Below are 72,089 nucleotides of genomic sequence, written 5' to 3'. Positions count from 1 at the left end.
CACTAAGGCCCATATAGCTCCCGGGGGGTTCCGGTAACCTCCCGGTACTCCGGTAAAATCCCGATTTCACCCGGAACACTTCCGATATCCAAACATAGGCTTCCAATATATCAATCTTTACGTCTCGACCATTTCGAGACTCCTCGTCATGTCCGTGATCACATCCGGGACTCCGAACAACCTTCGGTACATCAAAATGCATAAACTCATAATATAACTGTCATCGTAACGTTAAGCGTGCGGACCCTACGGTTCGAGAATAATGTAGACATGACTGAGACACGTCTCCGGTCAATAACCAATAGCGGGACCTGGATGCCCATATTGGCTCCTACATATTCTACGAAGATCTTTATCGGTCAGACCGCATAACAACATACGGTGTTCCCTTTGTCATCGGTATGTTACTTGCCCGAGATTCGATCGTCGGTATCCAATACCTAGTTCAATCTCGTTACCGACAAGTCTCTTTACTCGTTCCATAATACATCATCTCACAACTAACATATTAGTTGTAATGCTTGCAAGGCTTATGTGATGTGCATTACCAAGAGGGCCCAGAGATACCTCTCCGACAATCGGAGTGACAAATCCTAATCTCGAAATACGCCAACCCAACATGTACCTTTGGAGACACCTGTAATGCTCCTTTATAATCACCCAGTTACGTTGTGACGTTTGGTAGCACACAAAGTGTTCCTCCGGCAAACGGGAGTTGCATAATCTCATAGTCATAGGAACATGTATAAGTCATGAAGAAAGCAATAGCAACATACTAAACGATCGGGTGCTAAGCTAATGGAATGGGTCATGTCAATCAGATCATTCAACTAATGATGTGACCTCGTTAATCAAACAACAACACTTTGTTCATGGTTAGGAAACATAACCATCTTTGATTAACGAGCTAGTCAAGTAGAGGCATACTAGTGACACTTTGTTTGTCTATGTATTCACACATGTATTATGTTTCCGGTTAATACAATTCTAGCATGAATAATAAACATTTATCATGATATAAAGAAATAAATAATAACTTTATTATTGCCTCTAGGGCATATTTCCTTCAGTCTCCCACTTGCACTAGAGTCAATAATCTAGTTCACATCGCCATGTGATTTAACAGCAATAGTTCACATCACTATGTGATTAACACCCATAGTCCACATCGATATGTGACCAACACCCAAAGGGTTTACTAGAGTCAGTAATCTAGTTCACATCACTGTGTGATTAACACCCAAAGAGTACTGAGGTGTGATCATGTTTTGCTTTGTGAGATAATTTTAGTCACCGGGTCTGTTATATTCAGATCCGTAAGTATTTTGCAAATTTCTATGTCAACAATGCTCTGCATGGAGCTACTCTAGCTAATTGCTCCCACTTTCAATATGTATCTAGACCGAGACTTAGATTCATCTAGATTAGTGTCAAAACTTGCATCGGCGTAACCCTTTATGACGAACCCTTTTTTTTCACTTCCATAATCGAGAAACATATCCTTATTCCACTAAGGATAATCTTGACCGCTGTCCAGTGATCTACTCCTAGATCACTATCGTACTCCCTTGCCAAACTCAGTGGTAGGGCATACAATAGATCTGGTATACAGCATGGCATACTTTATAGAACCTATGACTGAGGCATAGGGAATGACTTTCATTCTCTTTCTATCTTCTGCCGTGGTCGGGCTTTGAGTCTTACTCAACTTCACACCTTGTAACACAGGCAAGAAACCTTTTCTTTGACTGTTCCATTTTGAACTACTTCAAAATCTTGTCAAGGTATGTACTCATTGAAAATCTTATCAAGCGTCTTGATCTATCTCTATAGATCTTGATACTCAATATGTAAGCAGCTTTACCGAGGTCTTTCTTTGAAAAACTCCTTTCAGACACTCCTTTATGCTTTGCAGAATAATTCTACATTATTTCCGATCAACAATATGTCATTCACATATACTTATCAAAAATGTTGTAGTGCTCCCACTCACTTTCTTGTAAATACAAGCTTCACCGCAAGTCTGTATAAAACTATATGCTTTGATCAACTTATCAAAGCGTATATTCCAACTCCGAGATTCTTGCACCAGTCCATAGATGGATCGCTGGAGCTTGCATATTTAGTTAACACCTTTAGGATCGACAAAACCTTCTAGTTGCATCGTATACAACTCTTCTTTAGTAAATCCATTAAGGAATGCAGTTTTGTTTATCCATTTGCCAGATTTCATAAAATGCGGCAATTGCTAACATGATTCGGACAGACTTAAGCATAGATACGAGTGAGAAAATCTCATCGTAGTCAACACCTTGAACTTGTCGAAAACCTTTTGCGACAATTCTAGCTTTGTAGATAGTAACACTACTATCAGCGTCCGTCTTCCTCTTGAAGATCCATTTATTTTCTATGGCTTGCCGATCATCGGGCAAGTCAACCAAAGTCCATACTTTGTTCTCATACATGGATCATATCTCAGATTTCATGGCTTCAAGCCACTTTGCGGAATCTGGGCTCACCATCGCTTCTTCATAGTTCGTAGGTTCATCATGATCTAGTAGCATGACTTCCAGAACAGGATTACCGTACCACTCTGGCGCGGATCTTACTCTGGTTGATCTACGAGGTTCAGTAGTATCTTGTTCTGAAGTTTCATGATCATCATCATTAGCTTCCTCACTAACTGGTGTAGGTGTCACAGAAACAGTTTTCTGTGATGTACTACTTTCCAATAAGGGAGCAGGTATAGTTACCTTGTCAAGTTCTACTTTCCTCCCACTCACTTCTTTCGAGAGAAACTCCTTCTCTAGAAAGTTTCCGAATTTAGCAACAAAAGTCTTGCCTTCGGATCTGTGATAGAAGGTGTATCCAATAGTTTCCTTTGGATATCCTATGAAGACGCACTTCTCCGATTTGAGTTTGAGCTTATCAGGATGAAACTTTTTCATATAAGCATCGCAACCCCAAACTTTAAGAAACGACAGCTTAGGTTTCTTGCCAAACCATAGTTCACATGGTGTCGTCTCAACGGATTTAGATGGTGCCCTATTTAACGTGAATGTAGCTGTCTCTAATGCATAACCCCAAAACGATAGTGGTAGATCGGTAAGAGACATCATAGATTGCACTATATCCAATAAAGTACGGTTATTACGTTCGGACACACCATTATGCTGTGGTGTTCCATGTGGCATGAGTTTGTGAAACTATTCCACATTGTTTTAATTGAAGACCAAACTCGTAACTCAAATATTTGTCTCCGCGATCAGATCGTAGAAACTTTATTTTCTTGTCACGATGATTTTCCACTTCACTCTGAAATTCTTTGAACCTTTCAAATGTTTCAGACTTATGTTTCATCAAGTAGATATACCCATATCTGCTCAAATCATCTGTGAAGTTCAGAAAATAACGATACTTGCTGTGAGCCTTAACACTCATCGGACCGCATACATCAGTATGTATTATTTCCAATAAGTCAGTTGCTCGCTCCGGAGAACGGAGTCTTAGTCATCTTGCCCATGAGGCATGGTTCGCAAGCATCAAGTGATTCATAATCAAGTGATTCCAAAATTCCATCAGCATGGAGTTTCTTCATGCGCTTTACACCAATATGACCTAAACGGCAGTGCTACAAATAAGTTGCACTATCATTATTAACTTCGCATCTTTTGGTTTCAATATTATGAATATGTGTATCACTACGATCGAGATCCAATGAACTTGTTTCATTGGGTGTATGACCATCGAAGGTTTTATTCATGTAAACAGAACAACAATTATTCTCTGACTTTAATGAATAACCGAATTGCAATAAAACATGATCAAATCATATTCATGCTCAACGCAAAAACCAAATAACACTTATTTAGGTTCAACACTAATCCCGAAAGTATAGGGGAGTGTGCGATGATGATCATATCAATCTTGGAACCACTTCCAACACACATCGTCACTTCTCCCTTAACTAGTCTCTGTTTATTCTGCAACTCCCGTTTCGAGTTACTAATCTTAGCAACTGAACTAGTATCAAATACTGAGGGGTTGCTATAAACACTAGTAAAGTACACATCAATAACATGTATATCAAATATACTTATGTTCACTTTGCCATCCTTCTTATCTGCCAATCACTTGGGGTAGTTCTGCTTCCAGTGATCAGTCCCTTTGCAGTAGAAACACTTAGTCTCAGGCTTAGGACCAGACTTGGGCTTCTTCACTTGAGCAGCAACTTGCTTGCCGTTCTTCTTGAAGTTCCCCTTCTTCCCTTTGCCCTTTTATTGAAACTAGTGGTCTTGTCTACCATCAACACTTGATGCTCTTTCTTGATTTCTACCTTCGTCGATTTTAACATCACGAAGAGCTTGGGAATCACTTTAGTCATCCCTTGCATATTATAGTTCATCACGAAGTTCTACTAACTTGGTGATGGTGACTAGAGAATTCTGTCAATCACTATTTTATCTGGAAGATTAACTCCCACTTGATTCAAGCGATTGTAGTACCCAGACAATCTGAGCACATGCTCACTAGTTGAGTGATTCTCCTCCATCTTTTAGCTATAGAACTTGTTGGAGACTTCATATCTCTCAACTCGGGTATTTGCTTGAAATATTAACTTCAATTCCTGGAACATCTCATATGGTCCATGACGTTCAAAACGTCTTTGAAGTCCCGATTCTAAGCCGTTAAGCATGGTGCACTAAACTATCAAGTAGTCATCATATTGAGCTAGCCAAACGTTCATAACGTCTGCATCTGCTCCTGCAATAGGTCTGTCACCTAGCGGTGCATCAAGGACATAATTCTTCTGTGCAGCAATGAGGATAAACCTCAGATCACGGATCCAATCCGCATCATTGCTACTAACATCTTTCAACACAATTTTTCTCTAGGAACATATGAAAGCAACAACGCAAGCTATTGATCTACAACATAATTTGCAAAATACTACCAGGACTAAGTTCATGATAAATTTAAGTTCAATTAATCAAATTACTTAAGAACTCCCACTTAGATAGACATCCCTCTAATCCTCTAAGTGATCACGTGATCCAAATCAACTAAACCATAACCGATCATCACGTGAGATGGAGTAGTTTTCAATGGTGAACATCGTTATGTTGATCATATCTACTATATGATTCACGCTCGAACTTTCGGTCTCCGTGTTCCGAGGCCATATCTGCATATGCTAGGCTCGTCAAGTTTAACCTGAGTATTCTGCGTGTGCAAAACTGTCTTGCACCCGTTGTAGATGGACGTAGAGCTTATCACACCCGATCATCACGTGGTGTCTGGGCATGACAAACTTTGGCAACGGTGCATACTCAGGGAGAACATTTCTTGATAATTTAGTGAGAGATCATCTTATAATGCTACCGTCAATCAAAGCAAGATAAGATGCATAAAAAGATAAACATCACATGCAATCAATATAAGTGATATGATATGGCCATCATCATCTTGTGCTTGTGATCTCCATCTCCGAAGCACCGTCATGATCACCATCGTCACCGGTGCGACACCTTGATTTCCATCGTAGCATCGTTGTCGTCTCGTCAATCTTATGCTTCCACGACTATCGCTACCGCTTAGTGATAAAGTAAAGCATTACATCGCGATTGCATTGCATACAATAAAGCGACAACCATATGGCTCCTGCCAGTTGCCGATAACTCGGTTACAAAACATGATCATCTCATACAATAAAATTTAGCATCATGCCTTGACCATATCACATCACAACATGCCCTGCAAAAACAAGTTAGACGTCCTCTACTTTGTTGTTGCAAGTTTTACGTGGCTGCTACGGGCTTAAGCAAGAACCAATCTCACATATGCATCAAAACCACAACGATAGTTTGTCAAATAGACTCCGTTTTAACCTTCGCAAGGACCGGGCGTAGCCATACTTGGTTCAACTAAAGTTGGAGAGACAGTCGCCCGCAAGCCACCTGTGTGCAAAGCACGTCGGGGGAACCGGTCTCGCGTAAGCGTACGCGTAAGGTTGGTCCGGGTTGTCTCGTCCAACAATGCCGCCGAACCAAAGTATGACATGCTGGTAGGCAGTATGACTTATATCGCCCACAACTCACTTGTGTTCTACTCGTGCATATAACATCAACATAAATAACCTAGGCTCGGATGCCACTGATGGGTTTCGTAGTAATTTCAAAAAAATTCCTACGCACACGCAAGATCATGGTGATGCATAGCAACGAGAGGGGAGAGTGTTGTCTACGTACCCACGCAGACCGACTGCGGAAGCGTTGACACAACGTAGAGGAAGTAGTCGTACGTCTTCACGATCCAACCGATCAAGCACCGAAACTACGGCACCTCCGAGTTCGAGCACACGTTCAGCTTGATGACGATCCCCGGACTCCGATCCAGCAAAGTGTCGGCGAAGAGTTCCGTCAGCACGACGGCGTGGTGACGATCTTGATGTACTACAGCAGCAGGGCTTCGCCTAAACTCCGCTACAGTATTATCGAGGACTATGGTGGCTGGGGGCGCCGCACACGGCTAAGGAATAGATCACGTGGATCAACTTGTGTGTTCTTTGGGGTGCCCTGCCTCTGTATATAAAGGACTAGAGGGGGGAGGCTGGCCGGCCAAGGGAGGGCGCGCCAGGAGATTCCTACTCCCTCTGGGAGTAGGATTCCCCCCCCCCCCCAATCCTAGTTGGAATAGGATTCCTTGAGGGGGGAAAGAGAGAGAGGGGCCCGGCCACCTCTCCTAGTCCTAATAGGACTAGGGGAAGGGGGGGAGGCGCACAGCCACCTTGGGCTGCCCCTTTCTCCTTTCCACTAAGGCCCATATAGCTCCCGGGGGGTTCCGGTAACCTCCCGGTACTCCGGTAAAATCCCGATTTCACCCGGAACACTTCCGATATCCAAACATAGGCTTCCAATATATCAATCTTTATGTCTCGACCATTTTGAGACTCCTCGTCATGTCCGTGATCACATCCGGGACTCCGAACAACCTTCGGTACATCAAAATGCATAAACTCATAATATAACTGTCATCGTAACGTTAAGCGTGCGGACCCTACGGTTCGAGAATAATGTAGACATGACCGAGACACGTCTCCGGTCAATAACCAATAGCGGGACCTGGATGCCCATATTGGCTCCTACATATTCTACGAAGATCTTTATCGGTCAGACCGCATAACAACATACGTTGTTCCCTTTGTCATCGGTATGTTACTTGCCCGAGATTCGATCGTCGGTATCCAATACCTAGTTCAATCTCGTTACCGGCAAGTCTCTTTACTCGTTCCGTAATACATCATCTCACAACTAACATATTAGTTGTAATGCTTGCAAGGCTTATGTGATGTGCATTACCGAGAGGGCCCAGAGATACCTCTCCGACAATCGGAGTGACAAATCCTAATCTCGAAATACGCCAACCCAACATGTACCTTTGGAGACACCTGTAATGCTCCTTTATAATCACCCGGTTACGTTGTGACGTTTGGTAGCACACAAAGTGTTCCTCCGGCAAACGGTAGTTGCATAATCTCATAGTCATAGGAACATGTATAAGTCATGAAGAAAGCAATAGCAACATACTAAACGATCGGGTGCTAAGCTAATGGAATGGGTCATGTCAATCAGATCATTCAACTAATGATGTGAACTCGTTAATCAAATAACAACACTTTGTTCATGGTTAGGAAACATAACCATCTTTGATTAACGAGCTAGTCAAGTAGAGGCATACTAGTGACACTTTGTTTGTCTATGTATTCACACATGTATTATGTTTCCGGTTAATACAATTCTAGCATGAATAATAAACATTTATCATGATATAAGGAAATAAATAATAACTTTATTATTGCCTCTAGGGCATATTTCCTTCATGAAATGCAAGCACCATGTAATTGCTTTACTTTATCACTATGCGTTAGCAATAGTTGTAGAAGCAATAGTTGGCGAGACGACCCCGGCGCAATGATGGAGATCAAGGTGTCGAGCCAGTGATGATGGAGATCATGATGATGCTTTGGAGATGGAGATCAAAAGCACAAGATGATGATGGCCATATCATGTCACATATTTTGATTGCATGTGATGTTTATCCTTTATGCATCTTATTTTGCTTAGAACAGTGGTAGCATTATAAGATGATCCCTTCACTAAATTTCAAGATAATAGTGTTCTCCCCGAGTATGCACCGTTGCCAAAGTTCGGCGTTTCGAAGCACCTCGTGATGATCATGTGTGATAGACTCTACGTTCACATACAATGGGTGTAAGACACTTTTGCACATGCAGAATACTAGAGTTAAAGTTGACGAGCCTAGCATGTACAGACATGGTCTCGGAACACTAGAGGCCGAAAGGTCGAACGTGAGTCATATAGTAGATATGATCAACATAGAGATGTTCACCATTGATGACTACCCCATATCACATGATGATCGGACATGGGTTAGTTGTTTTGATCATGTATCAGTTGGATAACTTGAGGGATGTTTATTTAAGTGGGAGTTCATTAGTAATTTGATTAAATGAACTTAATTTATCATGAACTTAGTCTTAATAGTTTTGCATATCTATGTTGTAGATCAATAGCTTGTGATATATCTCCCCTATTTTTGATATGTTCGTAGAGAAAACTAAGTTGAAAGATGATGGTAGCTATAAAGCGGACTGGGTCTTATCCTCATTGCTGCACAGAAGAATTATGTCCTTGATGCACCGCTAGGTGACAGACCTGTTGCAGGAGCAGATGCAGACGTTATGAACGTTTGGCAAGATCAATATGATGACTACTTTATAGTTTAGTGCATCATGCTTTATGGCTTAGAATCGGGGCTCCAAAGACGTTTTGAATGCCATGGAACATGTGAGATGTTCCAAGAACTGAAATTGTATTTTAGGCTCATGCCCGTGTTGAGAGGTATGAGACCTCTAACAAATACTTTGCTGACAAGATGGAGGAGAATAGCTCACCAGTGAGCAAGTGCTACCACAATCACCTGAATCAAGTGGGAGTTAATCTTCCAAATATGATAGTGATTGACAGCTACTGCAGGAATTATGTGTCCACTGACAGAATGTCTGGCAGGCTCGATCTCATGAATACTCAATAGTTCAGTGTGCCATGCTTTACGGCTTAGAACCGGGACTTCAAAGATGTTTTGAACGTCATGGAGCATATGAGATGTTTCAAGAGTTGAAGTTAATATTTCAAGAAAATGCCCGGTTTGAGAGATATGAAGTCTCCAACAAGTTCTACAGCTTCAAGATGGAGGAGAACAGTTCTGTCAGTGAACACATACTCAAAATGTCTGGGTATCATAACCACTTGACTCAGCTGGCAGTTGAACTTCCAGTTGATAGTGTTATTGACAGAGTTCTTCAATCACTGCCACCAAGCAACAATGGCTTTGTGATGAACTATAATATGCAAGGGATGAATAAAGCAATTCTTGAGTTATTCGCAATGCTTAAGGCCGTGGAGGTAGAAATCAAGAAGGAGCATCAAGTGTTGATGGTTAACAAGACCACTAGTTTCAAGAAAAAGGGCAAGGGAAAGAACAAGAACTTCAAGAAGAATGGCAAGCAAGTTGCCACTCCCAGGAATAAACCCAAAGCTAGACCCAAGCCTGAAACTGAGTGCTTCTACTGCAAAGGGAATGGTCACTGGAAGCGGAACTGCCCAAATACTTGGCGGATAAGAAGGATGGCAAAGTGAACAGACCCCGATCCTAAGTCACACTGATCTAGCATGTAACACATCATATCACTTTGCGGCCTCACGCACGGTATTCCCACGGGTGCCACCTTACCTAGCCCGGAACCGTTTGCACCTTTTTGCTCACGTATATGATAGTGTCGCTAGCATCCATATGAAAAAGAACCGGGGCCGACATGATGTAACATCCCAAATTTTAATTTGGAATGTTATACACTAGATCATCATGCATATCATATTTTTCTTGCATTGTGGTTGATCCTAGAAATTTCACGCAACTCAAGGACCCTCGGAGAGAGTTGGAGATTTTGTTATTTTCATATTTGAGAGTTTTCTCGAATTTTGAAAATAGGATCATTTGATTTATTTATTTGATCTTCAATAATTTTTCCGGTGTCAAAATATATGAGAGAGGGAATAATATGACTTTCCCAAATTTAGGAAAAATGAAGATTTAATAAATAGATCAAAGTTTGTTTGTCGGAGTTTATTCGCATTTTATTTGGATAGGGAAAAATGCGCGTTTTCAAAAATTGCATTTTAGGTCCGGAGAAAAGTTCATTTTGTTCGGCTCATTTTTAGGAGTCGAGGAAAATCTACTTTATTAGTTTTGGAGTCCGGTAGATTTTGTTTTTCTGTGTTTTTCCGAGTGCGGAACCGTTTAAAAAAAATCAAAGTCCAGCGCCTTGGGCCAAAGGCCCAGCCGGCCAAGGCCACGGCCAAAGGCCACCGCCCCAGGGAGCCGCGCGCCAGGCGCAGGCGCAGGAGGCCGCCGCCTCTTGCTCTAAACCGAATCCTAGTAGGACTTTTGTCCTACTTCCGTATATTCCTTTTCTATTTCTAGATCTTTTCCTATTCCTAGTCTAATTCTTGTCCCCTACCCCAAGTTTTGTCTCCCCTCACCCATATAAATACCCAAGCACCCCCCCCTCTAAATCATCAAACCCAAAGCCTAGAGCTTCACCACACCCCGCGCCGCGCCGCCCTAAGCCGCCGCCCGCGCCCTGCGTCACCGCCGCCGCCGCACCTTGCCGCGCCGCCACCCCACACCCGCGCCGCGCCCTGCGTCACCGCCGCCGCCACACCTTGCCGCCGCCTACGCCCCACGCCGCCGGAGCCCCTCACCGGAGACCTCGCCGGAGGTAGCCCCGCGCTACATCTATTCTTTTTCTCGGATCGTTTTCTTCTAATCGTTCCGATTCTTTTCTTCTCTAAACCGTTCCGGTTTTCTAGATCGGTTTTTCGATCGATTTTCTTCTCCGAAACCCTAGATCGGATTCGTTTTCTTCTCCGATTTAGTTGCCTTTGGACCGTTCACCGGACCGTTCGTCCTAACGAACGTGATCACCGGATTCTTCTAGGTTAACGACGTCCGTTCGTTTAACCGTTCTTCTTTTTCTTCTCGTCGGATTTATTCCGCGATCGCGATCTCAGATCCGATCTTCTTTCTAGTCTTTCTTTTCGCTCGTTTATCGGAATCAGGTGATTCAAGTGCCTGGAGTTTCGTCTTGAAACCGCCGTTCCGTCTAATCAACTTGAACAAGCTTTTGCTACAGTAAAATTTTGACCTAGATTCAACTTGCTAGAACCGAGTTGTTTTCTTCTGCCGTTTGTTTTTCGTTCTTTCTTTGCAACCGGAGTTCTTAAGTTGAACTACTTGGTTCGATCTCTTGTTCGAGTTTTACCTGTGCATTAGATGAGTACTTATTGTATGCTTGTTGTTTGTCTGCGATAGATTACCCGGATTGCGCCGCTTGTTACTTCGAAACCCTAGGACTCGCGGATCATCAGCAAGGCAAGTAACACTTTGATCATACCTTTTCTACAACCCACTTTTATTGCATTAGATCAATCCTCCCACATTGCATGATTAGGATCTAATTAAATTGTGGGATGGGAAGTAGATGAGGTAGTACCTATTACCTGTATTATTATGAAACCTTTGGGAGTTACTTCTACGTTTGCTTATTATGCCATGCTATGCTAGTAGACGTGGATTGGGTGAGTGATATCCATGACAGATGTGAGATTGATAATTTTAATGGTTTATCTAAGGTGGCAACCTAACACACATCTGGGTGGATTGAGGCACCTGATGTCTATCAGGACTTGCCTGTTTTTTTTTCGGACCGCCACCCAGGCTCAAAGGGATCATAAGATCTTTCATGCTAGAAACTTTCGTGTGCAGCCACATGCTACTATGGGCTCTGGCATAGTTGACTAAGTTGCGCGAACTCTTACGGGGTGGACTAGCAGATGTAGGGGAAGTAGGTGTACCGGTCTACCCCACAAGTAAGGTGCTAGTGCTTCTGAAAGACTATGTCTCGGTCATCCGTTTCTCAAACACCATGTAGTGCGAGAAAACAAACGGAGGCGATCGAGTCATGTGGGGAAAAGTGCGCAAACCTCTGCAGAGTGTACAAACTAATCATGATTAGCCGTGTCCCCGGTTATGGACAACTTGAGTATCTAGTACTTGAATATCGAGTGAATCTCAACATGTTACCTCTAATTAATGTTATTGGGTTTTAATTATTTTTAATTGGGATTGAGAATGCTGTCAACCATTCTCAATGTTTCACAACCACCATGATAGTTAAATAAAATTATTCCTTTGCAGTAGGGAAAAACTGGCTTTACGCAAAACTGTAACCATAGAGCTCTCCACCAGCCATATATGCATATAGTATAGCTGTTTCATTCCATTACTCTCTATGTGTTACTTTGCCAGCATATTCCATGTGCTGACCCGTTTTCGGGCTGCAACTTCTCATGTTGCAGACTTTTCAGACGACGATTGAGGTGTTTTAGGTCATGGCCCTATACTCAGTGATGCCGCTGGAGTTGATGGACCCATTTATCTTCCGAGTCTTCCGCTGTTATCGATATTAGATGGCCTTCAGCCATATTTATTGTAATAAGTTCTTTTTCAGCCATCGATGTAATAAGTGTGTGATTGCAACTCTGCTATAAAACCTCGATGTACTGTGTGGTGTCAGCATTACTGATCCAGGGATGACACCGTAGCACAGTAGACGTGATCCATTCGGGTCAGGTCGCTACAGAGATGGTATCAGAGCACACGCTGACTGTAGGACACGACCACTAAGTTAAAGCCATAGATCACCATTCTCTTCTCATTTTCTAACTCCTCATCTTTTCTACTCTATTAGGATGACGCACGCGAAGATTAAGTACGCTCAATCGGATGAAGGCACACCTTTTGGATTTCACCTGAAGGAAGTCACCAAGTACCTGAACATTGGATTACCAAGCTTCACGGGAACCTTCAACGCCACTCTGCCTGAAGAGGAGCGCTGGAAGATTCAAGCTCACGTTCCGGGAAGGACATTCGCGCCAATCACGAAACCCATAGATAGTGTTTTCAATGCACCAACCTGGAGTCTGGGAAGGAGCATGGCAGCTCATATCACCATAGGACGCATTGGAGAAGTTTATCAAGAAGACCTCAAGGACACTATCTACCAGATTTGCGGACGCCGAGATGAACAATGGGAGTTAGTCAGCACCAAGAAGGATAGATCCATTGCAGCATTCAGCCAGGAGTTAAACCAGCACATTCGACGCCACGAGAACCAGATGTGCAATGATATGATAGAGTTGAAGAATGCGAAGGCAAGGATCATCGAGCTAGAAGGAGAACTGAAGTCTACACGCAAGGACTACATGGACGAGATCGTAGCTCTAGCAAGGCACAATTGCGATCTTAAGCAGGAGATTGAAGAACTCAAGAGGAAGTTAGCATCCAAGGAAGAAGACGAGTACGTCGCATGTCCGGACAACTACATCATCATCGACGACACCGATTCGGATCCAAGTGAACCCGGCTTTGAAGACGAAGCTGGAGCAGATATCATGGAGTCTTCCACCGGTTCAAATTTCTAGATGACCACCAGATAGTAGTAGTATTCCCCCATGTAAAACATTATAGTCGAGCACTTTTGCGATAGTTTTAGACCGTTTGTAAGCCCTTGTTTGATTGATTGAAGTGATTTTGTGTGCATTTGCCTCATGTGCATATGGGTAGTGTTTTCCCTTTAGACCCCCTCTATTCTTAATTCTCGTCTTTTCTAAACCCTCAGATGCCTCCGAGACGTGACAATGGATTTCCACCGGAGCTCACTCAGTTGATCCAGCAGCAGAATCAATTGATGCAGATGTTAGTCCAGAATCAGCAGAACAACAACAACAACAACCCACCACCACCACCACCTGTTGACCACTTAGCCCGTTTCCTTAGGCTGAACCCGCCGGTGTTTTCCAGTAGCACCGAGCCAATAGTAGCAGACGATTGGCTCCGTAAGATAGGAAGGGAGTTGACCACTGCAGGATGCACGGATGGTGAGAAAGTGAAGTTTGCCGCACACCAGCTTGACGGACCCGCGGTAGCATGGTGGGAGAATTTCACAGCCACTTACCCAGTTGACACTGTCACATGGGATCAGTTTCAGCAAGCTTTCCGCACTGCCCATGTTTCAGCAGGAGCTATGGCCATAAAGAAGCGTGAGTTTCGCAACTTACGCCAAGGAGGAAGGACAGTTGGTCAGTACGTTGACGACTTCAGCAAGTTAGCACGTTATGCCCCAGATGACGTTGCTACGGATGCAGCTAAGCAGGAGAAGTTTCTGGAAGGACTGAATGATGAACTAAGCATGCAGTTGATGGTAGCGAGTTTCAACAACTACCAGGAGTTGGTAGATCATGCCATCATGATAGAAGGGAAGCAACAGCAGATTGAGAACCGTAAGAGGAAGTATGGACGGGGGAAGTATAACTCTGGAGCCCAGCAGAAGCCCCGTTTTACCCCTAAACCGGGATTTCAGTTTCAGCATACCCATGGAGGAGGTAGCTCGCACAACCATAATGGCCACAAGAATGGTAATGGGAATGGAGGAAGCAACGGCCAGAACCGGACCACCCCATCGACCCCAACCAAGAGAGACCTGAGTCAAGTCACCTGTTTCAAGTGTTCGAAGACCGGACATTATGCCAATGAATGTCCCGAAGGCCAGAATGGAAATGGCAATGGAAGCTCTGGGAAGAAGCCGAACCCTTTCAATAGGGGACAGGTGAACCACGTTAATGTGGAGGAGATTGAAGATCAGCCCGATGCAGTAATAGGTAAGTTTTTGGTTAAGTCATTTACTGCACTCGTTCTTTTTGATACTGGTGCATCGCATTCATACATATCAAGGGGATTTGTGGAAAAGTATAGCCTGCCCACTAGGATTCTTAAAACACCTATGCTAGTAAGCTCGCCAGGAGCAGAATACATGGCCAGACAAGGATGTTTCCAAGTACCATTGAGTATAGGAAGGCATGTATTCCCAACGGATTTAATTATTCTGGAATCCCAAGGGTTGGATGTGATTCTTGGTATGGATTGGCTGTCGATGTATGGAGGAAACATCGATTGCGCCAGTAAGACAATTTTGCTTACCACACCAGAAGGAAGAAGGATCAAGTATGTATCCCGGCATGTGCCAAACAGGACACAAGTGAATTGCCTAACAGGAGTTGTGCAGGAGGAAGTACCAGTGGTAAAGGATTTTCCTGATGTATTTCCTGAGGAATTACCAGGCATGCCACCGGATAGAGACATTGAGTTTTTGATTGAGTTATTGCCAGGTACAGGCCCAATATCGAAGCGACCGTACCAGATGCCAGCAAAGGATTTGGTGGAAATTAAGAATCAGATTAAGGAATTATTGGATAAAGGTTACATTCGCCCAAGTTCTTCGCCTTGGGGATCACCCGTACTTCTAGTGGAAAAGAGGGATGGATCATTAAGGATGGTTGTAGATTATCGGGGATTGAATGAAGTAACCATCAAGAATAAGTACCCACTGCCAATGATCAACGATCTGTTTGATCGATTGCAAGGAGCTAAAGTGTTTTCCAAGATCGATTTGCGATCAGGGTACCATCAGTTGAAGATTCGAGAGCAGGACATACCTAAGACAGCATTCACCACAAGATATGGACTGTATGAGTATACCGTTATGTCATTTGGATTGACTAACGCACCTGCCTATTTTATGAACCTGATGAACAAAGTGTTTATGGAGTTTTTGGATAAGTTCATCGTAGTGTTCATTGATGACATCCTGGTTTATTCGAAGAATGAAGAGGAGCACAAGGAACATTTGCGTTTGGTTTTGGAGAAACTAAGGGAACATCAGTTATACGCCAAATTCAGCAAATGTGAGTTTTGGTTGAAGGAAGTTGGATTCCTCGGACACGTTATATCCGGAGAAGGTATAGCAGTTGACCCCACAAAGTTTGAGACCGTAACCGAATGGGAAGCACCAACAACAGTTGGAGAGATCCGGAGTTTTCTTGGACTCGCAGGATACTACCGGAGATTCATTGAGAACTTTTCAAAGATTGCAAAGCCTATGACTGAATTGTTGAAGAAGGATACTAAGTTCAAATGGACTGAGGAGTGTGAGGCTAGTTTCCAGGAGTTGAAGAAACGCTTGGTTACCTCACCGGTATTGATTTTGCCAGATCAGACCAAGGATTATGAGGTGTATTGCGACGCTTCACGTCGAGGACTTGGAGCAGTGCTTATGCAGGAAGGAAAAGTTGTTTCGTATGCTTCACGACAACTGAAGCCTCATGAGTTGAATTATGCCATGCATGATTTGGAGTTAGCAGCCGTAGTGCATGCATTGAAGACGTGGAGACATTTCCTCATTGGAAATCATTGCGAGGTGTACACGGATCACAAGAGTTTGAAGTACATTTTCATGCAGAAGGAGTTGAACCTCCGACAAAGGAGATGGTTGGAGCTCATCAAGGATTATGACATGAGATTGCATTACCATCCCGGAAAGGCTAATGTAGTAGCTGACGCATTGAGCCGTAAGAGCCATGTCAATACCCTAGTGACGGGGAAAATACCAAAGGAATTAGCAGAAAACCTTCGTGAGCTATGTTTGGAAATAGTTCCGAGAGGCTATGTAGCAGCATTGGAGATTCAGTCAACATTGATGGATAAGATCAGAGAAGCTCAGAAATCTGACAAGGAGATTGCTGCTATAAAAGAGAAACTTAGCAAAGGAAAAGCTAAGGGATTTCGTGAGGATGAGCACGATACCTTATGGTTTGAGGACCGTGTTTATGTGCCCAATGACCCGGAGATCAGGAAGTTGATTTTGCAAGAGGCACATGATTCACCATATTCGATTCACCCAGGGAATACCAAGATGTATTTGGATTTAAAGGAAACATTCTGGTGGACCGGAATGAAGAAGGATATTGCAGCCTATGTAGCAGTTTGTGACGTATGTCAGAGAGTAAAGGCAGGACATCAAAAGCCAGCAGGACTGTTACAACCATTGCCGATACCCGAATGGAAGTGGGATAAGATAGGCATGGATTTTATCACAGGACTACCCAGGACGAAAGCAGGATATGACTCGATATGGGTAGTAGTTGATCGTTTGACGAAGGTAGCACATTTCATTCCAGTTAAGACCACTTACACCAGTGCTAAGTTGGCAAAGATATACATGACTAAAATCGTTTGTTTGCATGGAGTTCCGAGGAGTATCGTATCAGATAGAGGAACCCAATTTACCTCAAAGTTTTGGAATCAGTTGCATGAAACTTTAGGAACCAGACTAGAGTTCAGCACAGCTTTTCACCCACAGACGGATGGACAGACTGAGAGAGTCAATCAGATTTTGGAAGATATGCTGAGAGCTTGTGCACTAGATTATGGATCAAGTTGGGACGAAAACTTGCCGTATGCGGAGTTTTCTTATAACAACAGTTACCAAACCAGTTTGAAGATGGCCCCTTTCGAAGCTTTATACGGAAGGAGGTGCAGGACACCGTTGTCATGGAACGAAGTTGGAGACCGTCAGTTCTTTGGACCAGATTTGATTAAGGAGTCTGAACGGAAAGTTAAGTTGATTCGCGACAGGCTCAAGGTAGCCCAGTCCAGGCAGAAGAGCTACGCAGATTCAAAACGCAAGGAGATAGTTTACGAAACTGGAGACAGAGTTTATCTCCGAGTATCCCCACTTCGAGGAGTTAAGCGCTTTGGAGTTAAGGGAAAGTTAGCACCGCGTTTCGTTGGACCATTTAAGATCGTGAAACGTATGGGAGAAGTCGCTTATAAGTTGGAATTACCAGAGGGACTGTCAGGAGTTCATGACGTATTCCATGTGTCTCAGCTGAAGAGATGTCATGCCGAGATGGCAGAGATACCGCTAAGAGATACCGTACCGCTTGAAGCGATTCAGTTAAAGGATGACCTAACGTATGAGGAGAAGCCAGTCAAGATTCTCGAGTTTGCCAGTAGAGTTACTCGCAGCAAGGTTATCAAGTTTTGCAAAGTTCAGTGGAACCACCACTCAGAGGATGAAGCCACCTGGGAGAGAGAGGAAGATTTGCTCAAGGACCACCCTCACCTATTTTCTAGCCGACCTGAATCTCGAGGGCGAGATTCATCTTAAGGGGGGTAGGTTTGTAACATCCCAAATTTTAATTTGGAATGTTATACACTAGATCATCATGCATATCATATTTTTCTTGCATTTTGGTTGATCCTAGAAATTTCACTCAACTCAAGGACCCTCGGAGAGAGTTGGAGATTTCGTTATTTTCATATTTGAGAGTTTTCTCGAATTTTGAAAATAGGATCATTTGATTTATTTATTTGATCTTCAATAATTTTTCCGGTGTCAAAATATATGAGAGAGGGAATAATATGACTTTCCCAAATTTAGGAAAAATGAAGATTTAATAAATAGATCAAAGTTTGTTTGTCGGAGTTTATTCGCATTTTATTTGGATAGGAAAAATGCGCGTTTTCAAAAATTGCATTTTAGGTCCGGAGAAAAGTTCATTTTGTTCGGCTCATTTTTAGGAGTCGAGGAAAATTAACTTTATTAGTTTTGGAGTCCGGTAGATTTTGTTTTTTTGTGTTTTTCCGAGCGCAGAACCGTTTAAAAAAATCAAAGTCCAGCGCCTTGGGCCAAAGGCCCAGCCGGCCAAGACCACGGCCAAAGGCCACCGCCCCAGGGAGCCGCGCGCCAGGCGCAGGCGCAGGAGGCCGCCGCCTCTTGCTCTAAACCGAATCCTAGTAGGACTTTTGTCCTACTTCCGTATATTCCTTTTCTATTTCTAGATCTTTTCCTATTCCTAGTCTAATTCTTGTCCCCTACCCCAAGTTTTGTCTCCCCTCACCCATATAAATACCCAAGCACCCCCCCTCTAAATCATCAAACCCAAAGCCTAGAGCTTCACCACACCCCGCGCCGCGCCGCCCTAAGCCGCCGCCCGCGCCCTGCGTCACCGCCGCCGCCGCACCTTGCCGCGCCGCCACCCCACACCCGGCCGCGCCCTGCGTCACCGCCGCCGCCACACCTTGCCGCCGCCTACGCCCCACGCCGCCGGAGCCCCTCACCGGAGACCTCGCCGGAGGTAGCCCCGCGCTACATCTATTCTTTTTCTCGGATCGTTTTCTTCTAATCGTTCCGATTCTTTTCTTCTCTAAACCGTTCCGGTTTTCTAGATCGGTTTTCTTCTCCGAAACCCTAGATCGGATTCGTTTTCTTCTCCGATTTAGTTGCCTTTGGACCGTTCGCCGGACCGTTCGTCCTAACGAACGTGATCACCGGATTCTTCTAGGTTAACGACGTCCGTTCGTTTAACCGTTCTTCTTTTTCTTTTCGTCGGATTTATTCCGCGATCGCGATCTCAGATCCGATCTTCTTTCTAGTCTTTCTTTTCGCTCGTTTATCGGAATCAGGTGATTCAAGCGCCTGGAGTTTCGTCTCGAAACCGCCGTTCCGTCTAATCAACTTGAACAAGCTTTTGCTATAGTAAAATTTTGACCTAGATTCAACTTGCTAGAACCGAGTTGTTTTCTTCCGCCGTTTGTTTTTCGTTCTTTCTTTGCAACCGGAGTTCTTAAGTTGAACTACTTGGTTCGATCTCTTGTTCGAGTTTTACCTGTGCATTAGATGAGTACTTATTGTATGCTTGTTGTTTGTCTGCGATAGATTACCCGGATTGCGCCGCTTGTTACTTCAAAACCCTAGGACTCACGGATCATCAGCAAGGCAAGTAACACTTTGATCATACCTTTTCTACAACCCACTTTTATTGCATTAGATCAATCCTCCCACATTGCATGATTAGGATCTAATTAAATTGTGGGATGGGAAGTAGATGAGGTAGTACCTATTACCTGTATTATTATGAAACCTTTGGGAGTTACTTCTACGTTTGCTTATTATGCCATGCTATGCTAGTAGACGTGGATTGGGTGAGTGATATCCATGACAGATGTGAGATTGATAATTTTAATGGTTTATCTAAGGTGGCAACCTAACACACATCTGGGTGGATTGAGACACATGAACGAAGAAGGACACATGCCGGCCAGCCTAAGTGTTCCGGAGCAGTAGCAAGCTACCATGGCTCAGTGGAAGCACTAGGAGACATTTCCCCATAAGAGAGGCTACCAAGTATAAACAACTAGGTTGTCGGATCCCACACATACCAAGCATTTCAATAACATACACACAATATGCTCGATATGTGCAAATACAACATGGCATCACAACATAACTCTATGACTTAAAGTATTTATTCATTAGGCTTCGAGGAGCCAGATATTACAAACTTGGGTCTGATGACCCAACATTCAAGTCATACAAGCAACAAGCACATGCAGAAGCTTAACTTGTCTGAGTACAGACAACTACAAATGAAAAGGCTGAGAAGCCTGACTATCTACAAGACCCCGCCGAGGGCACAAGATCGTAGCTGAGGTAAAAGCTAAACGTCGAAGTCCATGCGGAACTACTAGTGAGACTGAAGTCTCTTTGCAAAACAAAAATTAAGCAAACATGAGTACAAATGTACCCAGCAAGAATTACATCAAAACTAGCTACATATGCATCAGTATCAACAAAGGGGGTGGTGGAGTTTAATTGCAGCAAGCCAGCTTTGACTTGGTGGCTATCCTAAACTACGACTGCAAGTAACTCTTTTGAGGTGGCGCACACGAGTCCACATATTCACCAATCAATACGCCACTATGGATCCGCTCCCGTCTCCCTACAAGAACGCCATCCATAGCACTCACGCTTATCTTGCGCATTTTAGAGTATCCACTTTCACTTGTCTATGAACTGTATAGGCAACCCAGAGGTCCTTTACCGCGGATGCGGCTATCGAATAGATGATGTTAACCCTGCAGGGGTGTACTTCTTCACACACGCTCTCACCACTTATCGCCGTTTACACGACATGGACTCGGCAACCTTCAAGCGGAAGCCCAGCGAGGGTGTCGGCCGCGACCTGACTAACCACACAAGTCCCTAGTCCATGTTTATCGGCTATTCAGGTTCCATCCACAGGGAGTCTGGCCGAAATTTCCACATACGGCCCCGAACGACGTGTGCAGGGTTCCCGAGACACCAAACGGGCGCCCGGTACACCGTGCCACGTACCTACCGCATCACAGCCCACCCTGAGGGTCAGTGCTGCGCACGACCTCCAGTATACTACAAACACCAGAAACTACTTGCAACTCCCGGACAGAGGACAGGGGCAGTTAATAAGTCGAGAGGGTCCATTGGTTTCGGGCCCAATGCGTGGTAGTAGCTGTTCATGGATCACAAACACAAAACTCAGTTCCTGAGGACGGTTTCAATGAGACAACCCATGCTATTGATGTGTACCATACTAGTGTTCATAGTAGCCCTGGGTATTCTGATACCGGTTCGGTTGCTAGGATTAGTAACTCAAAATAGGAGTTGCAAAATAAATAGAGACTAGTTAAGGGCGAGGTGACGATGTGTGTTGGAAGTGATTGCAAGGTTGATACGATCACCATCACACACTCCCTCTACCTTCCGGATTAGTGTTGAACCTAAATAAATGTTATTTGGGGTTTGTGTTGAGCATGAATATGATTAGATCATGTTTATTACAACAGTTATTCATTTAAGTCAGAGAATAATTCTTATTCTACTTACATGAATAAAACCTTCTATGGTCATACACCCAATGTGAATGGTTTATTGAATCTCGGTTGTAGTAATACACATATTCATAATATTGATGCCAAAAGATGCAAAGTTGATAATGATGGTGCAACATACTTGTGACACTGCCGTTTACGTCATATTGGTGTAAAGCGCATGAAGAAACTCCATGCGGATGGACTTTTGGAATCACTTGATTATGAATCATTTGATACTTGTGAACCATGCCTCATGAGCAAGATGACTAAAACTCCGTTCTCTAGAACAATGGAGCAAGCTGATGACTTATTGGGAATAATACATACCGATGTATGAGATCCGATGAGTGTTGAAGCACGCGGCGGGTATCGTTATTTTCTCACCTTCACAAATGAGTTGAGTAGGTATGGGCATATCTACTTGATGAAACACAAGTCTGAAGCGTTTTAAAAGTTTAAAGAATTTCAGAGTGAAGTGGAGAATCATCGTAACAAGAAAATAAAGTTTCTACGATCTGATCGCGGAGGCGAATATTTGAGTTACTAGTTTGGCCTTCATTTAAAACAATGTGGAATAGTTTCACAACTCACGCCACCTAGAACACCACGGCGTAATGGTGTGTCCGAATGTCGTAACCGTACTTTATTAGATATGGTGTGTTCTATGATGTCTCTTACCGATTTACCACTATCGTTTTGGGGTTATGAATTAGAGACATCTGCATTCACGTTAAATAGGGCACCATCTAAATCCGTTGAGACGGCACCGTATGAAGTATGGTTTGGAAAGAAACTCAAGCTGTCGTTTCTTAAAAGTTTGGGGATGCGACGCTTATGTCAAAAAGCTTCAGCCTGATAAGCTCGAACCAAAATCAGAGAAGTGTGTCTTCATAGGATACCCTAAGGAAACAATCGGGTACACCTTCTACCACAGATCCGAAGGGAAGATCTTTTTTTGCCCAGAATGGATCCTTTCTAAAGAGGAGTTTCTCTCGAAAGAAGTGAGTGGGAGAAATGTAGAACTTGATGAGGTAATTGTACCTTCTCTCGAATTGGAAAGTAGCACATCAGAGAAAACCGTTCCCGTGATGCCTACACCAACTAGAGATGAAGCTAATGATGATGATCATGAAACTTCAGATCAAGTTACTACGGGACCTCGTAGGTCGTCCAGAGCATGTTCCGCACCAGAGTGGTACGGTAATCCTGTCCTGGAAGTCATGTTATTAGACCATGGCGAACCTACGAACTATGAAGAAGCCATGATGAGCCCAGGTTTCGATAAATGGCTCGAGGCCATGAAATTTGAGATAGGATTGATGTATGAGAACAAAGTGTGGACTTTGGTGGACTTGTCCGATGATCGACAAGCCATTGAGAATAAATGGATCTTCAAGAAGAAGACGGACGCTGATGGTAATGTCACTATCTACAAAGCTCGACTTGACGCAAAAGGTTTTCGACAAGTTCAAGGAGTTGACTATGATGAGACCTTCTCACCTGTAGCGATGCTTAAGTCAGTCCAAATCATGTTAGCAATTGCCGCATTTTATAATTATGAAATCTGGCAAATGGATGTCAAAACTACATTCCTTAATGGATTTCTTGAAGAAGAGTTGTATATGATGCAACCAGAAGGTTTTGTCGATCCTAAAGGTGCTAACAAAGTGTGCAAGCTCCAACGATCCATCTATGGACTGGTGCAAGCATCTCAGAGTTGGAATATACGCTTTGATGAGGTGATCAATGCATATGGTTTTATACAGACTTATAGTGAAGCCTGTATTTACAAGAAAGTGAGTGGGAGCTCTATAGCATTTCTGATATTATATGTGGATGACATATTGCTGATTGGAAATGATATAGAATTTTTGGATAGCATGAAAGGATACTTGAATAAGAACTTTTCAATAAAAGACCTCGGTGAAGCTGCTTACATATTGGGCATCAAGATCTATAGAGATAGATCAAGACGCTTGCTAAGATTTTCAATGATTACATGCCTTGAAAAGATTTTGAAGGAGTTCAAAATGGATCAGTCAAAGAAGGAGTTCTAGCCTGTATTGTAAGGTGTGAAGTTGAGTAAGACTCAAAGCCTGACCACGGCAGAAGATAGAGAGAGAATGGAAGTCATTCCCTATGCCTCAGCCATAAGTCCTATAAAATATGCCATATTGTGTACCAGACCTATTGTGTACCTTGCCACGAGTTTGGCAAGGGGGTACAATAGTGATCTAGGTGTAGATCACTTGACAACAGTCAAAATTATCCTTAGTTACCTAACAGGACTAAGGAAATATTTCTCGGTTATGGAGGTGATAAAGAGTTTGTCGTAAAGGGTCACGTCAATGCAAGCTTTGACACCGATTCAGATAACTTTGAGTCTTATTCTGGATACGTATTGAAAGTGGGAGCAATTAGCTAGAGTAGCTCCATGCACAACATTGTAGACATAGAAATTTGCAAAATACATACAGATCTGAATGTGACAGAACCGTTGACTAAACCTCTCTCACAAGCAAAATATGATCACACCTTAGTACTCTTTGGGTGTTAATCACATGGTGATGTGAACTAGATTATTGACTCTAGTAAACACTTTGGGTATTGGTCACATGGCGATGTGAACTATGGATGTTAATCACATGGCGATGTGAACTAGATTATTCACTCTAGTGCAAGTGGGAGACTGAAGGAAATATGCCCTAGCGGCAATAATAAAGTTGTTATTTTATATTTCCTTATTCATTATAAAGGTATATTATTCATGCTAGAATTGTATTGATCGGGAACTTAAATACATGTGTGAATGCATAAACAAATATCGTGTCCCTAGTAAGCCTCTACTAGACTAGCTCGTTGACCAAAGATGGTTAAGGTTTCCTAACCATAGACATGAGTTGTCATTTGATAACGTGATCACATCATTAGGAGAATGATGTGATGGACAAGACCCATCCATTAGCTTAGCATATTGATCGTTCAGTTTATTGCTATAGCTTTCTTAATGTCAAATACATATTCCTTCAACTATGAGATTATGCAACTCCCGGATACAGGAGGAATACCTTGTGTTCTATCAAACATCACAACGTAACTGGGTGATCATAAAGATGCTCTACAGGTATCTCCGAAGGTATTTGTTGAGTTGCCATAGATCGAGATTAGGATTTGTCACTCCGAGTATCGGAGAGGTATCTTTGGGCCCTCTCGATAATACACATCATAAGAAGCCTTGCAAGCAAAGTGTCTAAAGATTTAGTTGCACGATGATGTATTACGGAACGAGTAAAGAGGCTTGATGGTAACGAGATTGAACTAGGTATGAAGATACCGACGATCAAATCTCGGGCAAGTAACATACCGACAGACAAAGGGAATTACATATGTTGTCATAACGGTTCGACCGATAAAGATCTTTGTAGAATATGTAGGAACAAATATGGACATCCAGGTTCCGCTATTGGTTATTGACCAGAGAGGTTTCTCGGTGCTACCTCTTGAGCACTGCGTTGGTTTTCCCCGAAGAGGAAGGGATGATGCAGCAAAGTAGCGTAAGTATTTCCCTCAGTTTTTTAGAACCAAGGTATCAATCCAGTAGGAGGCTACGCGCGAGTCCCTCATACCTACACAAAACAAATAAATCCTCGCAACCAACGCGGATAGGGGTTGCCAATCCCTACACGGCCACTTACGAGAGTGAGATCTGATAGATATGATAAGATAATATTTTTTGGTATTTTTGTCATAAAGATGCAAAGTAAAATAAAAGCAAAGGAAAAAGCAAAGGAAATAACTAAGTAGTAGGAGATTAATATGATAAAGATAGACCCGGGGGCCATAGGTTTCACTAGTGGTTTCTCTCAAGAGCATAAGTATTCTACGGTGGGTGAACAAATTACTGTTGAGCAATTGACAGAATTGAGCATAGTTATGAGAATATCTAGGTATGATCATGTATATAGGCATCACGTCCGAGACAAGTAGACCGACTCCTGCCTGCATCTACTACTATTACTCCACTCATCGACCGCTATCCAGCATGCATCTAGAGTATTAAGTTAAAAATAGAGTAACGCCTTAAGCAAGGTGACATGATGTAGAGGGATAAACTCATGCAATATGATGAAAACCCCATCCTGTTATCCTTGATGGCAACAATACAATATGTGCCTTGCTACCCCTACTGTCACTGGGAAAGGACACCGCATGATTGAACCCAAAGCTAAGCACTTCTCCCATTACAAGAAAGATCAATCTAGTAGGCCAAACCAAACTGATAATTTGAAGAGACTTGCAAAGATAACCAATCATACATAAAAGAATTCAGAGAAGATTCAAATATTGTTCATAGATAGACTTGATCATAAACCCACAATTCATTGGTCTCAACAAACACACCGCAAAAAGAAGATTACATCGAATAGTTCTCCACAAGAGAGGGGGAGAACATTGTATTGAGATCCAAAAAGAGAGAAGAAGCCATCTAGCTAATAACTATGGACCGGTAGGTCTGAGGTAAACTACTCACGCCTCATCGGAGAGGCTATGGTGTTGATGTAGAAGCCCTCCGTGATCGATGCCCCCTCCGGCGGAGCTCCGAAACAGGCCCCAAGATGGGATCTCGTGGATGCAGAAAGTTGCGGCGGTGGAATTAGGTTTTTGGCTCCATATCTGACCGTTTTGGGGTACGTAGGTATATATAGGAGGGATGAGTACGTCGTTGGAGCAACATGGGGCCCACGAGGGTGGAGGGCGCGCCTGGTGGGGGTGGGCGCGCCCCCCTACCTCGTGGCCTCCTCTTTTGTGTCTTGACATAGGGTCTAAGTCTCCCAGGTCTTGTTTGTTGAGAAAATCACGTTCCCGAAGGTTTCATTCCGTTTGGACTCCGTTTGATATTCCTTTTCTCCGAAACCCTAAAACAGGCAAAAACAGCAATTCTGGGCTGGGCCTCCGGTTAATAGGTTAGTCCCAAAAATAATATAAAAGTGGATAATAAAGCCCAATAATGTCCAAAATAGTAGATAATATAACATGGAGCAATCAAGAATTATAGATACGTTGGAGACGTATCAAGCATCCCCAAGCTTAATTCCTGCTCGTCCTCGAGTAGGTAAATGATAAAAACAGAATTTTTGATGTGGATTGCTACTTGGCATAATTTTAATGTAATTCTTCTTAATTATTGTATGAATATTCAGATCCGAAAGATTCAAGACAAAAGTTTAATATTGACATAAAAATAATAATACTTCAAGCATACTAACAAAGCAATTATGTCTTCTCAAAATAACTTGGCCAATCTGAGTGCCGCTGGAGCACGGGAACAAAGGGGTAAGGGGTCGAGAGGGGAGTGTGCTCATGGTGATTCGGTAGAGGAGGGTAGCGGGCTCGGGGAGGGCTTGTCGAAGCCTTTGACGATGGCGACCGGCGGGGCAGAGGAGGAAGAAGGGGGCGTGGTGGCAATGTGGTGGCCCTGAGCTTAATGTCGAGGGTGCAGACGATGTAGCGGAGCTTGACGTAGCTCCAGGACTCGCTGGCGGGGCACGAGGGCGACGGTGGCGCTCGGTGATGGGCGGAGAAGGCGAGGGGAGAGGGGAGAGCGTTGGGGGAGTGGGAGAAAATGGAGGGGAGGAGTCCGAGAGGCCACGGGGTGGCGCCCTTATCCCCTCCCGCGGCGGGGACGAGCGCACTGTTGCGGTGCGGCTCGACAGATGGAGGAGGGAGAAGGTGAGGTGGGCTGGGCCGGCCACTGTGGACTAGAGCCCAATCTGCCCAGCTCTTCCTTTTTCCATTTCATTTCATTTTCTGTTTTCTTTATTACTTTCTGTTTTGCCTTAATTTTTAATAACATTTGAGTTTTACAAAATATGAAACTTGGTCGAATATTTATATTGCAATTTTAGACACTGCCACAAAAAGTTTGGGAGTTATTTAAATTAGTATGGATTTTTTATAACTTGGAATAGCACTTAAAATATTGTTTTGGCCCTGTTTTAAATGCTAGAGCCCAAATGAGCAACAAGTGATGTTGTTTTCCTCAACCATAATTTGTTTTGGAATATTTTGCTAAATGGTGAACTTTTTTCCCACCATGTTTGTGAATTAAATTCTCACTTTAAATTTGAACTGAATTCATAGGTGAAATTTGAAATGAAATTTGAACCCAAGTAATTAAGCACTGCAAATCAAAATGTCATAGCATAATCAAGATGGATTACTATAGCTTAGTACATGGGGGTGTTACAACCGCCTAGGACCCCCCCCCCCACTGCATGAGGATGAGCCGACACAACCCGCTGCCCAAGGTTGGAAAAAGCGGTAGGCGTAAGCGAGGCGGTTGTCCTTAGAGATGACAGTTTTGCCCATGGGTATGGGTACCCGCGGGTACCCTACCTGAAAACAATGGGCATGGGCAAGACTTGGAGAGATTTTGTACCCACGGGTAATGGGTATCCATACCCGCAATATATATGAGTAGGGTATGGGTATGAAATTTTGACCACGAGTAACTCAATGGATACCCATGAAAATTTTATTAATGGAAATAACTCTTATGGCATGTAGGATCAACATCTAACTCCTGTGGCCCACTCCAAATCTCGTATTCCTTATACCGGCCATGACTCATAGGCCTGTAATTACCTGGCCACCACTCCTCCTACGTCTTATGGGACTCCTCGAAAAGATTAAATCTCGACTCCTCGCTACCAGACTCTTGTCCAACTCTCGATTCAGCAACCCCCATTCCCACCACTGCCTCCCACTGCGTTGGGCTTGCGCCACCCATCGGAGGAGCTCCCGTTAGTGCTATATTGCTCGCCCATCATCACTTGAATTTTAAACTCATTTTATACCTGTTAAAAATTTAAATGTTATATATTGAACTCACTGGATATCCATTGGGTATAGGATACCCGATGGGTATGGGTGTGGGTACCAATTTACGCCATGGGTATTGAAGTGGGTAGGTATAGAAATTTTCTATGGGTATGGGTTTGGGCAGAAGGAGGTTGTACCTGCCCATACCCTATCCATTGCCATCCCTAGTTGTCCTTCGCCTAGTGCCTAGGCGGTGCTTAAACGCCCTAGGCGTAGCCTAGGCGATTATATAATTTTTACTATTAGGGTGTATATGTGGTTATTATATGTGTATTCTATTAATTTAGGGCATATAAGTACGTTAACGATCAGCTACTACGATTGGAATGGGGCCCTTTTGGCATATCAGTGCGATATGGCATGATTTCTCGCTTGGGTAGACAATTTCTTACTTGCTCTGTCTAGACTTCTGCTTATGCCCTAGGCGAGGCGTTGGACCATTGCCTAGCGCCTAGGCGTGCCTAAGCGCCTCCTAGGCACTGCCTTTTCCAACAGAGCCGCTGCCACAACAACTGGCGTCCCAACATGTTCGGTGAAATGACCATGACATACAAAATTTAGTTTTTCATTTTCATTGATTTTTATGGGACTTTAAATTTTGTATGCATTTTGATATGATGTCTGGGGTATTTTCTTCAAATTTGATGCGTGTAGTGTGGATGTTGAAACTTTTTTGATGATGGCATATGTGACAATAGAAAACAATGGTCGTGATGAGGAGAATGCAAATGCCAGCGATGGTAATGGAGGCAATGCCATTTGAGAGCTATATGTATTCGTGTTCTATGACTTTTTTGTGTGTTGTTGGTGCATAATGCTTGCGGTTTAGACTGAATTTGAACTTGAATTTAAAATGTTGTTAATCGCTGTATTAGTGCAAAGTTTTAATTATCATGTTATAGTTTGCTTAACCCAAATAATGAATGCCACATGTATGGCACGAAGTAATACCGTTTTGATATTTTTACAACTTAAATTGCCATAAGAAACAAAATCAAAAAACTGAAACTTACTATTCAAACAGAAAGTTGTTATGCTTCACAACTAAAGTTGGTCCTTGCTTAAATATGCATGTAATTATGAAATAGGCGGCCAAAAATCTTCTCATGCCGTGCGTGCCACTCGGCCCAGTCAATCCCCTCTTACCCCTCTTCCCCACCCGAATCCATCCACCTACGCACGCGCCCACCTCCCCGCCGCCGGAGCGGCAGCGATGGACGTCGCCGAGTCACCGGACCTCCAGGCGCAGCTGGCCGCGGCCGTGCACGCACTTAATCACGCCTCGCATCCCTCCGCACGTCTAGCCGCCAACCAGTGGCTCCTCGGCCTGCAGCGCTCGCCGCAGGCGTGGGCGCTGGCGGCCTCGCTCCTCGCGTGCGCGGATCATCCGGCCCCTTCCGCCGATCTACTCTTCTTCGCCGCCCAGATGCTTCGCCGGAAGATTCAGTCACCCGACTACCCGCTCCCGAACAACGCCGCGCAGCTCCTCGACGCGCTCCTTGTCGCGGCCCGGCGTTTCTGCCTTGCCCCTCCCCGGCTGCTCACGCAGATCTGCCTGGCCCTCGCGGCGCTGGCGCTCCGTGCGGAGGGAGGGGTAGACGGGCTTTTCGCTCGAATGCCGCACCTACCCGACCCCGCCTTGCTGGAGCTGCTCACCGTGCTCCCCGAGGAGGTGGCGCAGGATGAGAGCGGTGACACGGGGGTCGACTCCGTCACGCGGTGCAGGTTCACGCGTGAGCTGCTCACGCACGCGCCCGCCGTGCTTGAGTTCCTGCTAGCGCAGTCTGAGAAGCCGGCCGCCGCGGACGGGGTGCCCCTCCACGAGCGCAACCATAGACTCCTGCGATGCCTACTCAGCTGGGTATGTACGGTCCTTCCTTGCTTCACCCTCAACTCAATATTTCAATTGCGTTCGTCTCTCGCTCTCCCTGTGCTAAGAGAAACGGCATTGTTGTAGGTTCGCGCGGGATGCTTCTCGGGAGCGCCGGCGTCCGCCCTCGCCGCACACCCACTTCTGACGTTCGCGTTCAACTCCCTGCAGGTGCGAACAGTGTACCCACTTCGACCAATTGGTTGTTCACTCATCACGTCCTCACATGTTGTTTCATTCCTGTGTGGCTGATAAAGGCGTTCTTCTCGTTTGAAGTGGCCATAGAGGTTATGACCGAACTTGTCAGCCAGTACCAAGTAAGTTCCGTTCTTCTGTACTGCATTAGTGCAATCGACTCATTGAGTAACATCTACTGTTTAATTGTTGTATGAAATAGTGCTTGAAATGGACCCTATACCAACTTCTCAGTGTACTACTTACTTTTCGTGCAGTGCCTTTCTTTCAGTTAAATTGTAGTTATCTTTATGAAGCATCATGAAATAATCTGGGTCTGGACATTTCAGTTGATTCCAGTTCTGTTCTCTTTTCACGTGCAACACATGCATTTTTGCTTCTCTTTGCACGTGCAACCACTGCATTTTTGCTGCTTCTGTGTGGTTGGTGGGCTAAGAAGCTCCGTGTCAGTGGCGGAGCCAGGATTGGAGCAAGCCCCGGGCCCAAAAAAAAATTGCCGCAAGGGAAAAAAATAACGTCCATAGGGCTTTTAGCTATCGTAAAAGATACCCCATACAAAATATGGCTCAATTGCACGAAAATTTTAGAATTTAAACTCAATGTGTAACTATACAACAAAATGGATAAAAACATGTCAAAAACTACCAAGAACAGTATGTGATGAAAAAGAGTACCAAATCAAAAGAAAAATTTCATAAGAGAATGCATAAACGTCAAGTGAAACAATTATCGTTGATACAAATATAAGAACTTACCACTTCGACGAGGTAAAAGCCCTTTGCGAGACCTTATCATCAATACTTGCAAATACATCTCGCTCAATATGAAATCTCTTCATCTTGTTTTTCTACAATATTAAATGAAATTGGCAGATTACATCAATTTGAGTTCAACAATACCCTAGATATATGTCTGGATACATACACACATTATTGCAATTTAGTTGGGAGCAGTTTATAAACTGACATTGTAGAACACGATAGAAGTGGAAGCATAAGGGGAAATTGGGAAAGCATAACAAAAAATACCAAGGTGTGGTAGTCAAGCAGCCAGGCACGCCACGCGGGCGATTGGATGAACGACGCACAGGAGGGCGGTCCGGAGTGGCCGGGACGGCGGCGGCGCCGGTGGCCGGCGCTAGCGCTGAAGTCTGGACACTGGAGATTGATCTTGAGTGCGTCGTTGCGATTTAGGTCGGCGGGGGCCGCGCTAGCGCTGGCGTCTCCTGACAGACTCGTGTCGTGCGTCCATCCGTCAGTTTGAGATGAGACGGCCCAGGCTGACGTCTCCTGTCGCGTGCGAGTTAGAATTTTTTTTAGGTTAAGTTAGATCGTGGCTCGTGGGCAGGGGCGGAGCTGGGCCCCGGGCACCCAGGGCCCAGGCCTGGGGCGTGGAATTTTTACTAGGCTATTATATATGTATGTTTTTCTGTAGGCCCGGGGTGCAGCCCAGTAAAATGAAGAAAGCCCAGAGCGTCATGGGCTGTCTGACCTCATTAAACGGACATAACTACGAGGAAACCTCCAACTCGCGCACGCACGCAGCAGGTGAGTAGGAGACCTCCCCCACGAGCAGTGGCGGAGCCAGGATTGGAGCAAGCCCTGGGCCCAAAAAAAAATTGCCGCAAGGGAAAAAAATAACGTCCATAGGGCTTTTAGCTATCGTAAAAGATACCCCATACAAAATATGGCTCAATTGCACGAAAATTTTAGAATTTAAACTCAATGTGTAACTATACAACAAAATGGATAAAAACATGTCAAAAACTACCAAGAACAGTATGTGATGAAAAAGAGTACCAAATCAAAAGAAAAATTTCATAAGAGAATGCATAAACGTCAAGTGAAACAATTATCGTTGATACAAATATAAGAACTTACCACTTCGACGAGGTAAAAGCCCTTTGCGAGACCTTATCATCAATACTTGCAAATACATCTCGCTCAATATGAAATCTCTTCATCTTGTTTTTCTACAATATTAAATGAAATTGGCAGATTACATCAATTTGAGTTCAACAATACCCTAGATATATGTCTGGATACATACACACATTATTGCAATTTAGTTGGGAGCAGTTTATAAACTGACATTGTAGAACACGATAGAAGTGGAAGCATAAGGGGAAATTGGGAAAGCATAACAAAAAATACCAAGGTGTGGTAGTCAAGCAGCCAGGCACGCCACGCGGGCGATTGGATGAACGACGCACAGGAGGGCGGTCCGGAGTGGCCGGGACGGCGGCGGCGCCGGTGGCCGGCGCTAGCGCTGAAGTCTGGACACTGGAGATTGATCTTGAGTGCGTCGTTGCGATTTAGGTCGGCGGGGGCCGCGCTAGCGCTGGCGTCTCCTGACAGACTCGTGTCGTGCGTCCATCCGTCAGTTTGAGATGAGACGGCCCAGGCTGACGTCTCCTGTCGCGTGCGAGTTAGAATTTTTTCTAGGTTAAGTTAGATCGTGGCTCGTGGGGGAGGTCTCCTACTCACCTGCTGCGTGCGTGCGCGAGTTGGAGGTTTCCTCGTAGTTATGTCCGTTTAATGAGGTCAGACAGCCCATGACGCTCTGGGCTTTCTTCATTTTACTGGGCTGCACCCCGGGCCTACAGAAAAACATACATATATAATAGCCTAGTAAAAATTCCACGCCCCAGGCCTGGGCCCTGGGTGCCCGGGGCCCAGCTCCGCCCCTGCGTGTCATGGTATGAAGTAGGAGTACATAGCCTGAGTTGATGAATTGAATGTTCCTTATTTTTCCTGTTCAATTATGTGTTGTTTTGCCTATGTATTGCCCAGCCAAGTATCATGCAGTGTTGTTGACTATGCAATGGTACTGTAAAGTTATAAAATGGCGGATGTTGCGCCCCCTTTTGTTTCTGTTTCTTAGAAAAAGCCACTGTCCTTCTGTTGAGGTTGCTGACTAGCAAAGCACCGTTCAGCAAATGTGCTTCCAACTCATAATGAATGAGAATTCTGATGTATGCTGGTATGATTGTAGGAATTACCGCAGGCATTTCTAAGCAAGATGCCATACATCAGAGAGGTTCTTCTTTTGCCAGCTCTAGCCAACAGAAGTGAGAAGATTATTGCTGGTCTTACTAGTTTGATGTGCGAAGTTGGTCAAGCAGTAAGTTTTTTCTTGTAAAGTTTTTTGTGTTTTAGCATGATGGGCAGGCCTTGTTTGTTTCAGCTTCAATTGGCTTCAAATCACATGTGAATTCGCTTCATTGGGAATCAACTTTGCCACTGAAGTACACCTGGACGTGCTTCAGGCAATTGCACTGAAAATGGCCCGAATCCAGATTCAGCTTCACTGGCAAAGCTGATTTCAGATAGCTGTTTGTTTCGGCTTCTGATTTTTCCTATGAGAAGCTGCTGCCTAAAGCTGAAACAAACAGAGCCGTAGTCTAGATACTCACAATATGTCTAGTCAAAATTAGTTTCCCAGTTAGGGTTTGCTTTGGATGGACAATATATTGTTGATTCTACCTTTTAGCTTTTGTGGCACTCTCTTATCACAGAGAACGCTAGAAGCTTGGCGCCACTTCATCCATACGACTTTGATTCGATGGCTCACATCTTCATCGATATTACCATCCTTCTACAGCATTGACCCCAAATATCGAAAGGTGTCCTTATGAGGCACCACCTGTCCATCAAGGCTAACCTCCCCCCTCATGCCTAGTTGTATTGAAACTGCACCTCATGTACTCAGTTTTAGTTCTACTGAAGTTTAAAGCCTTTCGATTCCAGAGTTTGTCTCCATAGCTCTAACTTTCTATTGATCCCCGCCCGACTATGATCGACTAGCAGCACATCATCTGCAAAGAGCATACACCATGGGATATCTCCTTGTGTATCCCTTGTGACCTCATCCATCACCAAAGCAAAAAGATAAGGGCTCAAAGGTGACCCTTGGTGCACCTATTTTAATTGGAAAGTCATCAGTGTCGCCATCACTTGTTTGGATACTTACATGTCCTTGATGAGGGTAATGTACTTTGTTGAGACTTTGTGTTTCTCCAAGGCCCACCACATGACATTCCGCGACATCTTATTGTAGGCCTTCTCCAAGTCAATGAACATCATATGCAGGTCCTTTTGGTCCCTGTATCTCTCCATAAGTTGTCGTACCAAGAAAATGGCTTCCATTGTCGACCTTCGAGGCATGAAACCAAACCGATTTTTGGTCACGCCGGTCATTCTTCTTAAGCGGTGCTCAATGACCCTCTTCCATAGCTTTATTGTATGGCTCATCAGCTTAATTCCACGGTAATTACTACAACTTTGAACACCCTCTTCTTGAAGATTGGTACTAATATACTCCACCTCCATTCTTGTTGCATCTTGTTTGCCCGGAAAATGAGGTTTTAAAAGCTTAGTAGCCATACTATTGCTATGTCTTTGAGGCCTCTCCAACCTCAATGGGGATAAAAATAGGGCCCATTGCCTTGCCTCCTTTCATCATTTTAAAGCCCCACTAACCTCAAATTCCTGGATTCATCGCACAAAATGCCTACTGGTATCATTCGAAGGAGTTGTCCAACTCAATGGTAGAGCTCTCATTCTCTTCATTGAATTGCTTGTCGAAGTACGCCCACCATCTATGTGATCTCCTCGTCCTTCACCAGGAGCTGATCTTATCCGTCCTTCATGCATTTGACTTGGTTCACATCCCTCGTCTTGCTCTCTTGGATCTTGGCTATCTTATAGATGTCCCTTTCGCCTTCATTCGTGTCTAAGCGCTAGTAGAGGTCCTCGTATGCCCTACCCCTTGCTTCACTCACAGCTCGCTTTGCGGCCTTCTTTGCCACCTTGTACTTATCTATGTTGTTTGCACTCCTATCCAAGTGTAGGCTTCTGAAACCGTTAATAGCCTTCTGGACATCTATTCCACTACCAGGTATCGTTAGCTTCGATTCTACTTCCCCTGTTCACCCCAAACTCTGAAGCCACCTTACGAATGCAAGTCGCCATCTTCATCCACATATTATTTGCATCATCTCCTTCCTCCCAAGGGCCCTCCTTAATAACCCTGTCCTTGAAAGTCTGTGCTGCCTCCCCCTTGAGCTTCCACCATTTCGTTCTAGCGTCTTTGGCACGCCTATCCTGCTGGACAAGAATACGAAAGTGGAAGTCAGCCACCACAAGCTTATGTTGAGTGACAACACTCTCTTGGTATCACCTTACAATCTAGGCAGCACACATGTCTTCTCTTCTCGAGAGGACGAAATCAATCTTGCTAGAATTGACCACTACTAAAATTCACTAGATGGAATTCTCTCTTTTAAAAGAGGGTGTTATCTACAATCATGTCATAGGATAGTCAAGGTCAATACATCTTCTCCTTGATTCCTGATGCCATAGCCGAAGACCCCATGTGCCCCTTCAAAACCCGTGTTAGATATACCCACGTGGCCTTCGAGGTCTCCTCCTACGAAGAGTGTCTCGCCAATAGGTACACCCCTAACCATGTCTTCCAGGCCTTCCCAGAACTCCCCCTTGGTGCTCTCGCGCTGATAACATTGAGAACCAAGTCCCCAACTACTAGCTTGACGAGGACAATCTAGCCCCCTTGCCACTTGACGTCTACCACTCCATACTCGAGGCTCTTGTTGATCAAGATGCCTACTCCATTTTTGTTTGTAGTTGTCCCCGTGCACCACACAACTTGAAGCCGGTATACTCCACCTTCTTCGCCTTTTGTCCCCTCCATTTGGTTTCTTGGACGCATGGGATATCAACACCTCTCCTCACCGCTGTATCAACTAGCTCCCATAACTTACCTGTCACAGACCCTTTTGTTCCAACCACCTAAGCGGATCCGACTAGGCTCGGCTAGCTTGCTTACCCTTCACACTTCAAATGCGAAGGCCCTAGCTCATTTTTCACTACACCCAGGCGTTGATGTAGAGCGCCACTAAGGATGCATCGACCCGATCCTTGTTCACTCATCACCATATCCAAATCAAGATACGACGCCTCCCAAGGGCGTGATGCCCGTCCCTTGCCCATTTAACACCACACCCATGTTCCCATATGGCGCGTCGCTAAGAGGGTTATGCCCCAACGATGTACTCCCTCCGTAAATAAATGTAAGAACGTTTAGGTCACTAAAATAGTGATCTAAGCGCTCTTATATTTCTTTCCAGAGGGAGTATCATATAGGAGTGGCTGAGTGTTCTTCTGGGTTTCATCTCCATAAGAGTGGTTGAGTTTTGATGTTGGCTCGCCAAGCCTATCACAACCCTCCTCCTTTACTTGGGTTTGGGACCGGCTATGTTGAGGCAACATAGCGTTGCAGCGGGACATCGAGTAGATTTCTAAATGCTATGAACGCCTTGGTTTCAATGGAATCATTAAAATGTTTTTGTACTAATGGAGTACTGATATATTTTGGACATGTATGATAATTTTGTGACAAGTGTTCGAACAAGTGATGTCGACACCGATGATTTCTCGATTAAGATAGGACTGCATCAGGGGTCAGCTTTGAGCCCTTATCTTTTTGCATTGGTGATGGATGAGGTCACAAGGGATATACAAGGAGATATCCCATGGTGTATGCTCTTTGTGGATGATGTGGTGCTAGTTGACGATAGTCGGGCGGGGGTAAATAGGAAGTTAGAGTTATGGAGACAAACCTTGGAATCGAAAGGGTTTAGGCTTAGTAGAACTAAAACCGAGTACATGATGTGCGGTTTCAGTACTACTAGGTGTGAGGATGAGGAGGTTAGCCTTGATGGCCAGGTGGTACCTCGGAAGGACACCTTTCGGTATTTGGGGTCAATGCTGCTGGAGGATGGGGGTATTGATGAAGATGTGAACCATCGAATCAAAGCCGGATGGATGAAGTGGCGCCAAGCTTCTGGCATTCTCTGTGACAAGAGAGTGCCAAAGCTAAAAGGCAAGTTCTACAGGACGGCGGTTCGACCCGCAATGTTGTATGGCGCTGAGTGTTGGCCGACTAAAAGGCGACATGTTCAACAGTTAGGTGTGGCGGAGATGCGTATGTTGAGATGGATGTGTGGCCACACGAGGAAGGATCGAGTCCGGAATGATGATATACGAGATAGAGTTGGGGTAGCACCAATTGAAGAGAAGCTTGTCCAACATCGTCTGAGATGGTTTGGGCACATTCAGCGCAGGCCTCCAGAAGCTCCAGTGCATAGCGGACGGCTAAAGCATGCAGAGAATGTCAAGAGAGGGCGGGGTAGACCGAGAGAACGTATCCTGTGAAACGGACGGACTCATGCACCAGGTGCACCACCAGGTTATGGGCCATTAGATTCGAAATCAAGGGGCAAGATGCATCTGCAAGGGGAGCTGTTGGTACATTTGCAAAACAGACCTTCAAATCTAGCTAAATATATCGGATGGACCTCCCAAGGCTAGTTCGTCTACCTCGCTTTTCCTCTGTTCTGTACTACTACTCCAGGTCGCTCTGTACTACCGAGCTACTGTTTTAAACAAGCTGAGAAATTTGACAAGGTGTGCTCTTGTATCAGCTAATCTAACTGTTATGTGATTGCTCATTGCTGACTTTAGCAAAAATTACAAAAAATTCAAATTGATTCTTCACACAGTTGGAAAGCTCAACAATATTAAGAAGTACTGTATCAGATAAGCAGAGAAGCAGATGTGGCCTCTTTCCTAAAAAAAGTTTCAGAGAAGCAGATGTTGTTTTGCAACTGAACCAAAGATCTTTAGATGCTTCCATGGAAGAACATCACGTCTTTTACATTAAGACATCACAAGCATACACATCAATTGTACGGCAACCACCCTTCTAAACTACAAACAAGCCGCATACTAAATTTTGTTACCAAGTGTACTTTCTTGCTGATTACATGGTTCCAAAAAAATCGGAGCCTGAGACAACCAGACATGATCTGTACTAGTATGGGAGGTGACATTATCAGTTTCATGAGCTGCCAACTAGGAGACATATGAAGATGACTCCTACTTTGAAGATTGTCCGGTCATGCCTTCAACTAATCGATTTGAAGATCAAAGGCAAAATATTGTTGGAGCATGAAAGATGGTCCTGAATCTGAATAATCACCGAATAGTCAGTTCTGGAGCAACCATAAAAAACATGATATAGAAATATTTACCTGCCAATGAGTGGTTGCCGAAGAGGCTTATGTGGCCTGACAATATGTATGCAAGTAATCTTGATATGTCATTCTTCACTGCAGCTATATAGTATAAACAGTCGTTATTGGGAAGCAAAGGATAGTGAGATGGAGGAAGGGACAATAACTCAAACGAAAAACAGAAGAAAAAGAAGTACAACAAGTTTGCATTCTGATTTCTGAAAAAAATATGATAATTATCTCATATCTTTTTGTCAAAAATAGCCCCAACATATTAGATGAAAACAATAAAGTGAAAGTGTACCCAAATATTATATGAAATAAGTTGCTGTGATATTACCTCAGATTAAAATCAGTACCAATATCTAGTCAACTATAGTTTACTAAAACAAATCCTCCAGTCCAGTGGCATGCAAATAAAGTGAGCATGAAATTCTATCCACTGAAGGAATCAATTTGACAACCTAAATAAGATGATAATAAGGTACAAGGGTGTGCTTCCAAACCAGGGACATGCCACCTATGCAACCAAGAGCAGGAAATGGCGATGCATCGTTTTATGCATAATTCTTGGATGCAACAACTTTGGCTACCTGCCTTGTCAATGTCAAATGCATCTTCTGATTTGCATAAGAACATGAAGAATTGCAGCCCTGTTCGCGGTCCCCATCTTCAACAGATTTACTAGCTCCAGGCAATAAGACTCCATAATGACCTTCCAACATAGTAATGAGCCAAGCCAAACTTTGGAGTGACACCCCATCCTGCAAATCCATTGAAACTAACATAGGTTATGAATCTCATAGACATAAGCAATCATAGGCAGCTCTATCCTCTATGTGAAACTAACATTGCATTGTCTTTTACTAAAAATTTGCTACCAGATAAAACAGGGATCCCAAAGTATCACATTTATAGAATAAAAAGGTCAGTTCACTACTATATCATGTTTTTCAAACAAATTATAGGGAACAATATATGAGGTTTTGCAACGGATTGTAAGGAACACCCACATTCTGCAAGTCATGATTTAGTATACATTGTATATAGGAGACTGAAAAAAACCAGTTTCGTCCAAAAGATGAACCACTGTAGATAATAAAATCAGGAAGATGAACTTGTTAATGCTTTCACGAAGTTCAGTTGAACATTGTAAAGTACAAGTTCTGTTTAATATTGTTTACGAATAAAGGATCCAAACAGGGAGTGCATCCCTTGTAATTTGCATGAAGATCGTAGAAATATACTCGTAGCTCATACCTAAATATTGTGCTGACAGCGCACTATTCCAAATCTTAATCAATAAAAACATGCCTTTTGAGAAAAAGCATACAGACCTAGATCTAGATCCTTGAGCTGCTGTAGTTGGATAGTGCCACCGGCGGCGTTAGTGGTAGATTGAGTATGCCCTCACAACGAGGCGCTGCTGCGGAAGACGAAATCGAGGCACTGCTTTCAACAAATCAGGTCACCCATCTGGATTTCAGTGAGACGACGCTCCATTGGTACATGATTGAGAGAGATCAAGCGAAATTTACTAACCTATTTCGCCTGTTGGAGTGGTACAGAAGAGAGAGAGAGAGAGAAGAGAGAGAGAGAGATCGGTTCTTCAGCTCGCTGGACCTTAACAATAGCACCAGGCGGCTGCACTGGTACAGAATCTGGCAAGGGGAAGAACACGATCGGTGAGGTCAAATTGCTGCATTTAACTGCACTGCAAGGACTATTCTGCAAATGTGCCAGCAGTCCCATCCTCGCACTAAATCCTGTCCCTCTATTTTGAATCCAACGGCCCATGTATGGCTGGAGCATCTTGTGCACCAGTTTGCTCGTTTCACCAGATACGTTCTCGGTAGACCGAAGTTGACATGGGAGGAGTCCGTTAAGAGAGACCTGAAGGATTGGAGTATCACCAAAGAGCTAGCTATGGACAGGGGTGCGTGGAAGCTTGCTATCCATGTGCCAGAGCCATGAGTTGGTTGCAAGATCTTATGGGTTTCACCTCTAGCCTACCCCAACTTGTTTGGGACTACAGGCTTTGTTGTTGTTGTTGTTGTGCCAGAGCCATGAGTTGGTTGCAAGATCTTATGGGTTTCACCTCTAGCCTACCCCAACTTGTTTGGGACTACAGGCTTTGTTGTTGTTGTTGTTGTTGTTGTTGTTATATATTTTGGATTGTCTGCATTGATATTGCTATAAAAAATTGGCACGTGGTCAAGTACGCACTAAATAGGAGAGAACCTGTTATGGCCGGTTTAGCTAGGCCCACCGGGCAATCTTAGCCCACAAGTTATCTTAGGTTAATTCTTATGCAAGTTATCTTAGGTTAATTCTTCTGCAAGTTATCTAGGTTATAAATATAGGCTGTAAGACTCTTTTTGGAATTAAGCAATAAGAAGATTATCTCTATTGCCCGGCTCCCAGAGGAGCCGGAACCCTAGCCGCCCCCTGCCTCTTGCGCTGCAGCCGCCATCCTCCTCTCCCGCGACGGCGCCCAGCCGCCGGCGCGGCCGCTCATCGCCACGCCCAGCCCCCTCCTTCCCCTACTGCCTACGGCCAAGACCGGGCAGAACCCTAGCTCCTAACACCTTGGTATCAGGTACCTGGGTTTCGACCATGTCTTCACCGCCTCCAAACCCGCCACCACCGCAGCCGCCGCTGCCCAACGCCTCCCCCACCGCCGCTGCCACCAATCCCACCAACGCCGCCGCTGCGTCGTCGGGCACCACGGCCTCCCTATCGGCGCCAATCTCCCTCGCACCCGGCACCACGCCGGGCCAGGGCCAGCCACAAACCCCCCTCCAGCAACCACCGCCGTCGCCTCCCCCAGCGCCGCCGCAGTTCACACCGGAGGCCATGGCCGGCGTGCTCAACGACCTGGTCGTCGCGGTCCAGGGCATCCGCCTCTACTTGGCGGGCCCATATGGGCTGCCTCCACCGCTTCATCCGGCCGCGTCCGCGGGCCAGCAGGCGCTGCCATGGTACTCAGTACCGGCGGCCACGACTGGCGGCTTCGACGCCGCCTTGGCCTCAGTGGCTGACGCCGTTCGCGGCGCCAACCGCGCCGTCCCTCACCGCGCCATCCCTCCCGGCGGCAACGGTGCAGGTTCCACCACCGCCCCCGCCCAACCCTAGCCTGGGCTGGTCCTCGCCGAGCGGCCTTCCGATCCAGGAGGTCCGTTTCCCTTCGTCACCGTCGCCACTTCCTGGCTGGCTCCACGGGCCGCCGTCAGCTTCCACGGAGGCCCGGCAGCCGTCAGGGTTCCAGTTGCAGCCCGAGGCGTCGGGAGCCACAGGGGACTACGCCGGCCCTTCCACCCTGGACCGAGCTCCGTCATCAGCCCTCCGTACCGCCGAGGCAGTGGGCCAGGGCGCGCCACACCAGCAGCCGCCCCGGTTCGCAAAGATCGACTTCGCCACGTATGACGGTTCGGACGACCCGCTTAACTGGCTCAACCAGTGTGACCAGTTCTTCCGTGGATAGCGCACGCCCGTGTCGGAGCGCACTTGGCTGGCTTCCTACCATCTCCGCGGGGCCGCCCAGACATGGTACTACGCCCTCGAGCAGGACGAGGGCGGCATGCCACCGTGGGATCGCTTTCGCGAGCTATGTCTTCTTCGATTCGGACCACCGGTACGCGGGAGCCGCTTGGCCGAGTTGGGCCGCCTACCGTTCACCTCCATGGTGCAGGATTTCGCCGACCGCTTCCAGGCACTAGCATGCCACGCGCCTGGTGTGACGGCCTTACAGCGGGCGGAGCTCTTCGTCGGCGGCCTTCCCGACCACATCCGCGTGGACGTCGAGATGAAGGGGCCACAAGACCTTCAGACGGCCATGTACTACGCCCGCGCGTTCGAGCGCCATGCGGTGGCCATCCAGCAGGAATCACCGTCCCGGACCGCCGGGTTGCTACCCAGGCCGGATTCCGCGCAGGGTCGGCCTGCGCAGGCTTCTGCGACACCCCTCGTCGCGACCGCGGTGCGGCAGTTCCGCCGGCTCACATCAGCCGAACTGCTCGAGCGTCGTCGCCAAGGGTTATGCTTCAACTGCGATGAGCCCTACACGCCCGGCCATGCCTGCCCGCGACTCTTCTACCTGGAGGTTGCAGACTACATTCCGGAGGACACCGTCGCCGCCGACCTGGCCGCCCCAGCTGTCGAGAAGGTGTTTGACGCTGGTTAATCGCCTCCAGGAGTTCCGCAAGTGCTTCCCCACCTTACAGCTCGAGGACGAGCTGTTTGTGCAGGCGGGGAGAAGTGTTATGGCCGGTTTAGCTAGGCCCACCGGGCAATCTTAGCCCACAAGTTATCTTAGGTTAATTCTTATGCAAGTTATCTTAGGTTAATTCTTCTGCAAGTTATCTAGGTTATAAATATAGGCTGTAAGACTCTTTTTAGAATTAAGCAATAAGAAGATTATCTCTATTGCCCGGCTCCCAGAGGAGCCGGAACCCTAGCCGCCCCCTGCCTCTTGCGCTGCCGCCGCCATCCTCCTCTCCCGTGACGGCGCCCAGCCGCCGGCGCGGCCGCTCATCGCCACGCCCAGCCCCCTCCTTCCCCTACTGCCTACGGCCAAGACCGGGCAGAACCCTAGCTCCTAACAGAACCTATGCAATTTGTTTTGTGAAGATTGATCATATTGCCATATGCCATCGGGCATCCGTTCTATATACAAGAATACTAAAGATGAATTGCTAAACATGAGCGTTTTTCATAAGAGCCATTTAATTTTGCAAGCTGAAGATTGAAGTAACAATTGTCATTCAGTAAATAGTGCAGAAGGTTAGATACATCAAGCAAATGAAATTAGTTTCTAGTGATGGACCAACTTCTTAATATTGCTTCAAAAAGTATTATTGCAAGCAGGCACAAACAAACCAAAACAAGCTACTAATTCTAGCTTGTGAGTTTTGGGTGAAAAAAATTACTATCATATATAATCACATTTTCTTGACCTAACTGGTGATCACAAATGAGATTTTTAGGCTACCCACTGAATGTAGTTCACAACCACTAGTGATAGCAACATCTAGAGATCTATTTAGTCTTTCCTAGATGATGAATGCGATAAAAATCATCTAAAAAGCGAATGGGGCAAAAAAATGAATTGGATCAACACCTTATGCAAGATAAATTAAAAAAAACTCTCCAGATGGAATGACAAAATTCATAGATTTGTCATACGTACTTAAATCGAGCTATGATGCAACTACTAATAAGCAGGCAACTATAGTTGGTCTATTGATCTCCACTCTGGTTGCATGCTGGAGAAATTTGGAAGCGTAAATTGGACTGAGAGACAAAGAGACCATTGCTACTGAGTTGGAGAGCGTAAATGGACTGAGGTACAAAGAGACCACTACCACTGAGATTGGAGATTTGGAGGTGACTAAAGCAGCACAAGGTCGTGGAGGAGCAACTCCACCTTGCTGCTACAAAGTGTACAACACAAGTGTTGAAGGAACTACTTAAATGTATTGCGCTAGATATCGCTCTAGAGGCGAACATAGGCCGATATGGCAGCATGAGTTCAATCCGAAACTCCTAGAGCACAAGATCTAGTCCAAAATCTTAGATAAGAACACCAAGTTCTATTATAGGTAGCGGGGTACGTAGTATGGTTACAAATTAGAGGTGAAAGCCTTCACATCCCACTTCTACTTATAGCTGGAACACTCTAGAAAACATTACTCAAGATTCACCATTCTACTCATAGCCAGAAGACTCTAGAAAACACTAGGTAGGGTTAAGAAAAGAAAAGAAATACTACTAGAGTAGAAGTATCTGGAAGTAGCTAAACAGATTTGACATATGTTTTCCCCCTCTATTGTTCCTCATCATTCTCCCCTGGCTGTTTGGAACTCGACCTCGAATTATCTTCATAGAGTGCTTCTTATGGGTGATAGAGAGTCAAGTCCGCAACATTGAATGTGTTGGATATACCCATCTCGCTTGGAAAACCTATCACATAACCATAATCATTTATCTCCCTCATAATAGGCAATCTTTCTTTTCAGATGTAGACCAAGTTGTTTATATTTCTGATTTTGTGCATCCAGAACACCACGAATTTCTTCAATAACAGTGTAATTATCAGCAAAGGGCAATGCTTATTTTGAGTTTCCCCTTGATGGTAGCTTCACCAGGTCCACCACATGTGTTGGACCTTTAGTGTAGCAATGGAATAAGGACTACTTCTTGTGGATCTATGCTTGGAGTTATTGTAGGACTACTTCTTGTGGATCTATGCTTTAGTGTAGACAATAGTCTATCTCTTGCAGAGTTCTACAATAACTCCAAGCATAGATCCACAGGAAGGAGTCCTTTTTCCATTGTCTACACTAAAGTTCCAACACATGTGGTGGACCTGGTGAAGCTACCATCAAGGGGAAACTCAAAATCAGCATTGTCCTTTGCTGATAATTACACTGAGTTATTTGAAGAGATTCGTGGCGTTTTGGAAGCACAAAATCAGAAATATAAACAACTTGCTGATTGCAAAAGGAGGCCGAAATCATTCCAAGTTGGTGATGGTCTACCTCCGAAAAGAGAGGCTGCCTTTAGGTGTTAAGGGAAAGCTTAGGCAGCGAAGTGTGGGCCCTTCTCTATCGTGAAGAAGATAAATCATAATGCTTATGTGATAGATCTTCCAAGCGACATGGGTATCTCCAACACTTTCAATGTTGCGGACTTGACTCTCTACCATCCAGAAGAAGCGCTCTATGAAGATAACTCGAGGGCGAGTTCCAAACAACCAGGGGAGAATGACGAGGGACACTAGATGAGAAGAAAGAAAAACACATGCCAGATCTGTCTGGCTACTTCTAGATACTTCTGTTGTGGTCTAGTATTTCTTTTCTTTTTTTTACCCTACCTGCTGTTTCTAGAGTTTTCTAGTTATAAGTAGTTGTGAGTAGAGAGATGAATCCTAAATAATGTTTTCTAGAGTGTTCCAACTATAAGTAGAAGTATGTGAAGGCTTCCCAAAGCCCTATAAATAGAGGTCCTCAGTCCTCACCTCTACTTTGTAACGGAGACTATGTAGCCACTACCTATAATAGAACTTGTTCTTATCTAAGATCTTGGAGTAGATCTTGTGCCCTAGGAGTTCTGGATTGAACTTTTGCTGCCCTATCGGCCTACATTCGCCTCTAGAGCGATATCTAGCACAACATGAAGTTGTTCCTTCAACACTTGTGCTGTACACATTGTAGCAGCAAGGTGGAGTTGCTCCTCCACAACCTTTGTGCTGCTTCATCGACAATCACCTTCCCGTCGATTGACACATGATGGGATGGGGCCTTGAGAGGTATAGACAACAACCACAAGCGGTGGCGTGTAGTGGGTTACTTATCTACATCATGTGGAACGCCTGGATTGAGAAACCGCCACATCTTCAACGGTACGAGATTGATGTACATCAAGGTGGCACACCTTGGATTTGAGGATATCATGCAGAGGGCCATGCATGGCTTTCCAGCCAAGAGTTAACCAGAACCAGGAGTACTTGGCATGAGGAGTTGTTATTAGGGGTTTTGGTGTGTCCCTGTTTCAGAACATGTCCACTTTGGAAATATTCTTCTCCTTCATGAAAAGGCAGAGCTCGTCCCAGTTGCTCGAACGCGCATATGGTCATGTTTTTTATTCATCTCCAAAATGCAGTTTTTTTGTTTTGTTTGAGACTTTGTTGAACAGAAGCTGATAATTATTCGATTTTCTAGGCACCTGGTTTGGTTGCAGAAGGGAGTAATGAAGCACTTTCTCTTTCAGATGCACTTTTGAGGTCAATCTATTGCACTGCCAATGTGGTACTTTTCCCTGAGTTTTGAAATTATTGGCTTTAACACTTGATGCTAATGCTACACTGTAGTTTAGTTCACTCATTACCTCTTATGATCCTGAAGGACTTTACTCTCAATTGCAGATGTATAGCTTTTTCTAGTGAAGACTGGGAGATCGCAGAATCCACCTTGCAATTTTGGTAAATTCCCACCTATTTTCATGAATCACAAATGTCTTCCTTTCCTGGGTTGGGGTTAGCAAGTAATACACATGTACTTCGGAACATCTCTCTCTCTCTCTCTCTCTCTGGCGCGTGTGTGTGTGCGAGCAAGTAATACACATGTACTTCGGAACATCTCTCTCTCTCTCTCTCTGGCGTGTGTGTGTGTGTGTGCGAGCAAGTAATACACATGTACTTTGGAACATCTCTCTCTCTCTCTCTCTCTCTCTCTCTGGTGTGTGCGCACGCGCACACACACATGGAATGAAACACCTGCTGGTTGCTCTAGCTGTGGCTTACTGTTGCTTATATGAGCATCAATTAGTAGGCAAAGTGTTAGCTTGTATTTGTGTTCAGATTTGAATATCATTTCCACAACTGTTTTTCTGAAGTGAAGCAAAGTTCTTAATCAATGAATTATTTATACACACAGTACCGAAATTTTGTAGGTGCAGTTTGGCACATTGTATTCTTGGAATCGATGAGCAAACATCCAAAAGGAGTGCCACACAAGAGTTGTTTCTCCCTGTTTTTTCTTCACTGCTAGATGCTCTTCTTTTTCGTGCTCAGGTTTGTCTCTTTTCCCTCAATATCATTTCCAGTTTGACCTATCATTATACTAGAAAATTTCCTATTGCCTCTCATATATTCGACATTTCTCCTATATCTGGCGTTTTTGTACAGAAGTTCTAGAGATCCAACTATTTTCTTATGCCTTTTAAATTCTGGTAATTCACAGATTATTGATATCGATGAGCATTGCACTGGCCGAGTATCTTCCATACCTGATGGACTAGTACAGTTCAGGCTGAACCTGGAGGAGCTTCTTGTTGATATTTGTTTGCTTCTAGGTGCTCCTGCATACATTAATAAGGTATGTCTGTTTTGCTAAAAGGTGGCATTACCTCCCATGGCTACTCTCTGCTTCTATCAATGCATCAAAACACAAAGTTTTTGCATTTTCCTGAAAAAAATAAATCGTCTTGTACTGTCCAGATAATGTGCCCCGCTCATGGGTGTAGCTTTATAGAACCTGTATTGATTCCTTACTAGGTAATTGCCCGTGCGTTGCAACGGGAGGCACAAAATATTTTACTGGTTTTTCTTCAGTACAAATACTTACTGAGTTAATGTGATTGTATAGACAAAAAATGGGTTTTAACGGCCAATTGAATCATCACTTATTGACTTAACAAAAAAACGTGATTATGTTTGGTTGGGTGGTTGGAAAAACCGCTGGAAAAAAACAATGATAGGAGGGGGGGGGGGGGGTGGTGTGGGGGGGTGGGGAGAAGGAAGAACCTACTGATATTTCCTAAATCAGTATCCACCGGCATAGTATCTACAATATTTGGCGGTCTGTATGTAAGGATTTCAAGAGGAATGAAGGAGGGAAACGAGAACATTATCCTTTTTTAAAGTATATAGGTGATTGCCAGTGCATTGCCATGGAATAACAAAATTAGAAATAAAGACAATGATCAATACATCATTACAATTTACAAGAGATCTCAATTTACAACGTGCACATCACATGGGGCTTATGATTGTGTTGCGATAAATATCACATTATACTCATATTAAGTACTCCCAACACTCTTATATTTCTTTACGGAGGGAGTACAATTTAGGTGACTCAATACTTAAATGTCGAGTGACATGTTTATTATCACGATTCAGTCCAAGAAAAAGTGTAGCCCGTTGATCTTGATCATATTTCTGAGGAAAAGGCGCCCGTGCATTGGTACAAAACAACATGCAGTATTTCCCTTGATCGAATTTTTGTTCTTTCTTATCAACCCACACATCAAGCACAACATCCATGTGGTGCTTCCATAGCCAAATCAGGCAGTGTGGTAATTAAATCATATCTCTTATAGCCCACTATAAGTGAGAAGATTCCATAAGCATGTGTATGTGATTGCTGCGAGTCATATTTGTCTGTCCAGTTGTGGACTGCACACTGCCACTGCTTCATTGCTATTTCCTTAGCTCAATTGTACTCACGATTCCTCTGTAAAATAATTGGTGTCATTTAGAAGTATCTATTCCAAACATGATACTCCCTAATATGGATCGCAGGAGTATTATATCACAGTACATCTGAAGAGAGCGCAATTCTATTATATTGTGGGAAAACACAAAATTCAAAAGGTCATGTACCTGTGACTGATGGATGAAAAGCAAATGGGCTGATATTTGGCGTGGGCCGCTCACCCAGAGTCTTGCGAGCCAGCAAGGCTGTCTGGCTGAGTATCCAGAGTTGCCTGCCCAAATATGAACAACATAATAGGTTATACAAGCAGAGAATTTGCAAGTTAATGCATTGATCGGAATTATTTCTTCACACATGGAGATTTGGACATACAAAGATACAAGATATAGCTGATTGAAATGAAAGCTTAGTTCAGTTCAGATTATAGAGATATAATTTTAAATCTTTACTCGCATTAATAACAGTATTGTTAAGCCATTCTTTTTCATATACTATTGTAGTTCAATCATCACCATGATCATGTGTTACCGAAAATATCAAAGTATATATGGTATATACTATTGTTCATGTCTTGTTAAAGAAATAAACTATATGGAGTATCAAGGATGCCATACCAACTAACAAAAATACCAGAGTATATATTCCACTTACACAGCCGATTCTCCTATGCAACTTCATAATAGCACACTAATCCCCTAAAATTAAACACTGTAGGGCATCTCATGACCGTCCGCCGGGGGGGGGGGGGGGGATGGGCGGGCTGATCACCTTGCGGTGCCTGCTGTCCAGGGCGATGGCGAGAACGAGCTCGATGCGTTTGGCGACCTGGGCGGTGGCAGCGGCGCAGAAGGGACGGACGAGCGTGGGCGTGAGGTTGAGAGGGAGGCGACACACAGTGTGCACCGCGATCGCTATGTCTGGTGGTGGGTGAGGATGCTGTTAGAGTTATAATATAAGTCATGTACCCCTTTGTATTTATCCGGTTGTATAAGGGGTTTCCTGCATATGTTCCACACCTGTACATGTATATATATATCGGCCTATGGCCTCATGGGAATACAAGTTGCATATTCCTAACATGGTATTAGAGCTAGGGTAATTTTTTCTGCACGTTGCAACTCGTGCTATCGATTCCCAGCCGCCTGTCTCATCTCGCTCGAAGCCCCCGTCCTCGATCCCCCCGTCCTCGATCTCCTGGGCCCTCCCGATCGGATCTCCCCAGCCAGCTCCGGCGCGACTTCCACGCCGGGACGCAACTGCTCTCGGGACGCCTCCCTCCCCTACGGCGGAATCGGCGGCCGCCGCCAGGATCCGCGCCCGGTTCCCGATCGATTCCTGCCCGGCTCCGCTCGTGCTTCAGCCACGAGGTCCCGCCCGCGATCCAGCTGAGCTGCCCAAGATAGCCGGGTCCCAACTGCCCTCTTTCCCGATCGACGGGCCGGCCTCGATCCCCCAGCGCTCTCTTCCGCTAGGATCCCATCGCTAGCGTCCTCGGCTGTCGCTGGTGCTCTCGTTGGTTCCTAAAAAAAAATGTCTGCTGCATCGGGCTATGTTGCTGTCCCTCGCTGTCCGGTGATCTTTGATGGTACTAACTACACTGAGTTTACTGGCTTCATGCGCATTCACATGCGTGGCATCCGTCTTTGGGGTGTTCTTTCTGGCGAGGTCTGCTGTCCGCCACGTCCAGTTCCTCCGGTGGCTCCTACTCCGCCAACTCCATCGGTTCTTCCTACGGATGCTAATCAGGCCGCCAAGGATGCGGCTAAGGTTGCTGATGAGGCTGCTGATCGTGCTTATGATGAGAGGGTTTTGGCTTATGAGGAGGCTCTTCAGACATATCATGGTGCTCTGTCTGTTTACACCCAGTGGCTTGATGATGATGCTCGTGCTGCAGCTGTTCTCACTGCTAGTGTTCTACCTCAGTTTGCTTCTAAATTTCTGGGTCTTTCTACTGTCTTTGAGATGTGGACCCGTCTTCGTGAGCGCTATCAGCCCTCTGGTGATGCCTTATACCTCTCTGTGATCCGTCAGGAGCATGCTCTTCAGCAGGGTGACTCCACTGTTGATGACTTCTATGCACAGAGTTCTGCTATCTGGCGCCAGCTTGATTCTCTCCGTAGTGCTGGGTGTCGTACCTGCCCCTGTTGCCAGGCTGTCTAGGCCAATTTGGAGTTTCATTGCGTCTATGAGTTCTTGTCTCGGCTCCGTAAGGAGTTTGAGCCCCGGCGTGCTCAGCTGTTTGCTCGTGGCCGTATTTCTCTCATGGAGGCGCTTTCTGAGATTCGTGCTGAGGAGACTCGCTTACGTGGTGCTGGTTTGCTGGAGGTTCCCTCCGTGCTTGCTACTCGTGCTCCTACGCCACTTGCTCCACCGACCCCTTCTCGCTCGAGTGCTCCGCCGCTCTTGCCCACTCCTTCTGGAGGTTCAGGTCGCCCCCGTCCACATTGCGCCTATTGCAACAATGATGGTCATCTTGAGTCTCAGTGCTACACGAAGAAGAAACACCTGCGCAAGGCTCGATCATCATCTTCCGGGACTTCGTCATCTACCTCGACAGCTTCAGCCATTGCTTTGACTGAGCAGGATATTCTGCGACTTAAGCGTCTGCTCGCGGCTTCAGGTTCTTCCTCGACGGGTACTGCCGGTTCTGTGACTGATGCTTCCCGCACTGAGCAATCACCCTCTACACAGTCAGGTACATCCCCTGGGTTCTGGACTCTGGAGCTTCTTTTCATATGTCTTCTCATTCTTCCACTTTGTCCTCTCTTCGATCACTGGATTCCCCTATTCATGTCTTCACTGCTGATGGTACTCCACTTTCTGTTGCTAGTAGAGGCAATCTTACTACTACTTATTCTGTTCCTGATGTTGCTCATGTTCCTCGCCTTACCATGAATTTGTTTTCTGCTGGTCAACTTACGGATTCTGGTTGTCGCGTCATCCTTGACGCTGACTCTTGTTCTGTCCAGGACCGTCACACGCACACTCTGGTTGGGGCTGGCCCTCGCCGCCGTGATTCTCAGGGTCTTTGGGAGTTGGACTGGCTTCATGTTCCTTCTGCTGCCACCACCATCGCCAGTTCTTCCGCTTCTGTCGCCTTCGTCACTGGTTCCTTCCAGCAGTGGCATCATCGACTTGGTCATCTGTGTGGTTCTCGGTTGTCTTCTTTAGTTCGTCGAGGCCTTCTGGGGTCTGTCTCAGGAGATGTCTCTTTAGAGTGTCAGGGTTGTCATCTTGGCAAGCAGATTCAGTTACCATATTCACATAGTGAGTCAGTGTCTAAGTGTCCTTTCGATTTAGTCCATTCTGATGTATGGGGTCCGGCCCCTTTCGCTTCGAAAGGTGGTCATAAATACTATATTATTTTCATAGATGATTTCTCTCGTTACACATGGCTTTATTTCATGACTTCTCGTTCTGAGGTGTTGTCTATTTATAAGCGTTTTGCTGCCATGGTTCATACTCAGTTCTCTTCACGCATTCGTGTTTTTCATGCTGACTCCGCTGGCGAGTATATCTCTAAGATGTTGCGTGGTGTTCTTGCTGAGCACGGGACTCTCTCAATTCTCTTGTCCTGGTGCTCATGCTCAGAATGGTGTAGCTGAGCGAAAGCATCGACATCTTCTTGAGACGGCTCGTGCATTGATGATTGCTGCCTCTCTCCCGCCTCATTTTTGGGCTGAGGCCGTCTCCACATCCACCTATCTTATCAATATACAGCCTTCCGCTGCTCTACAAGGTGGTGTTCCATGGTGTAGTCGAGCGATATGACTCATGTCGAAGCACTTCTGCTGGCGGCTAGGGTTCGTGAGGCCCAGATGGGCAGGGAGGAAGAGAGACGGTTTGTGTACCGTGGTCGCCAGGGCTGGTGGTGGGAGAGGATGCATGGTTGTTTGTGGTGGTAGTCCACGACGTAGTCGTGCGATATGACTTACGCAGAAGCACTTCCGCCGGCGGCTAGGGTTCGTGAGGGCAAGATGGGCAGGGAGGAAGAGATAGGTTGTTCTTGTTTCTCGAACATGGGAGACGGGCTGTTCTGAGGGATCACGCAAGGGAATTAAACCGTGGTGGGGTGGACGAAAAAAAAAACGGTGGGAGAATGGAGGGCGGACGAATGTTGGGCAGACCGCGTTCTATCTGGCAGGAAAGGGGACTTTACGTTCTTTCTAGATAGTAGAGACAATGTTTCTGTCATGTGGGAGCACTGAATCTCTTGTGACAATTGTTTTAATGTTTTTTCCTATTCTCTACTCCTTTTTGTGTGTTCATTATGTGGATTACTTTCATTCTCATACCTTTGCATTCCACGTAGCTTCTTTCTAGCGGATGGGGACTGGCTAGCCAATCAATACCTTGGAAAGAGGTAGAAGTTAGAATGTACGCACTTAGCATGGTAAGTGTGCCACATCTATTTGGTAATTTGATTTATAAGTTTCTACAGAATGCAGATGATAATTTTGTTGTTCTTATAGGATGTAATGTAATTTGATCCTGACGTTGATTATGCTGACCTTGATATGCTTATCCACTAGGTCCTTCCATTTACTTTGTTCAAATGTGGAGTAGTCTTGATTGCTTACCATTAAGTTGGTCTCTAGGATGATGTGATCTGTTCGGAGGTGCTTATGGTTGTTTCACAAGTCTATTAGTCCATTGGCAAATAGCCCCCTTTAAGCTTCTCACTACAAATACAAATGATTTTAATGTGCAAGAAGCAAATAATAATCTTGCTGGGGGTTTATTAGGCTTTTTCAGAGCACCACTAGAAAAGCGGTCTACTTTGGGGATGCCTGATTTTCCTCCTACTGAAACAGTGTCATAAGAAATAGGCATTAGGCAGAAAAAACCACATGCTTTGGAAATGACCAATGCTACCACTACTATGATCTCGTCTTTTTAGCCTTTAGATCTATTGGTGATGTACATGAATAATGATCATATCAATCTTGTGATCTTATCTTGAGTAAATTCTTCTACTTGCTTCCTCGTGTTCTGTTTTGGACTCTTGTGCTATCGATTCATTTATGAGTTAAAATGCCTTACCTTTTCCATTTTTTGGGTTGGCATATGCACCGCCCTGTGGTGCTAGATATAAGCATACAGAACTGTATACTAGTCTGCCGGATCTACATGGCATTCTCATAAGTTACCAAATTTCAGGTTGCTGACACAATTTTACAAGATGGAAGCCCCTTCGATTTTTCAGTTGTAATGCACTTTGTGAACATTCTGTCCAGCAGAACACCTGCTGAACTGAATGGATGCCAGTTCTTGGTAAGACTTCCTCAATATGCTTCTTAAGATGATCGGATATTTCTTGATTGTGTCTTGTGAAGCTAATGTTCTCTTGTGTGTTTTCCTATTTGTTCTAGGTATACAAATCATTTGGTGATGTCATTGGTTCTTATTCAAAGTGGTTATCATCTTCCAAAAGTAATATTAAGCCATTACTGTAAGTATGTTCAGTATGTAATGAAGTTTAACATCAATTTTATTTATTTTCCACACATACTTGAATATGTTTTGCCACCATGGACAGCCTATTCTGCGCTTCAGGGATTTCAAAATCCATATCATCAAACTCTTGCTCCGTAGCTTTACGTAAACTTTGTGAGGATGCTTCGTCATTCATCCACGAGCCTCCGATTCTAGAAATTCTTTTCTGGATTAGTGAGGTAAACATACTTCTATCATAGTGAATTTAATCTGGCATGATACTTTGATGGCTAGGGGCCAATGCAGTTCATGCAAAATGCCTGCAGTTCCATGTTTTAGCTCTGTTTAATTTAATTTAGTTCCATGAATATGGTCTACCACTTGCCATGGCACTCTGCCTTATCAATTTAGCATATACATTCAATTTGGGCTTTGTATAATGTATCCAATGTAGTATTCAAAGAACCGTGTTCTTTAGGGTATGGGCGAGGGGAACCTGCGGATAGAGGATGAGGAAGAGATCATTAGTGCAATTACACATGCTCTATGTTCTATTCTTGACAAAGAATTGAGGAAAACTTCACTGGCCAGACTACTTTGTTCAAGCTACTCAGCAGTTGAAAAGATTGTATGTTTTCTTCCCCTAGCAGCCTTTCTTGGATGGTTGTCTGTAATTTATATTTTCAATTATATCTTGTCACATTATGTTCATTTATGGGCTCATAATCTTATTACCACATACAAGATTCTTTGTTTTCTTTCCCTAGTGCAGCCTTTCTTGGAGTGTTGTCTGAAATCTATATTTTCAGTTATATCTTCTTCATTTGGAGGATCATAATCATATAACCATATCCAGTATGTTTGCAGATCCCACCAGATGCCAGTCTTTGTTTGCGCCTGCTAGTTTGTGTTGGTGAATGTGTAGTTGTGTACATTATGATAACTAGTGACATGTTCATGAACAGATTTACTTATATATGTTGAGCATATCTTCTCTAAACTCACTCTTGTGAAGTAATCCGAACAATTTCTTTTTGAATTTGACTATTTGAGCAGCATATTTTCCCAATCCAAAAGCCAAAAAGTTTGAATTGCTATTTTATGAGAGAAAGCATGCTGGGAATTTATGAAGACTCCTTGGACATACATTCCGTGCCTAGCATGTCGGCAATACAATCTGGTGGGAACCTAAGCCAAGCGGTAATACCTTTTATTTATGTAGCCATACTTTGCTAACTTAATGAGCTACCTCATGCGCTGATCTCCTAATTGATTTGACAGCGATCTCCTGAAAGCCACGTAGCAAACCCTTAACCTCCTCGGCCTGTGGACCATGCGAGGACCTGACCCTCTCTTGTAACACCAACTTAGAGCATCTCTAGCCGTTCGGCCCCCCAGGGGCTTGAAATAGCGTCGCTTGGGGGCCAACCGGTGGTAAAATCGGTGTGGGGTGGGGGGGGGGGTGGCTCGGGTTCCTAGCCGACCCCCCAAGTTCGCCCCCATCCGCCAATTTCGGCGCAAATTGGTGGCCCAAATCCGGCCGACATTCGGCGTGTTTTGGCACAAATTCAACAAAAACTAATTTTTATCACATATTTCATCACATAAATCAATACAAATCAAATAGTTCAATGAATCAAACTCATAATTCAAACACAAATAAAAACTCATATTTCATCACACGTCAAGCTAGGCATTGCCCTTTGAGCCTCCATAGGTGCTCCACCGGATCGTGTTGCAGTTCTTGATGTACCTGTGGGTCTCGGATCTCCTGACGCATATTGAGGAAGGCAGCCCAGGTTGCCGGTAGCTGGTCATCAACTTGGGCAAGAGGACCCTGCCTGTAATATGGTTCAGTGTCAAACGCTGGCTCTTCCTGCTCGCTCTCAATGATCATGTTGTGCAAGATGACACAACAAGTCATGATTTCCCACATTTGATCTTTCGACCAGGTTAGAGTGGGGTACCGGACAACAGCAAATCGAGGTTGGAGCACACCAAATGCCCACTCGACATCCTTCCTGCAAGACTCCTGACACTTGGCAAAGTAAGAGTTCTTGCCTCCTGGCACAGGGTTTGAGATAGTCTTCACAAATGTGGACCATCTCGGATAGATGTCATCTTCTGCTAGGTAGTATCCCTTGTTGTAGTGGCGTCCATTGACCTCGAAGTTCACCGGAGGAGCATGACCTTCAACAAGCTTGGCAAAGACATTCGAGCACTGCAATACGTTGATGCCATTGTGAGTTCCTGGCATACCAAAGGAGTGCCAAATCCAGAGGTCCTGTATGGCCACTGCCTCAAGTACCACACTGCAAGCTCCTTTGGCGCCTTTGTACATCCCCTGCCAAGCAAATGGACAGTTTTTCCATGCCCAATGCTTGCAGTCGATGCTTCCAAGCATCCTAGGAAATCCTTTTGCTGCATTCTGTGCTAGGATCCGAGCAGTGTCTTCAGCATTGGATGATCGCAAGTATTGTGGTCCAAACACTGCCAGCATTGCCCTACAGAACTTGTACAAACACTCGATGGTGGTGGACTCGGCCATGCATCCATGAGCTCCGTATGCAAGCATCCTCATAGCTGTCGTGCACTTCTGGAGTGAGGTGAATCCAAGTGTGCTGGTGCAATCCTTCTTGCACTTGAAGTAGCTGTTTAACTCCCGGATGGAATTCACAATCCTGAGGAAGAGCTTTCGGCTCATCCGATAGCGGCGCCGAAATACTCTCTCGTCATGCAGTGGAGCGTCGGCGAAGTAGTCGGCGTAGAGCAAGCAATAGCCCTCCAAACGATGCCTCTGCTTGCTCTTCTGTCGGCCCGTCACCGAGCGACCTTGCCGCAGCTTTGCATTGCTCGCGAACAGGCCGGCCAGAGCGGCGAGGACCATGAGGTGCTCTTCGTCCTGGGCGTTGGCCTGGACTTCCTCCTCTAGCAGCGCAGCGAACGCCTCCTCGTCGTCCGAGTCAATCACCGAGCAGACAAACCACAGAACACCTGGCGGGTATGGTAGGCGCGTCCCCGCCTGTGTGGCCAGAGCGCCGGAAAGCTCGCCCAGGAGTGGGATGGAGGATGCAGCGGCGAACCCTCTCTTTCCGGCGGGGAAATGGCCTTCCTAGCGGCGGTGGGCAGGTAGGCGTCGTCAGGATCGGCACGGCGGCGGAAGGAAGGGGTAGTGCGCGCGGGGGGCGAGTCTGGGCGTGGAAAAATTATTTTTCGCCTGACAGTGGTGGCCCATGCGCCGTTTTTCCTTCCGCCGGAGCCCCCAAGCGCCCCCCAGTCGGCCTGGGATCGCCGGGCCAAAAGAAGGGCTGAACTGGCGGAATTCGGCGTCCTAGGGGGCCGGCTAGGTTTTTTTTCTAGCACTGACAGAGAAAAAATCTCGACCTGGGGGGGGGGGGATCTGTTGGGGGCGCGAGTGGAGATGCTCTTAGCAGCAACGCCAACACTATTTGTCTCCAGGACGAGCCTTGTGACCCCAACCTCCTCTGCCAAGTACAAAGCTCGTGCCATTATGTGCTCTACACACTGTGGTTCAGCCAATGAGCTAAAAAAATGGCATGCTCCTGCATGGAAATTGTCATGATGGTCCTGTGGAACGACACCACTGCCTCCTGTACTGTCCGACACTATGAAGCCCCCACTATTTTTCGCTCTCCCCAACACATAAATATTGAGCTTTGGTGTTGACCTTGCCAACAACATCCCATCTAAGGTTCTTGTCCTGTACCGGACCGATGACTCGTCTTCAAAGATACTAGCCTTTTCCTTCTTTGTCAAGATCAGTCCACCCAGCGTTGCCGAGAGGCTGGCGTCAACCTCCTCAACATTCTCCCTGTCGGGGACCGAGATGGGATCCTATCTAGAGGTCCACCTTTCGTGTGCTCCTTCTGTCGGCAGGCCATTAACACCCAACCGCTCCTCCACAAACCGAACATCAAGCATGCACCGTAGGGCCATCTTGAGTCGGCTGATGATAGCAGTACACGTTCAAAGTCCCCTCGCCACTAGAGAAAGCTACCCTCGCCCGAGAAACCCTAGTTACTTGATCACCTACCGATCTCCAGCGCAATCGCCTCTAGCATAACTCTCGGGTGTGGTGGACCCACTTCAAACCGTTTGCTTGGATATTTTCTATTTTTAAATTGCTGTTAAGGTTGAATGTGCATCTTAATTCACTTGGTGGATTTTGTAATTAATGTCAACATATCTGAAGGAATTATCAAGTTTATCTCAGGTTAATTCCAAAAGGTTGCAACAAGGAAATGATTGGTGACCCTCTCAAATTTCCATGAAGATAAGTGTTAGCCAAGCTAAGGACTTAGATTTTTCGTTTTAGTGATCCAAGATCACATTGAGTCCATAGGTATGCCGATACTATCAAAAGGGGAATGAGGTTGCTAAGCTGAATTTCTTTCATTTCTCCACTATATCGACCTATTTTCACTCCTTTGGAGCCTTCGAGCTCTTTCATTTCGGATCCTTCGAATAGTTGTCCAGATATAGCCGTGGCAAAACCCTCGTTGCTCGAAGCTCTCGAACGATTCTACTTAGAACATACTCTTCTGCGTCCTCTTTTTAACCTTCGAACATACGTGCTTGAAATTTTCAAAGGCGTTACAGAGTCATGTGCAAGTGTGACGTCGGTTAGTCAGACCCTCCGAACAATGTCTGGTCAGCCCTTTCGAGTAGTTTGAACGTTGCCACCTTTAGCATCATTCGGTGATTCCGAGCTGATCACTAGGAGCCTTCGAGCAGTGTTAAAAAGTGTATAACAGTCAAATTTCCAGTCCTTCCAATTTATACCCCCTGCCCATCCCATTAGTTCACTCGAAACAAACTCTACTCCCATCATACTTTCTGAGAGAGAACCCACCTCCTTGTGCTAAGTTCAAAGGGCTTTCTACTCTAACTATCAAGCCAAGCCTCTGATCCATTCCTACCTCTCCAATCCAAAGCCATATCTTGAGAGTTTTAAGTGTGAAGGAGATTATCTTTTGAAGCACAAGAGCAAGGGATTCATCACCAAGCAACCTCCATCAACGTGGAGTAGGATAGTGCCAACTATCCAAACCATGGTTAAAAAATCTTCATCCAGCCATCGCGTGTTTGCATGACTCCAACTCTACCTTTACTTCTACTTGTGCAAGTTGTCTTTCGTTGGTGTACTCTATTAGACATCCATGTGTAGGGTGTTGGTAGATTACCAATAGAAAAACACAAAATTGGCAAGGAAACTTAAAATTGGGAAACGTCCCTTTGGTTTGCTTGCAGTCTACCCCCCCCCCCCCCCCCCCCCCCACATACTAAAGGATCCTACAAAGGTCAAGTGAAGCGGTTATGTTACTGCAATTTAATAGTGAGTCAGATGTTATAGGTGGTTGAATCATTTTTTCATTGATGGGTCTGAAGGTTTTTATGGTAGTATAGAATTTTTATGTGAAATATTTTGAAGCGTGTCTTTCTGGCCATACAATATAAAATATTGCAGTTCTTACTTTAGATGATGCTTTCATGTGAAATATTTTTAAGCATATCTTTCCAACTTAAAATATAAATGTTCAGACGCCGATTTTTGGCTCTGGGGAGCATATGCTCCCTAATGAACAGTAAAATCAAAATAAATAGTAAATAAATTTAAAATTTCTGGTTTTTTTTTTGTTGATGTTCGTATTAGTGTAGCAAGTGTGCTTGGCAATTTTATGCCATATGGGATAGCAGTGCTTCCTCCGTGAAAAAAACAAAATTAAGTGTAACATTTGGCGTTCGACTTGTTTTTCTTTTGCACAGGTCGAAATGCTTACATCCCCCCCCCCCCCACACACACACACGCGCGGAAATTTGCATGTACCATTTGGGTGTGCCAATGAACACATCTTTTTTTTTTGACATTTGTAAAATCCATTTTTGGCACGCAGGAGCATGTGCTCCCTAGAGCCAAAATGGATTTCCGAATGTTCAGCTCTTAGTTTATACGAGGTTTTCTCCATATGCTTAGAAGTTTGATGCAGGGCAAAGCTTAGGGGTGGACTGATCTTCACCAATTGGATGGGGATTTGAGGGGAAAACACAAGAGAATGGAGAACTAGAGGGGAAAAGCACTAGGAAAGACACAAGGGAAGCTAGATTCACCACAAGGCACCAAGTACTCATCTCATAAAGCAAAAGTCAATACAAGAGGTGCATCTTGTATCCAAAGAACAAAGGGAAAAGGTAAACAAGATATAGTTCATCTCCAGGAGGTCTTGAATGCCAATGGAGCAATCTTCTCCACAAGGGAGGTCTTGAACTCCAATGAAGTCTTCTCACATAAGAGGGAGGCCTTGCCCCCCTTAGGGAGATAGATGAGCAAAGCTCTCTAAAGTTTAAGTTGTGTTGAAGTTCAAGAAAAGAGCTTTGTCTTGCAATGGACCCAAGTAAAAGTCATATCCTTGTTTGGAAGAGGATGCAAAGTTAAAGCAATAGTGCTAAAGTCTTTGACTAAACAATGGTAAAATCCGGCGAACCCAAGGAAACTACGAACTTGCGTCACATTCGTGGATTGAGGCCAACTTTTAGTCGAGTCGATTTTAGACTCATTGTCTTCAATGCCATTTGAGGAAACAATGGATCCTAAGAAATGAGTTGAGTTGTGCAAAATGTGCATTTTCAAGATTATCACAAAGTTTCTTATTTCTTAGCACCTCAAGAACTTAGGCAACATGCATAGGATGATCATAAGTAGATTTGCTATATATCAAGATGCCATCAAAGTACACAACAACTAATTTTCTTGTAAGGTGTCTAAGCACATGATTCATGAGACACATGCAAGTGTGCATTAAGCAAAACCAAAAAGCCCAAAATTGGTTTTCAAAGTCATTTTCCATTCATCGCCAAATTGCATATGGATTTGGGGATAACCACTCTTCAACTCAATCTTGAAGAAACTAGTGGCGCCACTATGGTCATCTATGTCACGTCATAGGGTATTGGACCCAGCCGAATATGTTTCCTTGGTTTCCTAGTCTTGTTAGTTTGGATTCTGTTTAGGGTCTTCCGTTTCTGTTTAGGCCTTTCCTTGTTAGTGGAGTCAGTTCAAGTCTTAGCTAAATTACTGCCAAGCTGCCTTATAAAGCAAAGACAGTTCACATGTAACCACACATATAATCAGTTTACCTCCAGAACCAATTTATTCCCCAGCCATCACGACGCCCAAGCCTAACCCCCCCTTGCCTTCCTAACACCCACGACTGTCAGAATAATTCAAACATGTGCTAGTTATGATTAGGTAAGTTTAGGCATACGTGCTTTGATTGTCTTGCATGCCATCTTGCAGCAAATATGTGTTGAGTCCAGTTAGGATTAGTAGTGTGATCAGCGTTGTCGGTGATTAGATTAGGGAAGCAAATTTGTGTATGTACGAGTACTAGTCCAGGTAGGCTTTAAGTTGGAGTCCGTGTACGTCTAGGTTATTTGAGTCGGTCCGTGTCCCGTTGGTAGTCTGGCTACGTGCGTTTATATATACATATGCATAGGGCTCCAATATTGTATCGTGGAAAAGAGTAAAGGAAATAAAGAAAAAAAGGACATGACAAGGCCCGGCTACAAGTTTTTGCGTGCGCGCGTTCGTCATGTTTTTGATCTGATCGATCCTGAGGGCGAAATTCCAACAACGACTATCCCCTATGTAATCTAGGTCGTGACAACTTGCTATCGATGTACTGATCCTTGGCCAATCCCCGCAACCATCCTCCATGGCCACCATCGCAGAGACCAACAACCTTTTAGATGAGATGCTGTCTGCCCACCAGAAAGAACTTCTGGATGAACTGAAGGGCGCTGTCTTCGAGAAATTTGAAGAGGACATTGAAGAAGTTTGGGAGCAAGCAGCAGTCAATCGCCTGGCCATCGAGTGTCTGGAGCAGGGTGACTTCGGCAAGGGCCAGTACATGGACGGGCATGAAGATGGACACCACAAAATGACCTTCCCACAATGGAAACCCAAATTTCACAAGCTGGAGTTCCCAATCTTTGACGGCTTTGAAGACGCAGTTGGTCGCGAAGGCCCGGATGAGATCCATTTTCCCTAGACATTGTGACACTAAGCAAGGTGTGAGCAGCTAAATGGAAATGAAATATGCCTAGTTACTTCTTTCTGATGTATTTGAAGGACCAATACCTCACAATTGTTATGGAAATGAGTGGGGCTTGGTTATGAACCTTGTATGAGAGCTCACACACCTAACACAAGGCATATATATGTAGGCAAAAATCAAGCAAAATGGAGTTCAAGATATTGTAAAGATTGGGGATAAACAACAATGAACTGGGATATATGGGCCACGACCCTGTTGTAGGCTAAACCGTATGTTCGATTTGCAATCTTTCTATGAATATTTTTTGGACTCTTTTGTTACCAAGTAGTAGTGCATTAGTTGCCAACCTATTTTGCAACAAGTTACCATGTGGCAACTTTACCACCAATACAGTGACAACCTTTTTAAGTGGTTGGACCCTCCCCCGGACCCTTTCCAAGCGGGAGCTACGTGCACCGGGCTGCCCTTTTTACAGTGGCAACTTTATAAATCATTGGGTGGCAGCTTTAAAATCATTGGGCTGCAACTTTTAAGTTGAATTTTTTCGCTAAAACATACACATGTGATCTATTATCGAAGCCCTTGTTGTGGAAAACCCAACCGTGAAGACGGATCTCTTCACGGATCGTAAATTAGACTTGTGGTTTGGGAGTTTTTTTTTGTTTTGAAATTTCAAGTTTGGGGTCACATGATGACATCATCTGCCTTGTCCTCCTCACATGCATGCAACTGAGAAGGAGATTTTGTGGTCGCGCAGTGCTGTAGGTCTCACGTTTGCTCTCTATTAAAGTCCTTATCTAAAATCACAATGCATTTCTTTTCCTCTTATGCAGATTGACATAGACAGAGATGAATTGCTAAGGCAAAATTCTAGTGCTTACGCACAAGCCTTGAACATCGCAGTTCGTGGACTTCACAGGTGCTTACAATGTTTGACTCTTGCATGCTCCGCCCTGGTGTTCTTTTTTAGATTTTAATAATAGAAATGATACTTCAAGGGTGCCACACTTTCCAGCGCTCCTGCTACAAGTTTGATGTATTATTTCAAGCATGGTCCAGTTAATGGTGGGTCGAGTTTGTTTGCCAATTCAAAGTGATTTTTTTCTAGTTTAAAAAGTGGTCGGACCCTTCCGCGGACCCTGCGCAAGCGGGAGCTACATGCACCGGGCTGCCCTTTTTTGAAGAAACGAAAATCATATTTATGTGGGTACAATTATGGTTTGCATCAACAAGTATAGACTAATGTACTTATAAGCTCTGCAAATGGCACACGTTGGTAAGATCTAGATGATTGAAAATATATGGTGGGCATTGGTGTGTACATAAAGGAGTAGTGTGTTTTCTCGCTATCATCAAAAGAAATATCATCAAAAGAAAAGTTACTGTAGACATGCGGGAAACTTTGTTTGTAGAAACTAAAACCAGTTGAGATTAACAAGTGAAGAACAGAACAAGAAAGTGGAAGAGCAAAAGCATGGTAGCAGGCATCTCGTGATGGTCAAGAATGTATGCTCGGTCATTCATTGAAGTGAAATTGTTGAAATGCAGAGATAGAATCTCTGCTAACGACCATAGCTAAAATTTGTATCATGGGAAAGTGGGCACATTCAACTAATGGTCATTGATAACTATCAGAGGCAGTATTGATATAATTTGACTAGTTCGAACATGAGAAGGGGTATTACAGTTAAAGTTCCTTGCTACTAATCTAACATATTTGTTACCACTTGTTGGCAATATGTTGTAGGTTCTGTTGGCTCTCTTCTTAACAGAAAATTCACGCAAATCTTTTGCATGCTCTCTCCAAGTCCTGTTTTTGTAAATTCGATATGATCTACAGTATAAGCAAATATACTTTTATGTTTTCAGAATGGGTGCATTGTTCAGTCATTTGGCGATGTCAATTACATCTGGTCTAATTGATGATGATACGATTTCGGTTCTTTTCGGTATATTCTGGCCACTCCTTGAAAAACTTTCACAGTCATCTCATATGGAGAACACTAGTTTATCTACTGCTGCTTGTCGTTCTCTTTCTTCGGCCATACATTCTTGTGGTAAGTTCAACTGATCTCTAAAATGCTAAATTTCAAGCTGTATGGTATATAGATCATTATGCTGATCAAGCATTTTGCAGGACAACATTTCCAAATTTTGTTACCTAAAATTCTTGAATGCTTATCTACGAATTTCTTGCTGTATCAAAGGCATGACTGCTTCTTAAGAACAGGTAATGGGTGATACTTTATTCACAAGGGGGTTTGGCTTGCAATTTGCACCTACAACTACAAGAATAAACTTAGCTGTCCTGCATAATCCTGTCTTTAGTTAGAGCGTCCATGAAGATCAATGGCTACCACTTACTACTTCCTTATTCCCCTACCTATGTTCTCTTGATTACTTAAACGACTATGCCATGCTCATAGGACTTCATTTTTGACCTACTTTATAGTTTTACATTGTAAAAGAAATAACAGTGCCATACAATAGGCTGATAGCACCCAAGTGTACTTACTACTGCAGCACCTTCTTCCAATATACTCCCTCAGTCCCAAAATAAGTGTCTAAAGCTTAATACAACTTTGTACTAGAGTTAGTACAAAGCTGAGACACTTATTTTGGGACGGAGGGAGTATCTCGAAAGTCTACTCTACATTGACATTATCGACATTTTCAGCTGCCAACATGATTGAAGAATTTGGCCACAAGGAAGAATACAGTGTTGTATGTGTCAGAACTATTGAAACGTTTAGCTCTGCAGCTTCACTATCAAATTTGAATTCTTCTTACACATGTGATCAAGAACCCGATCTTATTGAAGCCTATGCAAACTTCACATCTGCATTTATCCGCTGCTGTCAAAAGGTTCCATTTTATATTATGTTAAGGTTCCTCATTCATTATTGTTGCACAATATGGATTGACAGTACGGCACTGATTCTTATGTTGATTGCATGATTAATTAAGGAAGCTATCGTCACATGACACTAATTCTTCTGTTGATTGCATGATTAATCAAGGAAGCTATTGTCGCATCTCGCTCGCTGCTCGAGCTGTCATTTCAAAAGGCAGCTATATGCTCTACAGCAATGCACCGAGGAGCAGCACTTGCAGCAATTTCATATATGTCATGTGAGTCCCACTTGACCACTTTTTGTATATGGCCTTCTGCTATATATCAGTTGAATGTTCGTATTACTCCCATAGTTCGCTAGATAGGTGTACAATGAGTAAACTTGCCGGTTGCATTCGAAAGAAGAGTGCGAGATACGCAGAATGAGGGAGGGTTGATGCTTTGTGCACAATAAACTAGTGCGTGGGCTGTCGAGTGTTGACTGCTGGTAGAAGAATAAGCTTTACAAGTTAGTTTATTTACTGCGAATGTACAAGTACAAGAGACAAGTAGGGACAGAGTGTTTTTGGAATTGTGACCAATGAAGTAGTGCAAGGGACAGACTGCTGGTAGAAGCACAATTGTGTCAAGTTAGTGTTTTTACTTCAAGTGCATAAATGTACTTCTGTCTAGTTTTGTCGCGGGATATCCGCGGCCACCTATGGGACCGGGTGGCCCCTTGCTGATTCGGCAGGGGGACGTCGTGTTGCACAAAGAGCAGACCAACGTACGGCAGCGCGGCGGAGAGCACACACGCAATTTACCCAGGTTTGGGCCGCCGCGAGGCGTAAGACCCTACTCCTGCTTTGGTGGATTGATGGTGGAGTGAATGTGGTGATGCGTAGTACACTTGCCCGGCAGGGTTTGCCTCGGGGCCGCGGCGACTACGCGCGTATGGTGGCTTGGGTTCTTCAACTTTCCAACCCTTCCTACGAGTGCCATGGGCCTCCTTTTATAGATTAAGGGATCACCACAATGGCAAAGTAGTCATTATCCACTGATATGATAGCAAACAGTGCTATCATACCTAACTCTGCGGGCTGACAGGGTGCATTAAATGCGCTGCTTGGTGTCACATCACTGGTCGCCCGGCAAGGCTTGCCGGGCTATCTTGCCAGCTCCGCGCCTGTTCCCTTGACACGTCGCATGACGGGTGTCATCTGTAGACTTCTTCTGTAGGAAATGGCTGCCATGTCGCGAACGGCTGCCACTGAATCATCTTGCGGCTTGACACCGCACTGATTGATGACGTGGGTCGCGCTTGAGTGGTTGGTGGGGTGGTTCTGCCCCCGCGAGCCCCGACAGACCTTCCAGGGGTGCCTCGGTTGCCTGCTCCTTGCGGTGGCCTTGCCCCTTGCCGGGCTCGCCTACCCGGTAAGGGAGGCCCTTCTCTTGCCGATATCTTGCTCTTCTGGCTCGATCTTGGTCTCTCTGAACCGCGTGTTGGTTCTTCAAATCTCTTGGTCCTTCAATCACTGACTTGGGTTGGTGCTTCAATCTTGATCTCGTGCCTGTGCATAATCTGGGCAACAGACCCAGGGTTTGTTGCACCGACAAGTTTCTATCCCTCTTGTCTTCTGGATAGCACAGCCAATTTGTATAGCAACAGTAGGGCATCATTTAACCACATTTAGTAAATTTTTCGTAGTACTTTCAACTATGCACAGGATTTTTGCGAAGCAAGTTGGTATATCACTTAGAGCTTGGAAAGCACCTTGGGCAGTTTTCTTTTTTTATGTGAACTTTAAAAATCTATTTGTACTTGCTGAATTATTCGTATTCAGTGAGGATCATTGACTGATGAAGTCCTTATGACATGCTATTGCGCTTAACATGGCGTAACACTTTTTTTGTTGCTAATTCGATCACTTCAAAGTAATATTTGGAAATACACACCTGCAGGTTTTTTTGATGCTAGCCTTACTGATGTGCTGGAATCTCCAGAATGCCCCTCTGATGAATCACGTGGTGTGGTGCTGGTTCAAATTTTGGCACGCTGTGGTGAAGGTCTTATGTCTAACGTATTTTATGCTCTACTTGGTGTATCAGCCTTGTCAAGGGTAGGTAGATTTTGAAGAATACTTTTTCGAGTTGTTTTTTGGCACTATTGGTCCTCATTCAGTTTTTGCTGTAACTCACCATTTTGTTATGTGAGGTGTCAAAACTGGCCATGGTGTTATGCTTGCACCTCAAAGCCTTTCAATAAATTCTGGAACCTGGAGATTATCTGCATTTTCCCATGGCATAAGCTAGCATACTGATGCTCTTGTTGTTACTAAGTCGACTATTAATCCTTAGCATATTGATGATGCTACTTATAATAACTTGCTTCTGTTCTTCCATTTTAGTACTACAGCCATACTAATGATTTAATTGTTGTTCTACATACTACATATTTCTTAATTTTGCTCTAACCAGCGATAGATTAGGTGATAATAGAAATGTTTCAGAATATTGAATTTTTTCTTCAACAGGTACATAAATCTGCAACAATGCTGCAGCAGTTGGCGGCATTGTGTAGCCTCTGTGAGAGAACAATGTGGAGGGGGATACTTTGTTGGGATTCCCTTTGTGGGTGGCTGCAGACAACGGTACCATTTCCATGATCACTGTTTTGCTGTAATTATGCTAGGCATGCCTTCATGCTTTTCTCATCTTCGTTTTAGTTCCATAACTTTGAAAATATCATATGCTGTAATTTGTGCCATCCGCTTACCGTACATTTCTCTCTTCCAGATTGGAAAGGTTTAGCAGCGCTATTCTTGCAGACTATTTTTCGTAACTGTTTAAACCTAACTAAGGGTGTTCAATACTTGACATCTGATGCAAGGAGAATCTGTCGATGTAGTCATAGAATGTGGTCATGGTAGTCTAGTCGCATGCTGCAACTTGGCACTGAAGATTTTTTGCTACCTTCCTGAGTTCTTGTGTTATATAGAGGCCATATGTGTTTCATTTAGCTGAATGTTTTAAAACTTGATCAGGTGAGTTCTTTGCCCTCAGAGTACCTAAGGCAAGGGGAAGCCGAGATGATAATTCCATTGTGGCTCAAGGTGCTTCAGGATGCCGCCTCGGACTATCTTCACAGCAGGACTGGTGACAATTGCAGAAACCATCCTGGTTACATGCAAGGAAAAGGTGGAAGAACCCTTAAACGCGTAATTCGAGATTTTGCAGAAAGCCATCGAAATGTTCCCACCCCCTATATTGATAGCAGGTGGGGCTGCCGTCAACAGTTCAGTTAAATTTGTTGAAGTTTGAATCGTAACCGTTTGGAATAGCTTCCATGAGATAAAAAGGTCCTTGTTTTTGTTAGAGTTATAATATAAGTCATGTACCTCTTTGTATTTATCCCGTTGTATGAGGGGTTTCTTGCATATGTTCCACACCTGTACATGTATATATATATATATATCGGCCTATGGCCTCATGGGAATACAAGTTGCATATTCCTAACATGGTATTAGAGCTTTAGGTTTCTTTTTCTGCACGTGCAACTCGTGCTAAGATCCCCACCGATTCCCCAATCTTCGTCCGGCAGAATCCTAGCCTGCTCCGGCGCGACTTCCACGCCGGGACGTCTCCCTCCCCTACGGCGGAATCGGCGGCCCACTCCCTCCCCGGTGCCAAGCACGCTCTGGACGATCGCCCCAGCCGCCCGGTGTCACCCCTCCCTCCCCGTCCACAGGATCCGCGCCGCGCCGTCGCCCAGGGATCGCGCCGTCGCCCCGGAACCTGCCGCCGCTGCCGTCCGCGTCGGATCGGGCGATCCGCGCCGCGCCGTCGCTGCCGTCCGCATCGGATCGGGCCCGATCTGTCACTTCGGATCCGGACCCCGCCGCTGCGGATCCGCCGCGGGATTGCCTCCCAGGCCGCCCTCGCCTCCTCCCTTGGCCGCACCCGCTCCTCCCGTTCTGTGCTGGTGTCGCTCGGCTGAAGCTTTCCTTCGTTCTCGGCTGAAGCTTTCCTTCGTTCTACTGCAAAAAAAAAAATTAAAAAAAAATGTCTGCTGCATCGGGCTATGTTGCTGTCCCTCGCTGTCCGGTGATCTTTGATGGTACTAACTACACCGAGTTTACTGGCTTCATGCGCATTCACATGCGTGGCATCCGCCTTTGGGGTGTTCTTTCTGGCGAGGTCTGCTGTCCGCCACGTCCAGTTCCTCCGGTGGCCCCTACTCCGCCAACTCCATCGGTTCTTCCTACGGATGCTAATCAGGCCGCCAAGGATGCAGCTAAGGTTGCTGATGAGGCTGCTGATCGTGCTTATGATGAGAGGGTTTTGGCTTATGAGGAGGCTCTTCAAACGTATCATGGTGCTCTGTCTGTTTACACCCAGTGGCTTGATGATGATGCTCGTGCTGCAGCTGTTCTCACTGCTAGTGTTCTGCCTCAGTTTGCTTCTGAATTTCTGGGTCTTTCTACTGTCTTTGAGATGTGGACCCGTCTTCGTGAGCGCTATCAGCCCTCTGGTGATGCATTATACCTCTCTGTGATCCGTCAGGAGCATGCTCTTCAGCAGGGTGACTCTACAGTTGATGACTTCTATGCACAGAGTTCTGCTATCTGGCGCCAGCTTGATTCTCTCCGTAGTGCTGGGTGTCGTACCTGCCCCTGTTGCCAGGCTGTCCAGGCCAATTTGGAGTTTCATCATGTCTATGAGTTCTTGTCTCGGCTCCGTAAGGAGTTTGAGCCCCGACGTGCTCAGTTGTTTGCTCGTGGCCGTATTTCTCTCATGGAGGCGCTTTCTGAGATTCGTGCTGAGGAGACTCGCTTACGTGGTGCTGGTTTGCTGGAGGTTCCCTCTGTGCTCGCTACTCGTGCTCCTACGCCACTTGCTTCACCGACCCCTTCTCGCTCAAGTGCTCCGCCGCTTTTGCCCACTCCTTCTGGAGGCTCAGGTCGCCCCCGTCCACATTGCGCCTATTGCAACAATGATGGTCATCTTGAGTCTCAGTGCTACACGAAGAAGAAACACCTGCGCAAGGCTCGATCATCATCTTCAGGGACTTCGTCATCTACCTCGACAGCTTCCGCCATTGCTTTGATTGAGCAGGATATTCTGAGACTTAAGCGTCTGCTCGCGGCTTCAGGTTCTTCCTCGACGGGTACTGCCGGTTCTGTGACTGATGCTTCCCGCACTGAGCAATCACCCTCTACACAGTCAGGTACATCCCCATGGGTTTTGGACTCTGGAGCTTCTTTTCATATGTCTTCTCATTCTTCCACTTTGTCCTCTCTTCGATCACTGGATTCTCCTATTCATGTCTTCACTGCTGATGGTACTCCACTTTCTGTTGCTAGTAGAGGCCATCTTACTACTCCTTCTTATTCTGTTCCTGATGTTGCTCATGTTCCTCGACTTACCATGAATTTATTTTCTGCTGGTCAACTTACGGATTCTGGTTGTCGCGTCATCCTTGATGTCGACTCTTGTTCTGTCCAGGACCGTCACACGCACACTCTGGTTGGGGCTGGCCCTCGCCGCCGTGATTCTCAGGGTCTTTGGGAGTTGGACTGGCTTCATGTTCCTTCTGCTGCCACCACCATCGCCAGTTCTTCTGCTTCTGTTGCCTTCGTCACTGGTTCCTTCCAGCAGTGGCATCATCGACTTGGTCATCTGTGTGGTTCTCGGTTGTCCTCTTTAGTTCGTCGAGGCCTTCTGGGGTCTGTCTCAGGAGATGTCTCTTTAGAGTGTCAGGGTTGTCGTCTTGGCAAGCAGATTCAGTTACCATATTCACATAGTGAGTCAGTGTCTAAGCGTCCTTTCGATTTAGTTCATTCTGATGTCTGGGGTCCGGCCCCTTTCGCTTCGAAAGGTGGTCATAAATACTATATTATTTTCATAGATGATTTCTCTCGTTACACATGGCTTTATTTCATGACTTCTCGTTCTGAGGTGTTGTCTATATATAAGCGTTTTGCTGCCATGGTTCATACTCAGTTCTCTTCACCCACTCGTGTTTTTCGTGCTGACTCCGCTGGCGAGTATATCTCTAAGATGTTGCGTGGTGTTCTTGCTGAGCACGGGACTCTCTCTCAATTCTCTTGTCCTGGTGCTCATGCTCAGAATGGTGTGGCTGAGCGAAAGCATCGACATCTTCTTGAGACGGCTCGTGCATTGATGATTGCTGCCTCTCTCCTGCCTCATTTTTGGGCTGAGGCCGTCTCCACATCCACCTATCTTATCAATATATAGCCTTCCGCTGCTCTACAGGGTGGTGTTCCTTTCGAGCGACTTTTTGATCGTTCTCCCGATTATTCGATGCTTCGCTCGTTTGGTTGTGTTTGCTATGTTCTTCTTGCCCCTCGCGAACGCACCAAACTGACCGCTCAGTCTGTTGAGTGTGTCTTCTTAGGCTACAGTGATGAGCATAAGGGCTATCGTTGTTGGGATCCTATTGGTCGTCGGATGCGTATCTCTCGAGATGTGACTTTTGAAGAGTCTCGTCCCTTCTACCCACGCTCATCTTCCTCGACTTTTTCAGTGCAGGATATCTCTTTCCTCACTTTTCCTGACTCACCTATCATCCCCGCCGAGACTGTACCTCTCCGTTCCACTTCCTCTTCTTCTCCACATCTAGTTGATTTGCAACCACCATCCTCCCCGGTCTCCTCGCCCAGCATGTCACCGGGTTCTCCACCTTCCTCTCCGGTGACTTCCTCCCCGGTCTCCTCTCCCAGTCTGTCACCGGATTCTACACCTTCATCTCTGGTGCCTTCTTCGTCGCCACCCCCTGATTCTACCTTGCCGATTCCTCCTTCTATTATTCCATCTCTTCCTCGGCATTACACTCGTCGTCCACGACCAGTTGATGCCTCTATGGATGGGTCGTCATCTTCCTCTCCGCCTCCTTATGGCTTGCGTTCTCGTCCTCGTCCGCCTGTTGATCGCTTTGGCTTTCCCACCGCTG

General features: G+C 45.1%; 2 protein-coding genes across 4 annotated transcripts; both read left to right on the top strand.

Moving 5' to 3' along the window:
- Positions 1-29,708: 29,708 nt before the first annotated feature.
- Positions 29,709-68,632, top strand: LOC125551427 (ARM repeat superfamily protein). Of its 3 annotated transcripts, none has more exons than XM_087518350.1 (21): positions 29,709-30,475; positions 30,572-30,655; positions 30,742-30,801; positions 33,674-33,802; positions 46,496-46,557; positions 46,699-46,755; positions 47,226-47,346; positions 47,516-47,650; positions 53,085-53,165; positions 53,933-54,046; positions 54,145-54,224; positions 54,312-54,447; positions 54,687-54,836; positions 63,117-63,202; positions 64,153-64,340; positions 64,421-64,513; positions 64,961-65,148; positions 65,308-65,415; positions 67,079-67,236; positions 67,651-67,767; positions 68,161-68,632. In XM_087518350.1, exons 1-21 carry the CDS (start codon positions 29,828-29,830, stop codon positions 68,162-68,164), a joined length of 2,799 nt encoding a protein of 932 aa, XP_087374476.1. In that variant the 5' UTR covers positions 29,709-29,827; the 3' UTR covers positions 68,165-68,632. The 3 variants fall into 3 exon arrangements, with proteins under 3 accessions (XP_087374476.1, XP_048570632.1, XP_087374475.1); XM_048714675.2 differs by having other exon boundaries at positions 29,710-30,475; positions 65,304-65,415; XM_087518349.1 differs by lacking the exon at positions 33,674-33,802 and having other exon boundaries at positions 29,710-30,475; positions 65,304-65,415.
- A 145-nt stretch (positions 68,633-68,777) lies between these two features.
- LOC147975767 (uncharacterized) lies at positions 68,778-70,815 on the top strand. Its single transcript, XM_087518351.1, has 2 exons — positions 68,778-70,343; positions 70,622-70,815. The coding sequence occupies exons 1-2, from the start codon at positions 69,179-69,181 to the stop codon at positions 70,666-70,668; spliced, it is 1,212 nt and encodes a 403-aa protein (XP_087374477.1). The 5' UTR covers positions 68,778-69,178; the 3' UTR covers positions 70,669-70,815.
- The last annotated feature ends 1,274 nt before the right edge of the window (positions 70,816-72,089 follow it).

This window comes from Triticum urartu, chromosome 4A (assembly GCF_056163025.1).
Source record: "Triticum urartu cultivar PI428250 chromosome 4A, HENAU_Tu73, whole genome shotgun sequence".
In the NCBI taxonomy this organism is placed as follows: domain Eukaryota; kingdom Viridiplantae; phylum Streptophyta; class Magnoliopsida; order Poales; family Poaceae; genus Triticum; species Triticum urartu.
This window is presented reverse-complemented; position numbering and strand designations above follow the sequence as displayed.

Coding starts and splice junctions, on each gene's coding strand:
- LOC125551427 (XM_048714675.2), top strand. CDS start 29,828: ATGGACGTCGCCGAGTCACCGGACCTCCAGGCGCAGCTGGCCGCGGCC. Junction 63,203..64,152: donor GCAGTTCGTGGACTTCACAG/GTGCTTACAATG, acceptor TTATGTTTTCAG/AATGGGTGCATTGTTCAGTC. Junction 65,149..65,303: donor TTATCCGCTGCTGTCAAAAG/GTTCCATTTTAT, acceptor TGATTAATCAAG/GAAGCTATTGTCGCATCTCG.
- LOC147975767 (XM_087518351.1), top strand. CDS start 69,179: ATGTCTGCTGCATCGGGCTATGTTGCTGTCCCTCGCTGTCCGGTGATC. Junction 70,344..70,621: donor ATCACCCTCTACACAGTCAG/GTACATCCCCAT, acceptor TGTTCTGTCCAG/GACCGTCACACGCACACTCT.